This window comes from Pituophis catenifer, unplaced genomic scaffold, assembly GCF_029215685.1.
Source record: "Pituophis catenifer annectens isolate HBS135680 unplaced genomic scaffold, rPitCat1.0.hap2 SCAF_1, whole genome shotgun sequence".
NCBI lineage: Eukaryota > Metazoa > Chordata > Lepidosauria > Squamata > Colubridae > Pituophis > Pituophis catenifer.
The window spans coordinates 80,961,155-81,033,243 of NW_027256881.1; the positions used below are offsets into that span (position 1 = coordinate 80,961,155).

The window sequence follows — 72,089 nt, forward strand, 5'->3', positions numbered from 1 at the left end:
ATGAGAAGCGAACTGTCTTCATAGAAAAACCAGAAAGTCCAGTTGCCTTTTGAAAAAGCACCTTTGGGACAAGTCTGGCATAGGTTATTTAATGACATCCTAGGTCTATCTGGTGAGCCCCTTCTTGCTTATTATTAAAAACCCTTCTGAATATTAGGACCACGCTATAAGCCCAAATAGCCCCAGTTAACAGCATCTGATTAATAATTATGGAGATGACTCCACAAAATGCATCAGTTTGCCTATCCAATAAGCCATTAAAGGAAGTGGTTGATCAAATAAGTAATTAGAATGGGTAGAAGGAATAACCTTGAATAACAGGAGGACGAGCCACAACCAGTACTGTACAATGGTCGGCTAAAATAAATCTGAGTCCAGAATAGAAATATAATTTGAGAAAGCATGTCAGACATGACCTTCCCTAATTCTCATGAAAATAAAGGAAGAAGGAAGGGGAAAAGGGCCTTCAGACTTGCAAGATTCTGTTGCTATAACCATATAATAAAAGTACTATTAATTTTCATATTGTTGTTGGTTTTCAAGTTGGGTATACTTGGAGAAATGACAATAATTAGTCCTACTTCCTTATCAACTAATTTCAGTTGGAATCTCTGAAAGTCACCCAAGAGCATAGGATTTAGAAGTGGACCCAACCTACTTATGGACTCCATAGCAACCAGATATGATAGCATCCAGGTTGAAGCATATATGAATAACTTTGTCATCAGAACACATAGTAAAGAAATCACAATCTACACCAGAGAGTTCTTTCATACCATCTGATCACCATTGATGGACAGTAAAGCAATAACATCCTTTCTACCCAATCCACTTCATGGGCTGTTGTTGGAGAAAAAATTGGAGGAAAGTATGTTATTTTCCCCTCAGTTCCTGAAGTAAAGACAGGACCTAAAATCTAACAAATAAATAAACAAATTGAGTTGGTTTAAAACTCAGCTCTTTCTTAGATTTTATGAAATTCACTACGTTTTTCATTGCTTGGATCCCACCATTACCACCCATTCTCCTGGCAGCTTTCCGTTTCCCAGCTCCTCTATGATCCAAGATGTTGAGCTTATAGACAAGATTGTCCTTGATAAGAAGCCCATCTTCTTAATCTCTGAGTAAACTGTACTCCTGATATTTTGTCAAGAGCTGGCATACTACATTCTGCAATTACCTCATGTTCTTTACACAACCTCATTATACATTTGCACAAAGTAAGAGTTGGGGAAGCAGCTGCAATTTCTCTACTTCTCTATGCACTTGGCATATTTATAAGCATTTGCATGTCAGCATCTCTTTGGACTTCATCTTCTCAACATTTCCTAAGCAAAAGGGGCAGATTAATTGTTATAATGATCTGAATCACATAGACATTCATCAATGCAGTTATTCTTTGTCTTTCTTGAGAGAGAGAGAACAAGATAGCAACGCTGTCTCATCCAGACTAAAAATTAATTTAGACACTTACCCACAAAATAATGCCTGAAAAAATGGCATTTTAGTTTGTATTAATTGCTTTCTTTTCATTTCAGTTGGAAGACCAGATGTTCACTTTGGAAGGAAAGTCTCAAATGCAAAGGAGAACATTCTCCAAACTGACCATCTCCTTGGTTCTTTAAAAGTTAAGTTCTTTAAAGTTAAGATAGTCATTGCAACCACAAGACAAAAATTCTACCCTTTTTGCCATAAACATAAAAAGGGCAGATGTGGTGGAATATAGTTGGGAGTCACAGGTGGGAGGAGCCTTTTTTCCAGAGGACAAAGAAACAGTGGAGCTTGGAATGTCTGGTAGGCAGGAAGATGGTGAAGGGTGGGCCCTTCCTAGCAATTCACAGAGTATGTTAAATAGTTATGCAGACAGTTTGTTGCTTTAGTCTGGCAAGATTCTGTTCATAGGTGAATGACATAAAGTACTACACAGAAATAACTTCAGGCCTTGTTCTTGGTTTTCTCACAGGAGTGTTTCAATCACATGGTCACAGAAACCATCTTGATTTTTTTTACACCTGCCCCATGGAACTAACACTTCCCAATAAGGCATAGCAGTGCCCTGTAGAGTGCCACAAAGTTTTTTGTACAGTAAAAAATCTCCTTTCATTAGCTGCTGTCAATTATCATTTAATTAAAACTTGAAGTAACTTGCTTTAAGAGAGCCGGTTTGGTGTTGTGGTTAAGGTACCAGGCTAGAACCAGAGTTCTAGTACTGCCTTAGTCACAAAGCTAGCTAGGTGACTTTGACCTACAGTCTCTCTCTCTCTCTCTCTCTCTCTCTCTCTCTCTCTCTCTCTCTCTCTCTCTCTCTCTCTCTCTCTCTCTCTCTCTCTCTCTCTCTCTCTCATTCTGATTCAAAACACTGATTGAAAGGCACACACAGAGAAAAGTTGCTTTAAGATTAAATAAAATGGGAGGAAGTGGAAGGACAGGATCAAATAATGTAATAGTAATGTGGGAATGACTTAGGAGGACAGGATGAAGAGTGGCAAACTATAGACAATGGTTGGGTAAGAGGCCGCTTATCCCACAAAAGGAATGCAGACGTGGCAACAGGTCTCAGAAGGGACCTTCCCTAATTGTGGGGATTGTAAAAGGCATGGGGGAAAATGTTCTTTCAGACTTGCACAATTCTGTTAATGTAACTTTACATTAATTCCAGCCAGCATGCATGAATGCTGAGAGTTGAAGACCACACACCTTAAGGTTGCCAAGTTTGAAAAACACTGATCTAGAGTTACCAATAATACAGGCATTAAGTCTACATCACAGAAGTTGATAGATTCATCATATCACTTTCAATCATTTGTCTCCTGTGTTGGATGAGGCATTTGCTTTGCTTAGTTCAAACTTGATTAAATCTACTGCAGGGGAACAGCAGAGATTCATTGCTTCCCATATATTTCATCACTAACCAGTGTTTTATTGAATTCCATGTTTAAATTCAGCTGTAGAATGTATTATCTCTCTTTTCATTCAGTTAGGCTTTTCATACTTTAGATAATACCTGTTAGACTCTGAATCAAGTGTACCATGTGTACAGTAGAGCTTGCTATTTTAACCTTTTCGAATCTAATCTTCAAATTTAATCTGTAGCCTTATTTTATTACTTATTACAAACTGACCAAATTTTATCATATTGTGTGTCTTGCACAGTATCGAAATATTATCATAATCATAAATTTAGTATGTCAAGCATATATAAGATAACAGGTAAAAGTAGAAACATAATTTGAATACATGAAAAGAGTAAGAGTAAAAAGGAATATTAGGACAGGGACGGTAGGCACACTGGTGCACTTATGCACGCCCCTGACAGACCTCTTAGGAATGGGGTGAGGTCTACAGTAGACAGTCTAAAGTTAGAGTTTTGGGGGTTTGGGGAAGAAACTACAGTCAGGTAATGCATTCCAGGCATTGACCATTCTGTTACTGAAGTCATATTTTCTGCAATCGAAATTGTATCTTTCATATCTTTTTCTTTAATGTAACAATCGTTTTCTAAAAATAATGTATCATCTGATGAATATAAAGCTGGGTCATCTTTTTTTTTTACTGTCTGGTTTTCTTTGAGGTTGAGCTGAACATGGCAGGGTGATGTCCTGCTCTTACAGCAGGAGACAGCAGAAGGACTGTTTCTCCATCGTGCATTAAAATGTTCTTTACGATCATGTAGCATCATGAACTGTTTGTTGCAAGTTTAAAGTTCAGCAGCGTCTTCTGGGATGGTCAGGCAACCACGTAAATCTCATGGTCACCCATATCAAGCAAGGAAATGTGACAAACACAATGTTAAGCCCAAAAGTAAGAACAATCCTTGCAGCATCATTCCAAGAACTATGGAGATTATCAACCTCTGAATAATTCTAGTCATCTCATCCAGTCATTCCAGGGATATGAAAAAACACACACCCCAGAGGATTGTCCATTGTTTTGTTAATGTTCTCAAGCAGCCTTCTTAAACATAGTCCCCTTCTGATGTCTTAGACAATAGTGCACACCATATGCATCCAGGGGAGCTCTAAAAGGAAACATTTGGAGACCGTGAATTTTTGGAGAATGCTAATCTAAGACATTGCACGGAGCTGATGATTTTTACCATATCCTCACAGGTTCTGTTTATCAGAATTGGCCACTTTAAGTGAACTATTTGATTTACTTGACATTAACATCATCCTCAGTGGTTCTCTGCTTGCCAGCAATTTCTGAAATAATTTCCTGTGGCATCTGGTTTCAGAGAACTAGAAAAAGAAAAGAAAGAAGAGGAAGGAAGGAAGAAACAGCCACTTAAATATTCTGGTTATTCAAATTATACATATTATTGTTATTCATCAGGAAACCCCTATTTTTTTTCTTTCTGTAAACCATGTAGGTTCTGAAAAATAAAACTGATGGATACGTTTTTGGGAAGAGAAGACAAAGGAAGCATTCAAACAGCAGCTATATATTTGGTTGACAGAAGGAGGTATTCCGGTCTCCTGTCTGTCATAATAAACCTTTTGATTACTGGTTGGTAGAATAGGTCAAAAATGTGACTTCTCCCAACTCTGCCACACCAGGTAACTTAGGCAATTGGCACTCCATTTATTAATGCCCCACACAAATCTAGAATTGGTTAGGATTAGGCTTTATATTTTGTAACATACTCTTCTAATATGAATATGCATGCATTTTATACTGAATGAAGACATCTGAAATCAAACAGGGATTTTTGCCAGATCATTTCTCCCCCAAAATCAGTTTTGAAAGAGAAGAAACTATTGGAGATACAATGGAATAAATGTTCTTAGATCAGATTTCTGTAATCCACCGTAGGATAGGCAACTGCAGAAACTAATGGCAAAACACTTTTGTCTCAACTGAGTTTTCCAAAGATTCTTTTAATAAAAATACACAAGGTTGGCAAGCTGTAAAGCTGAGTTCTAGCTTCTAAGAACCCATTTATTTGTAGCAATGTGTTTAGGTCCCACCAGGCTGGTAAACAGCATTCTGAGAAATTAATTTGCTTTCTGCAAAATGTGTGCTTTGTGACTGGCAGACTATATTACCGTTTTATAAAAGCTCTCACCACTAATTCTTAAAATCGCAGATGTGTTTCCAGAAGTCGTCTAGCCCCTGAACTCTGTTTTGTAAGGTTTTCAGGATTGTTGGATCCCTTTTAGAACATTGTTCTCCTAATGCCAGCCTGCCTTCTTACACATTTTGTTTCAAGTGACTGTGCAAATAATTATTTACAGTCTTCTTTTGGCACCATAGAATATTTCACGCTATGATTTTAGATTTAAATTATTAAGCTTGGCAAGATAGCTAAGGAGGAACTGCAGACAATATTTGAAAAAATATCCCCAGGTAGCAAGCCCTCATGTGGTGTCCAAACCAGATGGGTAGAGTTAACTGGGTATTGCCTGATGTGACCCCCATATTGTGCCTTACTATATAGGTCTTCGAAGTAATGAAAGTATTTCGAATTGGGTTCCAAAGCTATTAGGAAGCCAGGGCAGAACCTCACAATCTGTGTTACTTTGCAATAGGTAGAGTTAGTCCATCACTAGTGTTACCATCGAATTTGGGACTAATTGGAGCTTCTGAGTCATTTCCAAAGGCTGCCATGTGAAGATGTAACAGTAGTCCATGGGGACCAGGGCATACATTACTACCACAAGGGCATCTTAACTGAGTTAGGGCCTAAATCTGTGCATCAGCTGGTGCTTCAAATTTACCTACTACAGTAATAGACTACCAGCCTTCATAGTTCATTAACTGACCCTACGTTCTGATTTTGAATACATTACTTTTTACATTCTATAAATTTGAGAGGAATTTATTTGAAACCCTAAAAAGATGCATAATCCAAAATAAAGAAACAAAGCTGTCTATATTTTTCATATCACTGTTATACTGGCAGATACAATTGCTTTGGCATTTCTAGGCTTTTACTCAGCCTTAGCACTTAGGCACTTTTTTCAACATTAAATGACTGCATTGCCTTCTACATTGTGCAGACATTAGACAGTCTGGGTCAGTAGTGGGTTTCAATTTTGTTTGCTACCGGTTTGCTCATGGGCGCATGCACACAATGCTTCTGTGTATGTGCAGAGATGTCCGAGTGGCTGGGTGGACCCTCCTGCCGCTGCCGCTACTGATTTGCCCGATCCGGGCCGGACCAGTAGCAACCCACCACTGGTCTGGGTGGAGTTTTCATGTCACAATTTCTCCTGAAATTGCCATACTGGAAGAATAACCTGTCGGTTTCTTCTGGGTTGTCGGTTTCTTCTGGGTTGTTTTGTGATATATTGCCAGCCTGTCTTTTGCTGAGCCACACGCCTTTCTTCAGGTTGGAAAATTTGATTAGCACTCAATTGAACAGTTGGCTCAAATCGGAAAGGGTAAATTAAACAATGGGGATAATTTGTAATTAGATTTAGCACTAGTTGATCAGCCAGAGCACATTCAACATTTTCAGCTATCAGGAAAGGGTTTTAAAAAAAAAATCTCAGTGTGTGTTTGTCTTCCCAAATAATTATTTTAGGCTGTTGCCCTCATGAGACTATAAAAACAAACTGAGGGAATTCACCAGGCCTTAGCCCAAATAAATAATGGTTATGGTGGGATTGTAATGGAGAAGCCATGCCACAATCTGTGCATATACTTTTCAATGGATAGCTAGATTGGAAGAAGAGATGAACTTGTGTGATGTATGATTTTTGAAGCTCATCCTACCTTCCCATTCCTTCCTTCCTTCCTTCCTTCCTTCCCTTCCACAGATATAAAGCCAACACGTTCATAGCAGAAAGTCATTCTAGGAAACCTTGCAATGTTGTTATGAGTGAACAGCATGTCTTTTGCAAAGAAAAGAAAAAAATAATCAAGAGTAATTGCCTACTAATTTACACCCTTAAGTATATTAATGTATCTAAATAGATATTCTTTAAATTAAAAATCCACACCTCTCTGGAATGAAGATCTGTCCTGTAAAGTAGGCAGTAAAACAGTTCAGATCAGAGAACTTGTTTAAGATTACATAAGGAGATAAGGCAAAAACAAGGCAAGAGTTTATTTTATTTTATTTTATTTATTATTTTATCGGTATTTTTGTCAGAGAATTGCACAGCAGCTGTCCAAATAAAGTCATAGATGCTTACACAAACTTGTAATTTTATATAAATAAATATATTTTATATCTATACATACAGCAAACTAGATAGTCAGGAGCATCCTGAGGTAAATCAGAAACCACACAGGGCACATAGAAGAAAAAGGTGAAGAAAAAGGGAAACTACCCCTTCACACCCACAGCAATCATTCACAACTGTGTGCTCTGGCTCACAGCACAACCCTACTGCTCCAGATATTAAATTTAAATATTTTATTTTTAAATTTTAATTTAATGTAAAGTGGGACCAGATTATTGACTGCTGGCAAGAGGCAAAAGCTGAAAACTCAACCGTAAATAAGGGAGGTGCTGGGGATATCTATGCTGGAGAACTGGAGAAGAAAATATTGTCCGAACATGTTCAAAAAACTTTCTCTCCAGTACCTCAGCTTTATGTCTCAGAATTTCAATAAGAGTCCAAGTGGTAATTTAGGCTAATTGAATTTGAATAACAATTACAATTTTCAGCCAAATCTAGCATGTTGACTGCCATGTCATCAGTATTTGAGAACCATGGTCTTAGTTGGGTTCATTCTTTCTATTTAGAAGCATTTAGGGGGGAAATTGAGTGTTCTCAAGTTTATCTATAGTGCTAATGCTAGTTGTATAAATGGTTATGGAGAAAACAGATTAATGGAAAGAACTAGGGATTGACATTTTACATTTTGATTACACAGGACATCAAGCTTAACATTCATGACTGCCCTGTAGCCTTCAGATCAGTAATTAGGGGGAATTTTCTGCTCTGTCAACTACTCTGATTGAATCTGCTTTACATATCATGTTAGATTTGGGAATGGGGTTGTTCCAAAAATGCATCAGCACTTAAGGGTGAAAGCAAAAAGGACATCCTTAATCCACTAATCATTAAAACATCTCACATATAGGAATACAAGCAAAGAAACATTGGGAGTTTAATTGCAATCATCATTCAAGAAACTCCTCAGTTCAAGAGTTCAAAGCTCATTCAAGAGTCTAAAGAGGCTATTAAAGCTTTTATTTTGTACTTAACATGAATTCTCCCTTGTTTATCTTTACAAGTGTTTGTCCAGGTGTTTGGAAGTTCTCATTTTCATCTAGATAAGCAATCTTTTCATTGTGGAAAGCTTCCAGATGACCATCTCCTTCTGAATGAAGATTACAGATATTCATGGAAAACTGGGTTAATTTTTTATGGGACAATATCTCATCTGCTTTGAAGCAAAAGTAAAATGGTGTAAAGTAACTATTACAATGGTGGAAAGGGTGATATGTCAGCTCTTCTAAATTATAGCAAAATAAGTACAAATTCAACTTGTGTGCCTCTATTAATTTTTTTGTACCTATGTGCTACATTTCTGTATTTCTTTCTACAACAATCGGATTCTCACAATAAATTCCATAAAGAAAGATTCTGTTTACATGGTGTGAGCAAATAAAGAACAGAACCTTGGCTGGATTGCTTTATGTTGTTCTTGGGCTGGGCCAGTGGTGGGTTGCTACCGGTTCACCCCGGTTTGGACGAACAGGTAGCGGCAGTGGTGGGAGCCTCCGCCCACCCACCTGGATGCTTCTGCACTTGCACAGAAGAGTTGTGTGCACACATGAGTGCTCTTGTGCCCATGAGCAAACCGGTAACGACGGGTTTTGAAACGTCAGACGGGTGGGCCTGACATTAGTCTTGTCAGACTAAATCCTTACTGAGGAATCCTTGGTGCCCTCTGAACTTGCTTTTTTTCTTGTAGACATTTCATTCATTGCACTGATGATGTTACTTAGTTTGGGTAATGAAATCTCTGCAAGAAAACAAGCAAGCTCAGAGAGGACCAAGGACCAAGGACTCCTCATGTCAACCCTGAACTATAAATATTCTCCTTTATTAGTAAATCCTTACTATTCTTACTCTGATTTATTCTGCAAGATTCTAGGGAGTAGCTATGTTAAATCTCTTCCTCTGATTCCAATCTAGTTTCAAGCTGTGGGGTTTTTTTTTTATTTGATTTGATTTGATTTTTATACTGCCCTTCTCCAGCAGGACTCAGGGCGGTAAACAGCCGAGATAAAACAGAGCATACAAAATTTAAAAACAGTTTAAAAGGTAATTAAATAATTTCTGCCCACAATTTAAAACAACCCAATTAAAACCAATTTCAAATTAAAACCGAACGGATGGGATCAAGCCAGCCCAGCTAGGTGAAATAAATGAGTTTTCAGGGACCGACAAAAAGTCCGGAGGTCTGGTATTGTGCATATCTCTGGGGGTAGGTCGTTCCAGAGGGTGGGTGCCGCCACAGAGAAGGCTCTCCCCCTGGGGGTCGCCAGCTGACATTGTCTGGCGGACGGCACCCTGAGGAGGCCCTCTTTGTGTGAGCGTACTGGCCGGTGGGAGGCTATTGGTGGCAGAAGGCGGTCTTGTAGATACCCTGGCCCTAAGCCATGGAGCGCTTTAAAGGTGGTCACCAACACCTTGAAGCGCACCCGGAAGATCATTAGGAGCCAGTGCAGCTCACGCAGGAGAGGTGTCACATGGGAGCACCCATCGCTCCCATAATCCCCCACGCGGTCACATTCTGGATCAGCTGGAGCCTCCAGGTGCACCCCAATGCTCTCCCCATGTAGAGAGCATTGCAGTAGTCCAGGCGGGAAGTGACAAGTGCCTGAGTGACCGTGTGTAGGGAGTCCGGATCCAGAAAGGGACGCAACTGGCATATCAGGCGGACCTGATAAAAAGTCCTCCTGGCCACGGCCATCATATGCTCCTCTAAAGAAAGCCGTGCATCCAGGAAGTCGCCCAAGTTGTGAGCCCTCTCCATGGGGGCCAGTGATTTGCCCCCAATAACCAGCGATGGCACCAGCTGGCTATATTGGGACGTCAGAAGCCATAGCCACTCGGTCTTGGAAGGGTTGTGTCGGAGCCTGTTTCTCCCCATCCAGGCCCGCACGGCCTCCAGGCACCGGGACATCACTTCAAGGGCATCGTTGGGGTGGCCTAGGGTGGAGATGTACAGCTGGGTGTCACCAGCATACTGATGGAACTCCACCCCAAAGCCACGGATGATCTCAGCCAGCGGCTTTACATAAATGTTGAACAGAAGGGGCGAGAGGACCGACCCTTGCGGTACCCCACAAACAAGGCACCTCGGGGTCAACCACTGCCCCCCTGTCAACACAGATTGCGACCGGTCAGAGAGGTAGGAGGAGAACCACTGCAAAACGGTGCCCCCCACCCCCAACCCCTCCAATTGGCGCAACATGATACCATGGTTGATGGTATCAAAAGCCACTGAGAGATCTAATAGGACCAGGATAGAGGAGCAACCCCTATCCTGAGCCCTCCAGAGATCATCTACCAACGCGACCAATGCCGTTTCCGTGCTGTGCCCAGGCCTGAAGCCGGATTGGAGCGGATCTAGATAGACAGCTTCATCCAGGTACTGTGGCAGCTGCCGCGCCACCACACTCTCAACAACCTTCGCAATAAAATGAAGGTTGGAGACTGGACGATAGTTAGCCAAAACAGCCAGATCCAGAGTGTTTTCTCTTGAGTGTTGTCTCTTGTCTCGTTCAACTCCTTGGAATGTCACACCATGTCCTCTTTTGCAGACACAATCCACCATAGATCTATTCATGCAGAAATTGGATAGTTATCTGTTAGGAAGAATTTAATTTGGATCCTGGCATTGAGCAAGGATTTGGATTCAACAGCTTAAAATTATGCTTTCCAACTCTGTTATTCGATCTGAACAAACAGACTTCACTGGATAACATTGATATTTCATTGTATTATACTTTATAGAGCAATGAGCTATCACATTAATGGGGTTGTTTATAAATCAAAACCTGCCTGCTATAATTTTTTTTTAGTACCCGCAATAATAATACAGCAATGCTTCAAAGGCACTTTCTATTAGAATTGCCTTAAAGAGATATATTTCTAGTTTTTTATTATTATTTCAGTGACCCTTGTTTGATCTTCTCTATAATTTATATGATTCATTCTATTCACACTAATTTAAAATCACAAACATAATCTTTGTATTAAAGTGCAGGGATAACCTTCATACCTATTAGAGCCAACATGCAAACTGAAAAACGGTTATAATATTCTATGAATACTCACTGTCGTCATTTTGGTAGAAAGGATATATTCTTTTCAATTACTTCTCCTTTATCAGCCAATGCCTTCTCTTTCTTTCCAAGTACTCATGGAGTCCCTATTCTCAAGGCATCATGGAATGATTCTGGGGTCATGTGCTTGCAAAGATGTGATATCCCAACCTTCTCCCAAGCCTATAGCTGTGTACGTGGAAGCTTTTTTTAGACATGATGTGGCTGGGGAAAGAAGTACAGAAAAGTTTTTTTTTATTTTCCAAAGAATATATACTATCATCCCCAGGCTTCAAGAAAATGCAGAGAGTAGTGGTTAAAATGTTAGGCCAAAATTGGCAAAGTCAATTCCAGCCCCTATACACACACACACACCTCACACCTTCTGGAACCAGCTGGCTGCTGAGTTGCATCTTCTTAGGTCTTTGGTCTATGCCAAAGTTCAAAGCAACTGGTATCCTGTAAGAAAAGAGCAAGCAGAGCTGGGGGGAGGTGGAGTTAAACAAGTCATCAGTTTAGAGTCCTTACATTGCCACAAATTGTCCACGTCCAGCCCCTCTTGAATTCTGTTGACCCTTATCTAGTGCCAATTTAATGCTGATGATTAGTTGACTAGATTCTTGTGTACAAGCTTGAATAAATCATCTGCTGTGACTTAACGTATGATCCCAATCCTTTGCGCCTGACAGATCCCTTGCCACTTGTTTATTCTTTTTTAAAAGGCAGGGTATATAAAGAGTACCTCACCTAGAGATGGCCTAATGGCCCATTTTATCGGTGACATCATTATAATCCAAGACATTTGATTTTTCTGCCAAAAGATATCATAAGAGAATTTTTTTAGAGAGCCACTGTGGATTTTTCCCTTCTGCAGGTGTCGGACTAGGGAGCATGTGTTGTTTTCTTTATCTTAACTGCTACAAGCTGTGATCCTGATGAAAGGCTCAAAGGCAAAAATGATTGCACACTGAAGTTGAGAATTGTTCAAAATTTAAAAAAGCAGTCAGGTTGTAACAAGCCTTACTAAACTTGGTGGGATTTATTCTCGGGGATACTAACATAAGTTTAGTCGTGGATCTTTTTTTGAAATTTGTCTGAGCAAACAAAACTAGTCAATAATATATCCAGTACCTGTATAAAGTGAAATGTAGATATCTGTTTTAAATTGTCCATATAGTTCCCTAACAATTTCATTGGTTTAAAGATTTTATCCCCTCAAACGTGAAAAATGAATTTAAAAAACAGAAAGCTGCCACATATAGATTTGGCAGTGGGAGGCATGAAAAATCACAAGCCTAAATCCTGCTCTGGATTTGAGTTTCTGCCTGGTTTTATATTCTCTCCAGTATTGAGCTGAACTGGGCTATTATCTGAATCATCAGTTTGGATCCAAACTAAATCTGTATATCACTGCGCTGTAGGACTCCAAAGCTTGAACTTGCATTTTGATTCTATTTAGTAGGTGTTATTTATGTCCCTCTATTCTGTTCCTCTTCCAAAGAGCAATACTGTTTACACGTAATTTTTCAAAAATACATATCAGATGAATTTCATCAGGAAGATTTTTGTGAACATTTTTAAAAAAGTTGTGGTCTTCCATATCAAAGGCCAACGGTGTTTTCAGTCCAGTCTTTAGAAGAAATTATAATCTGATTATTCTAATATTGCTCAGTAACTCTGCCAGCTTTTAAAAATTAATATGTTTTAGCTGGAGAGATAGCTAACTTTCTTAATGTAGGATGAACTATTTAGTTTAAAAGTTGATTTTAATGAAAGGAAACAAAGGAGAGGAATGAAAAGATTGTCACTTGGAAAGTTTATAATACAATATTCTGGACTTGTTTAATGAATCAAGTCCACTTTATGTTCATGTGACTAATAGAATCGGGATAAACAATAAGAGGTAACACATGTCAAAAAGAGCTAGTGTTTGTTGTTGTTTTGCATTGACTCAAATAAGCACACTAAGTCTTATACCATGTGTCAATGTCACTTGGACAGTTACTTTCATACATTTAAGACAGATGCACCGAAAATATCTGTAATTTGTATCAGCAACTCAAGACAGTAAATATTTTGAAAGTTATTTATAGAGAACTAAATTAAGTCTCCGCAGACATTTAAAGCAGGAGTGCCTTATAGGAGATTAGGGTCTGTTGATAGATTTCTGAGTGTTTTGCAATCAATCATAAGAATGCAATGATGACTTGTTTAAAAGCAGTAATAACTAGATGGCACAGTTCCCCATTCCCAAGCTCCTCCCCACAAATAGAAATAGAGTATAGGAATGAAGGGAGTTTAAAATAAGCAGGAATGGAAAAGCCATGAGTACACAAATAGGCTTTTCTGTATCAAATCTCTGACTGAGATTTCAGGTGAATCTAGTTGTCAGGTCAAACTCTTTTGCCTAGGGTTACCAGGCATCCAGCAAAAAACGGATATCTCCTTGTGGTTATCCAGATGGCCTCCATTCTGAACAAATATTGTCTGACTTTTTGAGAATCTAATTGAGCAGTTTGCTATGGCACAGGAGTTTCCTGATCAGTATTAAGGGCAAGTTATCAAGATCAGTTTGAAATTAATCTTAATCAACAAAGATTATTAGGGGCCTGGAGGCTAATACTTATGAAGAACATTTGCAGGAATTGGGTCTATCTAGTCTATTGAAAAGAAGGTCTAGGGGTGACATGATAGCAGCGTTTTTGATATTTGAGAGGCTGCCACAAAGAAGAGGGTTTCAACATATTTTCCAAAGCACCAGAAGGCAAGAAACTAATCAAAGAAAAGCAACTTAGAATTTAGGAGAAATTTCCCAACAGTTTGCCTTCAGAAGTTGCTCCATCACTGGAGGCTTTTAAGAAGAGACTGGGCACCTGTCTGGAATGGTATAGAGCAGTGGTGGCTAACCTTTTTGCCATCGTGTGCCAGGAGAGGGGAGGGTCACGCGTGCATATGCCCATGCACATGAGCGTGCAACCCCCCCCCCGCTCCTGGCACATGATGGCCTGGTAGGCCCGTTTTTCTTTCTTATCTGGTTCCAGATCCTCTCTATTTACCTGGGAAGGGCGAAAACAGCCTTTCTCACTCTCTCGTAGGCCCTCCAAAGGCCTGAAACGGCCCATTTCTCAACTCCCGGTGGGACAGGAAGTGACATTTTTTGCTGTCCCCAGCCTCTAGAGCCTCTCTAGGAGTCTCTGGAGGCTGGGGACAGCAAAAAACATCACTTCCTGTTCCACCGGGAGTCAGGAAATGGGCCCTTTCAGCCTCCGTAGGGCCTCCAAGGGAGAGGGAAAGGCTGTTTTCGCCCTTCCCAGATACACAGAGACGATCTGAAGCCAGGTAAGAAAGAAAAACGGGCCTTCCCCACCCCCCCAGGACCTCCAGAGGCAGGAAACAGCCTGTTTCCCTACTTCTGGAGGGCCCAGAAGGCCCAAAAATCAGCTGGCTGGTGTGCACATGCACCCCAGAGCTGAGCTGGCGTGCCCACTAATACGGCCCCCGCGTGCCACCTGTGGCATGTGTGCCATAGGTTTGCCATCACGGGTATAGAGAGTCTCCTGCATGAGCTAGGGTTTGGGCTAGAAGACTTCCAAGGTCCCTTCCAACTGTTATTCTGTTATTAATCAATTATACCTGAAGGCTTTTGTTCCCTAACAGGGCAAACATCTGGAGCTAGTACATTCTTCTCCATGTGTATTCCCCATTGTGAGCTGTTAATTGACTTATCATCCTTTTCTCTCTCATCAGTTTATAAATACAAATATTTAATAGTTACTGTATCCTTCTTTCCTCCATTTGTAACCAGAACTGTGCTGCAGTGTCTGAAGTATGGGTGTATATGGGTGTGTCAAAACAGATAACATGGATGCCTTGACAGCATGTCCAAATCTCATATCTAATGTATAAGTGTCAGTCATGCTTCCTGCGGACATTGCTGCCCCATAGAATTTTTTAGTTGTGTTTTTAGAACTTTGCTTCAGCTGGAGAACATTCCAATTCTAACAAGGAAGAAAAGAAATTCTAGCCCTGATTAAAAGCTAATATATGGGTACTTTAATGTTAAAAATGGGACGATACGTTCAGCTTCTGAGAAAAATGTCTTTCTGCTTCAACTACAGGCAGATATTTCAGGGAATATTAGCAATTACTATTCAACTCTATGAAATGTATATTGACAGAACTTAGGTATTCTGTGAGCCATTTCAACAATTTTTTTTTGTTTTGTTTTTGTGAGAGTAAGAAAGAACGATGCCTTTTGGAAGAACTAAAATTAAATGACAGAATGTGTTATTTTTTTCAGTCTCCATGAAAATACTCTCTCTCTCTCTTGTTTATCTTTCAATGCTGTTTCATTTGACAAACTTCAATTACTGCTATGAAATAAAGTGATAGAGCCCTGTTTGTAACATGGCATTATTCAGTATTCATAAACAATAAACCTGTTTCACAAGATTCCAATCACTGGTACGGTAGTGAAAATATTTAGTTATAGCTCCAACTCATTAAAGCCTAGCTTGTAACTTAAAGGAGAAAACAAGACAATTTATCTTCACAGCCCTTTTTGTTCAAAATCCACCTCACTAAATGAGGCCCCTTCCTCTGTCATTATCTTCTGAATATCACAACAACTTTCTTACGTGGAATCTCCTTGTAAAATTGAAATGGAAGAAATGAAGGGATCTCCTTTTCTTGCTGTCTTTGAGGTACTGCTGTCCCGTGGTCTACTTTAATGCTGCAATGATAATATGATGGATGTTTGGACATGCAACAGCAGAGGTCCTGTTGGAAAGAAGAGCCCAAACATCCATGGATTACTACAATAACACAGCTAGAACTAGCAGGAACTTTGAGCTGAGGTTTGATTTAGTTTAGTGAGGAAAAAAATTCTAAAGAATAAATATAATAGTATACAAAAAATATTGTGTCCCTCCAGTTGTCCAGAGACCTTCTTTACTTGTATCCAGAGGTGGGCTTCAACAGGTTCTGACCAGTTCTGGAGAACCGGTAGCGGAAATTTTGAACAGTTCGGAGAACCGGTAGTAAAAATTCTGACTGGCCCCGCCCCCATCTATTCTCTGCCTCCTAAATCCCAGCTGATCGGGAGGAAATGGGGATTTTGCAGTAACCTTCCCCTGGAGTGGGGAGGGAATGGAGATTTTACAGTATCCTTCCCTTGCCACGCCCATCAAGTCACGCCACGCCACCAAGCCACACCCCTAGAACCGGTAGTTAAAAATCTTGAAACCCACCACTGCTTGTATCTCTATATAGGGTTATTTGTTATAAGTGCACCAAAGTCACTAAGAAGTTGGATGGCCTCTAAATGTGGATAAATAAATCAATAATCACAGAAGAAGAAATATAAGAAGGAACAAAATCCACCTAAGCAGTATAAAATAAGATGAAATATCAGCCATCTCTGTCTACATGTAAACTTATATTTATCCAGCCTCTTTTTCCATTTTCCTCCTTCATGAAATGTGAACAGTCATCCTGTTACGTGGTCGGTTTAGAGCACAGTAGAGAGAGAAGCGTGCTTAATTGTATATTAAAAATAAATGTTGCCAGTTTGAAATGAAGTTTTTACAGTGGTACCTAAAAGAGAAATTGTTCAAGTGATGCTTTCTCCATTCATGAGATTTCTTTTTAAAGCATCGTCACTGTGTTTTCAGATTTTGAAATGCCAGTAAAGACATGGGAAACAGATGTCAGATGGTTCTTGTAAATCCCTTTCGAAGACACCTTAAGCCCAGTGGGAATGACAAATCAGAGTTTATATCTTTTTGAAAACCGCCAGAACCAGGCTCTGCCAAGAATAATCTTACCTATTGCCTCTAAATCATCAAAGTCTCATCCAGACAAGCCTTGACACTCCTTTGACTCTCTTTACAGGCCAGGGTAATGCCTTGGCCAGTGTGCCAACTTCAGCTGGTTTAGTCTCCCATCTTTATGGCCAGAGGTAGATTCAGTGGTGGGATTCAAGTAATTTAACAACCGGTTCTCTGCCCTAATGATTTCTTCCAACAACCAGTTTGCCAAACTGCTCAGAAAGTTAACAACCGGTTCTCCCGAAGTAGTGCGAACTGGCTGAATCCCACCACTGGGTAGGTTCTACCTACCTTTACTACCGGTTTGCAACGGGAGCATGCTCACTTTGCTCACACGCATGCTTGCTTCTGCGCATGCGCAGATCATCAATTATGACGTCCGGGTGGGTGGGCGGAGCCTCCTGCTGCTTGTACTACCAGTTCTAAAGAACCAGACAGAACTGGGAGCAACCCACCACTGCTTATGGTGGTCAGGAAATTGTCACAGACCTGGTTGTTCTCCCAGGTCTTGAGGAAAGTGTGTTTATGTAGTCCCTTATTTGTTTTGTTTTTTCTTTATTTTGTGTTGCTTTGTTTTGATACTTCACTTTTCTGTTCTGTTATATTTTCATTTTAATTACTGAATTTTCAGTTGTAAGCCACCAGTCTTGTTTAGGAACACACACACACACCCCAAAACAATGTATTTTTACCATGGTATAATCATCATTCATGAACTTCATCCTGAGGTCATCTTAGACTCACATTGAGAAGGTGCCAAATTAAAGTATTCTTGAATACAGTGGGTGAGTTTTTGTGGGTTTGTTTAAATCTGTGAAATATAGAAGAAGTAGCATGGGGAAAAATCAACTGATAAGCCATTTCTAGATAAAGATTTATTATTAATAACAAGGATGATTTTGTTAAAGGAATCATGTCCTAGCAAAGTTGACTACTGTAATGCTCTCTACCTGGGGCTGCCCTTGAGGACCACTCGGAGGCTTCAGCTGGTGCAGAATGCGGCCACGCGGGTTGTGATGGGAGGGTCCCGATACTCCCATGTTACACCTCTCCTGCGCGACTTGCATTGGTTACCGGTTGCCCTCCGGCTGGGATTCAAGGTGCTGGTGATGACCTATAAAACCCTATATGGCTTAGGCCCAGGATATTTGTCGGACCATCTGCAACCAGCAACAGCTTCCCATCGCCCGGTACGTTCTCACAGAGAGGGCCTTCTCCGGGTGCCGTTGGCTAGACAATGCCAGCTGGTGACCCCCAGGGGCAGAGCTTTCTCTGTGGGTGTGCCCACTCTCTGGAATCAACTCCCCCTGGGGCTTCGGTTGGCTCCTGACCTTCACACCTTCCGCCGTGAATTAAAAACATGGCTGTTTACATCACCCAACCTGGACTGAGGGGGTTTGACTATTTTAATGGGTTTTAATATATGTTTTAAATTTATATTCATACATTTATGTATTTTGTACGTATTTTATGTTTTATTGGGTTTGTTTTTATTGTTGTGAGCCGCCCTGAGTCTATGGAGATAGGGCGGCATACAAATCACATAAAATAAATAAATAAATAAATAAATAAATAAATAAATAAATAAATAAATAAATAAAGTTGCTTCTTTTTAAACCCCAAGAAGTGAAAGGTGCAGATTCTAAAGAAGTCTTCATTCTTCTATCTGCTTTGGCAGGACAGTTTTGCTAGGTTCAGAACTAATTTTTGAAGTTTTTCTTTATTGCTTCTTGAGGTAACCAGGGAAGAGAGGGTCAACCTATTCTCAAAAGGACAGGATAGGTTATAAAAGATGGAAACTTATCAAGGAGAGATCCAATTTAGAATTGAAAAGAAATTTCCTGAAAGTGAAAACAATTAACCAATAGAATGGCTTGCCTCCAGAAGTTGTGGGTGCTCCATTACTGGAAATTTTCAAGAAGAGATTGGGCAGTCATTTCTCTGGAATGTATAGGGTCTCCTGGCTGAGCAGGGGGTTGGACTAAAAGGCCTTTAAGGTGCCTTCCAACTCTGCTATTCTGTATTATATTCTGTTGCTCTTCAGTGACTGTTATCTTGGTCCCACATATCCCAGTTATTCTTCAAAGCATTCCTATTGCTACTGCTGCTTCCTTTCTTCTCCCTGTATAAAGGGGACATTGACAAAAGTGAATCAGGAGCTGTCAGGAAAGGTGTGAGATCATAGGATCTATAAGTCCCTTGAATTGGCTCAGGAAATTAAACAGTTGTTTCATTAAAACAAGCAAATAAATATTCACCTACCTAAGTTTTGGATCATTTCAGTCATAATTTGGCTTAGCCATCTTTGGGAAGTTCTCCCCTACATTGTGGAAGCAGAGAGAACAAAGGACTGGAAGAAACCAATATGTCAGTCAAGAACAAAATGGTCCTAAAAGGGGAGGCAAGTGGGAGGACCCCAACAAGCATTTTCTCAGCAAGACATCTTGTTTTTCAGTACAATTCAGTAACATGATTGCTCTCAACAAATGGATTATGGAATATAAAGTTAATGAGAGACTTTTAAAAGATCCTTTGCATATCAACATATGTTTTTTAAATAAAATTTGGAAAGCTACAAATAATATACTCCATCCCTTTTATTAATTCACACTTATTCTGCTTCTTACAACCAGCTGCATATTATTTTTGAAATGGCAGTGAGCACACCTTGATTCAGGAATGGAATCAAGAATGGTTTAATTCTCATGTTTCTGTTGATCATCAGGAGCCAAAGTGGACTACTCACGATTCCACTAGCAAATTGCTTGAACAAAACCATTAGAAAGACAAAGTTTGAACTTATCAGTTGGACAGTTTCAACAAAATTATTTTCACATCCACAAACTATGGCCATTTTGTGAAGTATATCACAGCTTGCTAGAACTGCTGCCTAATTTGTAACCTTCATATATTTAGTAGCTGAGCTGTGAAGGCACCAAAGAGTTTAGACTTGTGGATATGCATTTACAGTATTTATCAGTTTCATGGTGTTCTCAGAGCAATTTATCAATCAAGACATGCCCCCTCTCTCCCTCCTCACCTTTTTTGAAGACTTGGCTATCGCTAAACCAAGTTTTTCCCAATTAGTTTACAAATGTATTGGAACCAACATGGAAAAATGTAAAATAAAAATAAAATGAAAATGCATACATCCCAGCAGTAATGAGCAATTCACTGGAGATTAGGTTGCTTTCTGTAGCTTTGCATCCACTGTAATAGAAGTTCAAGGGCAATTAGGACAAGGTATGACAGACAAATATTGTGATTTGAAAGCTAATAGTGTCTTCTGACGCCAACTAACTTGGCTGCTCCAGTAGCAGTGGTGGGTTGCTACCGGTTCGGTCCGGATCTTGCGAACCGATAGTAATTTGGCCCACCAGCCTGGACGTCATCACGGAAGCTCTGTGCATCCGCAGAAGTGCCACGCACGCGCTCCCGTTGCAAACCAGTAGCGAAGGTAAGTGGAATCCACCCCTGTCCAGTAGCACCCAAATTGTTACCTCTCCTTAAAATGATAGAAAAAGTCCAGTGTTTGTTTGGGTTTTTTTTAAAAAAAAAAATAGTGTCACATTTTAATCCTTTGATTCATGATGCAGAGCTAACCACACACAGAGGATACAGAGAGAGAGATTTAGTGAGCTAAATCAAGCTGAAGGCCCTGAGTCATTGGTACTCCAGAAAAAAACGCAGGCAAGGTGGAGTAAGACGTTTGCATTCTGACTGCTAAAATAAAAAGAGGTTATTTCCTTAAGGAAAATCAAATCATGCAGTCTATTATTTAAAAATGTGAAAATAGATAAAATAAGGATTAGCATGCTTTATTGGTCCACCTTACAATGTAACCAAGAGCTAAAAAACAGCTGAATGCAGTATTTCTGTTTTTTTGGACTTTCAGATAGGACCAGCCTTGTTAAACTCCCAGGAAATACAGAAACAGTAAAATAAAAAAGGTTACAGACCAAAATGGAATATGGAAAGATACATGGATTTCCTGAGTTAAAAAAAATCTCCACTTCTAAAGAAAGGAGTTGGTTTATTCAATTTAGCTCTGTCTCAAATTTCTCTTTCTCCAATAAGCAAATAGCAACTTTGAGATAAGAAAATAATAAAAAAGAAGCAATTCAGTTGTGATAAATCACTAACTCCACTCTGTTTTGGTTGAGTTTTTGTAAATCTTGCTGTCACAACTTTTTACCCCTTTAAATGTACTAGTTAGTACATTTGATTAATTTACAACAGAAGCTTGATTATCCTGATCTTTTATTCCAAATGTGTCAAAATATCTCTAAGAGATTTCTAGATAGCGTTATAAATACATCTTTATGCCAAAACAGAAACTGATATTTGCAATGAAAAAGCTTGACTAACACACAGTAAAAAATTGGCTGTTGAGACATTTAGACTTTGATTGATTGACTGATCAATCAATTACGTGTCATCAACTTGCTGTCTACTCCTCATGACCACACATATAGATTTTCTCTAGGACGATCTGTCCCTAACTTGGTCTTTCAGGTCTTCCAATGGTGCAAGTGTTGCTATTGAAATTAAGACCATCCATCTTGTTGCTGGTTGTCCTCTTTTCCTTTCATTTTTTCAGCATTACGAACTTCTCAGGGAAGTTAGAGCTACACATAACTCTTCCTCATCATGCTTCTACCAGATCCAATTTTCACTTCTGTAGAGTGTTCCATGGAAAATGATTGCTTTGATCTTTGTAAAAAAAAAAAAAAAAAAAAAAAGACAAGGCATGGCATGGCATGGCATGGCATCTGAACATCTCTTCCAAGACCTGCATTGCTACCCTACCAAATGCTAGCTTGTGGCATATTTTTTTGATTGTTGGACTGTTGAGGCTTTCAAAAATATTTATTGCTGTCTCTGGATAAGTGTGATTTTAAAAAAATCAAAATAGTGGCCACAATGATATTATCCAAAAAAAAAAAAAAATCATCTATTTCTCATGGCACACTGTTATGGCCACCATGTTGACTTCCATTTACCAGACCCCATGGACATCCCTGGAATATACATATAAAGATTACAGAATGCCCCTTCCTATAAATAAAATAAAGTAAATAAATAAAAAAGAACTGGATGTTCTGGCAATTTTAAGAGACACATATTTTCTTTCAAATATCTTGTTTTCTATCTAGACATATCTTCATATCTGGAAGAGCAGAAAGTTATCTGAGTTCTAACCTGCAGGGCAAAGCTATAAAACAACTTTTTAAAAAAACATCTGATTTCTGAACTAAAATAATTGTCAATCCCAGTTGTCTGGGGATGATGAAATTCTGACCATGCCCAGGATTCCCTGTTATGAAAAGGAAATCTGGACACATTTCTTTCTCCTTAGACCAAACTAGTCAAATGTTAATCCTATGCTGGGGATCCCTGTCAACTGTCATTGATTCCAGCTGTTTAGTTTGGTTTCAAGAAATGCTCATGGCATGTATTGCTGGTCCTTTGACACAGACCAGACAAGAAACCAAAACCATGAGCACCAACACTACCTTTATTGTAAGGTTACAATACAGGTAGTCCTCGACTTACAACAGTTCATTTAGTGACAGTTCAAAGTTACAACGGCACTGAAAAATGTGATTTATGAGTGTTCTTCGCACTTACAACCATTGCAGCCTCCCTATGATCATGTGATTTACGTTCAGATGCTTGACAGCTGGTTCATATTGATGATGGTTGCAATGTCCTGGGGTCATGTGACCAACTTTTGTGATCTTCTGACAAGCAAAGCCAATGGAAAAACCAGATCCACTTAACAATCGGGTTACTAGCTTATCAACTGCAGTAACAACTGGGGTAAGAAAGGTCATAAAATGGAGCAAAATTAATTTAACGAACGTCTCACAACAGAAATGTTGAGCTCAATTGTGGTTGTAACCGGAGGACTACTTGTAACAGTGTATCTCTCCTCCCCTGCCTTTACTTTACAGGGAAATAGGGAAGATCCCTTCTGAGACTTTAGGCTAAGATGTTCCTTATCTGATCACTGCCCACACTGTGGCTCTTCCTCCTCCTGTCTCTCAAGGATAGTCCTGCAAACCATTACATGTCTATATGTTTATAGGTTTTATTTTTCTTTTTGTTTGCTTTCACACAGGGCCAATTTTAGGCTAAGGCCAAATACCATGAATGAATAGAAGGTGAATCAGTAGAAGGTGGCATCATCAGTCCGTGTGACCTAGGAATGCCATATATATACTTCAGCCAGCACTGCTTTAAGATTAATCTTAACCCTTGGCATCTGCCTGGACAAATCCCTGCAGCTTTCGTGGCAGGATTTTGGAAGAGGTTTGCCCTTGCCTTCTTCCTAGGGCTGAGAGACAAAAACTGGCTCAAGGTTACCAGCCAGCTTCATGCCTAAGGCAGGAGTAGAAATCATAGGTTCCCAATTTCTAGCATGGAGTCTTTAACTACTACACCAAATTGGCTCTCCTATATATAGTTAAAAATGCCAGAACAAAACATTGATAGTAATGCTGCATCCAAAAGCAAACTCTCTTCAGGCTTCAAAAGAAGGCATGAAAAACATGGGAAATATTTTCAATGTTGGAAGCTGTAGAGTATTAGTGTACTGGAACAGCACTTAGCTTGAATAAATTCTGAGATTGTCATCATACAAAAAGTCGAACATCACTCTCCGTGGATTGCTGGATTTTTCCATTGTAGGAGAAAAGAATTAAGATTTGAAAAATGTACTAATAAAATCAAAATGTAAAAAATGACAGTAATTAAAGCTGGAAAAGATCACGAAGGAAACGTAAAAAATCTATTGCAGCCTGAGCTTTTTCCTCCCTATAATTTCTGAAAAAGTAAACATGAGTCCAAAATCTAAAGATGGACAGAGCATTTTGACTAGAAAAGTGTTGTAAAATTGTTGTAGGTAACATCCAGTATGCATCACGCATGTGCATTTAGTCCCTATATCTGGATCAAAACAACCAGTGGCAAAATGGGACGAACCAGGACAAAAACAGTAAAAGCAGGGGCAGGATAACATGATAACATATAGGCAACAATCTACTGTATATCATCTATCCCTACATCCAGGGGTGAAGTGCTCCTGGTTCGGACCGGCTCGGGCGAGTAGGTAGCAATGGCGGCGGGCAGTTCGGAGAACCGGTAGCAAAAATCCCTGCCCCCGCCCCCCATGCCCAGGTGAGCCACGTGATCATCAGAGCCTTTTTTTTCTTTTAAATGGCTCTGACCAGCCAAGCTCTGACGATCCCAGCTGAGTTGCCTGCTAATCAGGCAACTCAGCTTGGATCGCCAGAGCCATGTAAAAGAAAAAACTTTTTTCCTTTTAAATGGCTCTGCCTGCTAATCGGTAGCAAAAATCCCTCCCCCTCCCCCCCTCAGCTTGCTTACCTTAGCTGCTGGTCGCAACGTCTTACTGTAATCACTGCAATCCATTGCATCAGCAAGCAACTGAATTTCCCTGCCGGCAATCAAGCAAGCAGGGAGTTGTGGACTTCAACTCCCAGAATTCCTCAGCCAGCAAAGCAAAGCTGGCTGAGGAATTCTGGGAGTTGAAGTCTACAAGTCTTAAAGTTGCCAAGGTTGGAGACCCCGGTTCAATTGGGTAAGTTTTTTTCCCCTTTGGGAGCTTTAAAAAAATAGTTAATTGGGTTTTTTTTTTAGTTGTTCTTTTTTTAGACCTAGCCATTTAAAGTTTAGGAAGTTTTAAATTTAGCTGCTTTTATATAAAAATAAAAATAAAATAATATAATATTTGTGCAGCTTTCTGAGATTTAGTGTGTTTCCATAGTGTTTCACTCTAACTACACAATCACATAAAATCTCACAAAGCTGTATGTGGAATTTTGTGTGTGTAAAGTTGGTTTTTTGGGCTTTTTATGGCTGTGTGAGGTTCCTGCTTGTTGCAGGGGCCATTCTGGGTCTAGCACAGCTGCTTTTACATTGTGGGTGAGCCAGTTGTGTTATGTTGTGTGTGTGTAAAGTGTGAAATTTGGTTTTTTGGGCTTTTTGTGGCTGTGTGAGTTTCCTGCTTGTTGCAGGGGCCATTTTGGGTCTAGCACAGCTGCTTTTATATTGTGGGTGAGCCTGTTGTGTTGTGTTGTGTTTTGTAGGATAAAAAAGGGCAAAGAAGTGACATTGACTTGGCCACGCCCACCTGACCAACGAGCGACGCCCTCCCAGTCACCTTACCACCAAGCCCCGCCCACTAATTAAGCCCCGCCCACAGAACCGGTAGCAAAAAAATTTAGATTTCACCCCTGCCTATATCTATATATCACAAGAAAAAGAGCCACTGGAAATGATCCTGAGGATAGTTTGTATGGATAATCCCAAAGGGAGTGGCTTTTGGGTATTTCATTGTAATCTTTTATTGTCAATAAAGAAAAAATTTCCTTACAGTTAGAACAATTAACCAGTGGAACAACTTACCTCCAGAGTTGTGAATTCTCCAACACTGAAAATTTTTAAGAAGAGATGGACAACCATTTGTCTGAAATGGTATAGGATTTCCTGCCTTTATTCTATTCTATTCTATTCTATTCTATTCTATTCTATTCTATTCTATTCTATTCTATTCTATTCTATTCTAATACTATAAGAGCAACAGAATAAAGATGGAAAGTAGGACAACCAGGTGATCCCACCTCCATTCTGCACCATTAATATAACTGTTTGATTAATGGGGATGATGTAGCCAACAAAAGAAAGAGTTACACTCATATTTCCTCTGATAAAATGTCCATCACTTCATTTTCTATTGAATGTCAGGTGATTTTGTTGTTGTTGTTCATTAATTGCCAGTGATCCTAACCTATGGGCAGGCCCTCACCTTTTCCTTCTTGCTGGTAATTCATTGTGTAGGGTTCAGGGAGAGCAGAGAGAGGTCCCATTCAACCCAATCATGTTGTCCCTCTTTTATTACACGCATTGCATTTAACAAAAGAAAAGAGAAACTTTAACCCTGTGCATTCTAATTTGGAAATAAAGCATGGTGAATGTAGTGAATATAGTGGCACAACCGTTAGCAGGGTTGTGGAGTTTAGTTAAGATAAAGAATGTTTAACTGGAGACATAGTAAGTAGCTTGGCTGAGATTCAGGACTTTTGGAAATCATTCAATAAAATAAGCATAAAATATATATATTACAAGTAGTCCTCGGGTTACAGTGGCAATTAGACTCAAGGACTGCCATCACTAAGTGATGCAATCATAAGTCACACGGTCACGTGGCTGCATCATTGAGCAATAACAATCTTCTCAGTCCAGTTGCCATCATAACTCCAAGACATGTGGGTTGTTAAGTGGGAAGAGTCCTAGCTCAGGAGTGAGGGGGGTGCTGCAGATGGAGAGGAGGCCTGGCGCATGAGTTAGGAGAACCTGAGGAGGGAATCGCTGCAGTGTAAGCGCAGTGGCTGTTGCAGTGTAGAATGAGTGCAAAAAGGCTGGGTGGAGGACCTGGTGGGCACAAGTGCAGAAAGATCAAAGGATGGTGTGGTGAAACCCTGGGGGATTTACCCAGTGGTGAAATTCAACTTTTTTTACTACCGGTTCTGTAGGCATGGCTTGGTGGGCGTGGCAGGAGAAGGATATTGCAAAATCTCCATTCCCACCCCATTCAGGGGCCAGCCAGAGGTGGTATTTGCCAGTTCTCTGAACTACTCAAAATTTCCGCAACAGTTCTCCAGAACCTGTCAGAACCTGCTGGATTTCACCCCTGGATTTATCAGAGCTATTGATGACTCTCCCTCCTGGCTTCCCATTTGACTTTGCTTGTGGGAAGCCAGCTGTTGTGGTCCGCCAGCAGCCTGCAGAGCTGGCAGCGGAGTCGGACAGCGATGAGGCTGAGGAAGAACATGGGCCAGTCCTGGAGATTGGGGAAGGCCCGGATGAGGGCTCTGCATCAGAGGCAGAGATGGGGCCAGGGCCATCGGGGAGTGAGGTGCGGACTCCAGAGCCTCCAGAGACTGATAGGAGTGAGGCAGAGGAACAGGAGGAGCCTGTTCCTAATGCACACATGAGAAGAGCTGCCAGAAGGCAAGAGCAGCTCAAGCAAAGAGGACAACTCGGGAGTAGGGCCAAGAGATGATTGGCCCCTCCCATAAGGCTTAAAACAGACCAGCCATGGCATTTGGGCTTTGCCGGAAAACAATGTCGGTAGCTTCGTCTTCTTTGTTTACGTCTTGTATTTATTTTTGTATCTGTGACTTCTGAACATTTGCCAAGAAAGGCCTTTGGCAGTTGGCCTAATTGGACAAGGTTTGCGATAGGACTGAGGAATTTGTGTTGGGAGGAATTTGTTTTAATTTAGTTGACCGACGCTGGGAATGAAGTAATTCTCAGCTGTTCAAATAAAGTTTGTTTGTTTTTTCACTGACTGATTTTCGTACTACTTACTTGGGCCTGGGTCACAACACCAGCAAGGAATGCTGCAAGTGGTGATCATGGGATCATAGGATACTGCAACCAGATGTAAATGCAAACCAAGCATCTGAATCATGATTATGTAACTACGGGGATGCCACGATGGGCAACAGTTCATGGACAGGTCATTAGTACAACGTTGACTGTTGACTGACAGTGACTGTTCAACGTTGAACAGTCACTGAATGACTGTAGTCAGTAAGTGAGGATTATAAAGATAATTATAAAACACTGGAATTATTATAATTTTCCAATGTGTGCAGTGGTTTACACAATGTTTGGTGCTTTTTGCCTTGTTTTCTTCCCAGTTTAGGCTAATGCCTTGGGCTGTCCTGGTGATCTCCCATCCAGGTATTAAGCAGATTAAACTGTGCTTAGTTTTTCTGAGATCAACCAAAGAGGAAAAGTGCTAGCAACAGGTTTAACCAGCCAGAGTGATTTGTAGTTGCTATAACTCTTTGCGCAATCCAGATAGCTATGGAAGAGGACTTAAGGGATAATATTGGTCTTTTATTTGTCTTTTGCTTTAGCTATGCTGCTTCTGTCATAGCCTTAATCCACAGTCACAAATAATATGAGACACTATCTTTCCCCAGTCCTTAAGTGTAGTCTTTTCTAACATGGTGCCCTCTGAAGTATTAGAGCTGCAGACACAAGACATTTTAAGAGTTTCAGGTTGCAGGAGGAGGTTCTAGAATTTATCCCTTCCTCATGAAACATCTACCGGTACTTAATTTTCTAAAATATTCACATTCCTGTACAAACATGTAGCTGATCATGGCTGATTGATTGTTTATGTGCCATCAAGTCATTTTTAACTTCTGTTGACCACAGAAGTTAGATTTTCAACCATGGCAATGTATCCCTACCCTGGTTCTTCAGGTCTTCCATTGGTGTACTCGTTACTATAATGAGTCTATCCACCTTGCTATTGATCCTCCTCTGCTTCTCTTTCCTTCTACCTTTCCCACAATTAGACCCTTTTAGGATGACTTGTTCTAGATAAGATTGGAAACAAGTTTATCTGGTTTTTTTTTTTTAATGTTAACTCTCAAGAAGAGGGGATCCACCACTCTGTGGTGTGATTTATTTCCTCATCCCAGTAGCCGTCAGAGGAGTCATAAGTAGTACTGAAACCATAATAACCCTTGACAGAGTCAAATTTGGAAGGCTGTCAGCTCCTTCTTCAGTTCATAGTGGAATAGTAAAGCCATGCAGATACTACAGCTTCAACAATAGTCATTTTATTTTCACACCTAGCCATCATTCACCTTGCCTTACATGCTATCTTCCCTGAGAAGAGCTCTGGAAATTTGAAAGCTTTAACATTTTTTTTTCTTGCACATTATTATCTCTTGCAAGTAATGATGGGTTTGGAATATTTCCATCGGATGCTATAATTTTGGAATACTTTGCTCTCCAACAAAGGTGGTTCCTGGTCAGTTCTAATATTGCTAGAGCAGAATTCTTGACTGAAGGTTTCAAAGTAGTGGATTGTTTCATATGGTGGCAAATTTTTAGTTTATTTTTTTTAGTCTCACAATAGTTTGTCCTTTATTTGGGCCATTTCAGAAGTGGGTTTCAGCAGGTTCTGACCAGTTCTGGAGAACTGGTAGCGGAAATTTTGAGTAGTTCAGAGAAGCAGTAGTAAAAATACTGACTGGCCCCGCCCCATCTATTCACTTCCTCCTGAGTCTCAGCTGATCGGGAAGAAATGGGGATTTTGCAGTAACCTTCCCCTGGAGTGGGGGGGGGAATGGAGATTTTACAGTATCCTTCCCATGCCACGCCCACCAAGCCACGCCCACAGAACCAGTAGTAAAAAAATTTAAAACCCACAACTGGGCCATTTCCATCATTCTGAGGGATTCAAAGAAGAGACTGCATAATCACTTCTCCAGGATGATTTAACTGGTGTTCCTGAAGAGAGTGTTGGACTACAGCAACTTGGTACTCCCTTCTACTGCCAAATGTCTGTGAGTCATTCCACAATTAGAGATATATACAGGTGGTCCCCGATTTACAATCTTTCATTTAGTGACCGTTAGAATTTACAACGGCTCTGAAAAAAAGTGACTTATCACTAATTTTCACACTAATGACCATTGCAGCATCCCCATGGACACATGATCAAAATTCAGATGCTTGGCAACTGTCTCATATTTCTGACAGCTGCCGTGTCCCAGGGCCACATGAACACCTTCTCTGACCTTCTGACAAGCAAAGTCAATGGGAAAGCCAGGCTTACTTAATAACCATGTTACTAACTCAGGGGTAGGCAACTGTGGCCCTTTTACAACCTGTGGACTTCAACTCCCAGAATTCTTGAGACAGCCACGCCGTCTCAGGAATTCTGGGAGTTGAAGTCCACAGGTGGTAAAAGGGCCACAGTTGCCAACCCCAGTACTAACTTAATAACTGCAGTGATTCACTTAACACCTCTGGTAAGAAAGGTTATAAAATGGGATGAAACTCTCTTAACAACTGTCTTGGTTAGCCACAGAAACGTTGGGCTCAATTGTGGTCATACATTGAGGATTACCTGTAACTAGATGCCATTGTTTCAAATGGTTAAATGTTTCTGGATGATTAATTAGATCATTAAAAATATAGAGAAGAAAAGCATTGGGTGTACATGTGTGTGTGAAGTGGTTGCTTTGATCTTCTTAGGTGATATTATGCATGATCCAATATCAGAAAGCGGCCTCAAGAGTTAACGTACTATCCGTTAGTAGTACCCTCAAAAAAGCAAGTAACCTGGCAAGTTCATTATACTTCCATTAAAACCTGGGAAGTCTACTTCTGCAGTTATTCAGCCTTGCAGGAAAATATTGTTGAACAGAGATTTGCACTATAGGACCCAGTATGGGCAGCAACACTGTCTCTTTGAAAAGTTGGCTCAGTTTCCAGAAGAAGGCAGAATAGGAACTTGTGGCGTATGGAATGAACCATAAAGTAATAAATGCAAGCTGTGGTTTCAACTGGATTTCTTTATAGCTGCCCAGCTGCAAGCTAATTATTTGATAAGTAATCCGTCTGATGATCTCTTTAGCTGAGGATAAAAAGAGGCTATGCTATTCTTCCTATCTTATTAGTTATTACCAGCACTATGCTTTCATATTATATCTATCTATCTATCTATCTATCTATCTATCTATCTATCTATCTATCTATCTCTATCTCTAATCTATCTCTCTATCTCTATCTCTCTATCTCTATCTCTAATCTATCTCTCTATCTCTATCTCTCTATCTCTATCTCTATCTCTATCTCTAATCTATCTATCTATATCTATCTATCTATCTATCTATCTATCTATCTATCTCTATCTCTAATCTATCTCTCTATCTCTATCTCTCTATCTCTATCTCTATCTCTAATCTATCTATCTATATCTATCTATCTATCTATCATCTATCTATCTATCTATCTATCTATCTATCATCTATTTCTATCTCTAATCTATCTATATCTATCTATCGATCTATATCTATCTCTCTATCTCTATCTCTATCTCTATCTCTATCTCTATCTCTAATCTATCTATCTATCTCTATCTATCTATCTATCTATCTATCATCTATCTATCTATCATCTATCTATCATCTATCTCTATCTCTAATCTATCTATCTATATCTATCTATCTATCTATCTATCTATCTATCTATCTATCTATCTATCTATCTCTACCTATCATCGATCTATCTACCTCTCTCTCATCTATCTACAGTAGCTATCTTTATCTCTCTCTCTCTCTCTCTCTCTCTCTCTCTCATCTATCTATCTATCTATCTATCTATCTATCTATCTATCTATCTATCTATCTTTCTCTACCTCTAATCACCTTATATTCAGATATGGTATCATATAATGCTTCCACAACAGGTACATTTTTTCAAAGCTATTAACAACCAACTGAAAAAAAAAGAAGTAAGAAAATGCAACCCACTGAGTCTATCCGCCTATTCAATGCAGAAATCTGATTTAAAGCATTCCAACAGATGGCTGTCTCTGCTCTGCTTGAACACATCATGTCCCTCAGTAATTGGTGGTGCTGCAGGACATCTCCTTGTTATGTTTTCTTGTTCCAGTTTTTCTGAATCTTTCTGAATCCAACGTGGTGACCAGTGTGGATCTAGAACTGCCCATTGTATGGAAATTATATTTTGTTGATAGCAGTTGCTATTGGCAGCCACACTGGCGATTCATATTTGGTTTGTAATTAATTACAGATCAATTAACCTTTTCACACATATTATTATAAACCTAAGTCTCCCCTGCCCCCCTGGGCAATTATTTTTTTACTAAATTGTAACTATGCTATATGAATTATACCAAATAAAAATAAAGTGCATCTTTCTCAATTCCATTTCACTGTTATTATTTATTCGGTCCTCTCAAGATCATGTTGAATACTGTTTCTCTTTTTAAAAAATAGTTAGCTTCTCTACCTAGTTTTAAGGTTGACAAGCATTCCCTTTAAAATTATCATTAATGTCTTTTTAACATTATCATTAATGGAAATATTGAATAATAAAGAACCAAGACCAAACATTGTGATACCTCACAATGAACCTTAAACATTTCCAAAATCATGATCACCGTTAGCATCCCTTATGTCAGGCACAAGCTAATAGACCCACATATGAAAGATTAAAATTAGCTACTTTATTGCATTCTGCCTATAATACAGGAATCACCCAAGACTGCTTACCTTCCCTTGGGAACAGATAAATAAGGTTCCATGGAGCTTAGATGGGGGGGTCAGGCTTATGTCTCCTGCGGCAATGTAAGAACACAAGACTAATTCCCTACTTCATCCCTCCTCCCCTGCCTGCTGTGAGTTTCCCCGCATTTAAGAGTCAATCCTGGAACTTGATTCTCCCCAATTGAAAGTAATAATTTCCAAACTGTACATACTGTAGAACAGCTCTCCCCAACCTCCAGATTTGTTAGGATTGCTACTGTTAGAATTTCCCAACTCATGTGGCCAACTTGTTTAGCATTTCGTAAGAACCCTGCTAATATGCTATCAGAATAAATTAATGGACAGAGTCATGTAAATAGCATGGTAATAGTGATGCATGGAAGAAAAAGGAACCAACTTTCTAAGTTCTGCTAAAATCAGGCGAGGCAATCTTTTCTCCAACTGCATTCCTTCTAAAAGATTCAAATTAGCTATGCCAGACTGCAGTCTTTTTCAATTTAAAGAGCTCAAGCAGAACAAGGTGAGAGCCTCAATTCTCCTGAAATCCATACAGCCGCTTCAGTTATTGGCTCAGTAGTAGAACAACAACATGAGAGGAGCCTACTGTTAAAAGAGGACTTCCAGCTCTACAGAGGGAAATTTACTGTACAGCACCCAATAATATCTGTGTTAACATTGCAGGAAGTTTGAAGTTTTCCCCAATATTTTTTTCTCAATAATTAAATTTAAGGATGGAAATAAATATTTGTTACTGTGATTATATGAGGATTGAGAGTCAGAAACACACATGATTCTACTGAAAATCATTTCTACTAAGAATTCCTGAAATCTGCTAACAATTTGCCTGGTAAAATGGTAAAAGGAGCCCTGGTGGTGCAGTGGTTAGAATGCAGTATTGCAGGCAAACTCTGCCCACAAGCTAGGAGTTTGGGTTTAGCTTGAGCAGGGGGCTGGACTAGAAGACCTCCACGGTCCTTTCCAGCTCTATTTGGATTGATTGATCCTAATGAGGTTCAAGGTTGATTCAGTCTTCCAACCTTCTTAGGTTGGTAAATTGAGAACCCAGATTGTTGTGGACAATATGCTGATATTTTAAACTGCACAGAGAGTGATGTAAAGCACTATGGGGTAAGTCTAGGTGCTATTGCTATTGTTATCTTCTGTCCATTCCTTATAGATATGTCTCTGTTTTCAATGCAAGAGTTCCTATAGATGCCTGAAAGAGCAACAAGGGAAAAAAATGCTACTCTTATAAATAAGTTTTCATGGAAGTGATAAATGTGTGTTTGGGCTGATTTTACCTTCTGCTGCAAGTAGAAATTTGATAGCTTATGGAAAAGAAAATCCTTTGCAGCAAGATGCTGGAGAAGTTTCTACAACATTTATGACAGTTTCTTTGTTTATTTTGATAGTGGAATTTTCATCTATTTATAGCTGTTCTTTTTTTTCAAAGACTATATTTGAAATATGTACAGCAAATCCAACCAAAATATACACGCACATAGACATATGTTCCAATTTTAGCATTGAATCTGTTGTGACTCCGACTCCCGAGCCTGTCCTCATGGAGGAAGAGGACTCGGAAGGTAAGGGGGAGGAACTGACAAGGCCTCCCTCTCCAGGACCTTCCTCTCTGGCAATGTCGCAGGTTCCATCCGAAGGCCAGAAGGAACAGCCTGGGATGGGCCAGGAGGAAGGCATTTCGGAGCACCCATTGATAGAGAGTGATAATCGACCATGGTATCATGCTGCGGCGGTTGAGGGGGTTGGGAATTGGGGGCACCGTTCTGTGGTGGTTCTCCTCCTTCCTCTCCGACCGCTCGCAGTTTGTGTTGGCAGGGGGACAGAGGTCGACCTCGAGGCATCTCGCATGGGGAGTGCCGCAAGGGTCGGTCCTCTCGCCCCTCCTGTTCAACATTTATGTGAAGCCGCTGGGTGAGATCATCCGTGGTTTTGGGGTGAAGTGTCACCTGTACGCTGACGACACTCAGCTGTACATCTCCACCCCAGACCACCCCAACGATGCCCTTGATGTGATGTCTCGCTGCCTGGAGGCCGTGTGGGTCTGGATGGGGAGGAACAGGCTCAGACTCAACCCTTCCAAGACCGAGTGGTTGTGGCTTCCGGCGTCCCGATATAGTCAGCAGGTGCCATCGCTGACTATTGGGGGTGAATCTTTGCCCCCCACAGAGAGGGCTCGCAATCTGGGTGTCCTCCTGGACGCACAGCTGTCTTTAGAAGAACATATGACGGCCATGGCCAGGGGGGCCTTTTATCAGGTCCGCCTGATTCGCCAGTTGCAGCCCTTTGTGGATCGGGACGCCCTCACACCCTTGTTACCTCCCGGTTGGACTACTGCAATGCTCTCTACATGGGGCTCCCCTTGAAGAGCACTCGGAGGCTCCAACTGGTCCAGAATGCGGCCGTACTGGTGGTTATGGGTGCAACCCGTTGCGCCCACGTGACACCCCTCCTGCGCGAGCTGCACTGGCTCCCAGTGGTCTTCCGGGTGCGATTCAAGGTGTTGGTTACCACCTTTAAAGTGCTCCATGGCATTGGACCTGGGTACCTTCGAGACCGTCTTCTGCCACCAATAGCCTCCCACCGACCAGTCCGCTCCCACAGAGAGGGTCTCCTCAGGGTGCCATCGGCCAAGTCATGTCGGCTGGCGACACCCAGGGGGAGGGCCTTCTCTGTGAGAGCCCCAGCCCTGTGAAATGAACTGCCCCCGGAAATTCGTAAGATTTCTGACCTCCGGGTATTTCGCTGCGCACTCAAGACCCTATTGTTCCACCAGGCTGGGTTAGCAACATAATTTTAAATTGGATGTTTTAAATTTTTGGGGTTTTAAATTAAGCCAAATTTATTTAATATTTTTAAATTATTTTAAATTGATGTTTATTCTGTTTTTAATTAGGCTGTACACCGCCCTGAGTCCTTCGGGAGAAGGGCGGTATAGAAATAAAATTATGATGATGATGATGATGATGATGATGATGATGATGATGATGATGATGAATCCTGGCTTGATCCCAGGCAGTGTCGGAGGGAGAAGCGTGTGCAGCAAAGGAAGAGGTGTGGGAGGGCCAGGGATTGAGCTGAGTCACTGAGCCACGCCCCACAAGGGATAAAGGTTATCAGGTTCGCCTGATTCGCCAGTTGCAGCCCTTTCTGGATCGGGACGCCTTGCGCACGGTCACTCACGCCCTTGTCACCTCCCGGTTGGACTATTGTAATGCTCTCTACATGGGGCTCCCCTTGAAGAGCACTCGGAGGCTCCAACTGGTCCAGAATGCGGCCGCGCGGGTGATTATGGGTGCAACCCGTTGTGCCCATGTGACACCCCTCCTGCGCGAGCTGCACTGGCTCCCAGTGGTCTTCCGGGTGCGATTCAAGGTGTTGGTTACCACCTTTAAAGCGCTCCATGGCATAGGACCCGGGTACCTTCGAGACCGACTTCTGCCACCAATAGCCTCCCACCGACCAGTTCGCTCCCACAGAGAGGGTCTCCTCCGGGTGCCATCAGCCAAGTTATGTCGGCTGGCGACACCCAGGGGGAGGGCCTTCTCTGTGGGAGCTCCAGCCCTGTGGAATGAATTGCCCCCCGAAATACGAAAGATTTCCGACCTCCGGGTGTTTCGCTGCGCTCTGAAGACCCTGTTGTTCCGCCAGGCAGGGCTATTAACATAATGTTTTAAATTGGGGTATTTTAAATTTCTGGGATTTTAATTGGAGCCTAATTATTTAATGATTTTAAATTTTAATTGTTGTCGTGTTTTTTGTGTTTTTAAATAGGCTGTACACCGCCCTGAGTCCTTCGGGAGAAGGGCGGTATAGAAATAAAATTATTATTATTATTATTATTATTATAAAAGGGGGTGTAATTGCTCGGCAGGCTTTGTGACGGACAAAAGTTTAAACTCTATAAAGAGTCACATCGTGAATCCTGCACTTCGGCTCAGATATATATTTTGGACTAAACTCTTGTGGATAATTTGTCGCTCTGGAAACGGACTGCAGATAAGGCCTCTCCTGCTTTTTGGGAGTACTAATTGGACTGGACAGGCATTTTACAGGTAGCTGCCAGAACTCTCGTCTGCCAGGACTTCTGGTCTCTTTATACAATAAATTATTGGCAGGCGTGTTTGATATTGCATTTGTCTGTGTGAGGACGGGGGACAGAACATCATCAATGTTCATGATTTGCACAAATACTATTGCTGTTTTATCTCATAGTAAATGATTAACATGTTAATTTAATAATCCTTTAAAATAAATCAGAGTCCTCAAGACTACATAATCAAATGCCAACCATATCATGGTTTCAAAGTCCTGATCAAATGCTAACATACTATATGCTGGTCCAGAACTTGTAAATGAATAATAGCAGCTCCATCAGGCAAGGCCTCAACAAGTCTTCCCCGTAGCTTGTCTTGTGCATCTATTTCTTCCTTATGCTGGAGAAGGTTCCAGAGCATCTTGGACATCATGCTAATATTAACTGTGCTAGGAAAGAAAGAAGGGTAGGGGTTTTTTTTAATATCCTTACTAGAATAAGGATGTTCCCTGGCTGCTGCTGATAATAATGACAGCAACTACAACCTGGTTGGCTGAGTAGCAATCTGGGATATGAATTTGGCAAGTTTAAAAGTAAAGGTAAAGTTCCCCTCGCACATATGTGCTTGTCGTTCCCAACTCTAGGGGCAGTGCTCATCTCCATTTCAAAGCTGAAGAGCCAGCGCTGTCCAAAGACGTCTCTGTGGTCATGTGACCGGCATGACTAAATGCCAAAGGCGCATGGAACGCTGTTACCTTCCCACCAAAGGTGGTCCCTATTTTTCTACTTGCATTTTTTACATGCTTTCTAACTGCTAGCTTTATATTTATATAAATGTATATTTAGTACATATACTAAATTTATATAAATGTATATTTAGTACGTATACTAGTACATATAGTACATGGTAAACTCTTAACTGGGACATAGTTACACAGTTTGGGTGCCTCCTCGTGGCGACCACTGGGGAAGATACAAACGGTGTCTCTGACCCTACATACTGGAGCTAAAACCCAAGCCACCCCTCTGCGAGGCCAACCACCTTGTAGAGGGCTTGCTGCTGGTTACTAACATGACTATAGTATTCAGTCCTGGTCCCCCTGGACTTTTGGACTCCAGCAGTAGAGATGGGAATGCCAATGACACAGGCACCCAAAAATGTACTAGCTTACCATGTACTTACATTGGGAACATTCCCCTAAATTCTTTTGTAAGCTGAGTTTTTTCCCCCCACTTGGTCTTTCAATAAAATTGCTTGGATCATAGCAAAGTCTGGGAAGGAATATCATTCCAGCCAATTCTAACCTGCTCCAATGTCCCCTTCTCATTTTCCTATAAGTCTCACCTACTTTTTGTAACACTTAGAGTGTAAAGATGCCCAGATGCTAGAAGCTTTGGGACATTACTTTAAAAAAAAAAATAATCCGCCTGGGATGCTCATATTTCAAATTCCAGGAAGGAAGGAGAGGAAAAGTCTACAGTTTATAGTTTACTTCATTGTTCACTTGTTATTTGCACGGAAGAATAAAACTCCCCTACAATAGTTAGCTATCATCCACCTACAGAAGGAGATGCAAGGGACTAACATTCTCCCACTGAAGATAAGCAGAGCACCATCAGAACAGCAAGTTACAACTATAAAATATGACTGGCTAGCACCTGTCAATATTAGAAATTGAAGCCCTGGCTACCTATGTTGAAAAATAATTTAGATGAAACAATATTTAGCTTGTCAGTTTCCGGCCTTGAGCTGGCAAGTAGTTTATTTATGGGTGCTGGGCTTTTTCCAGTTGAAAACGATCAATGGCTATTTGAGTAAGTCACGTCTCAAGAGGCTTCACTTGCTGGCTCCACAGAAGCTAGGCTTATCCCTTGAAAAGGTCAGCCAGTAAACCAAACTTTGTGAATCACTTGAGAATCAGGCAGAGTGAGTGTATACACAAGATTTCTACTTCCCACCTTCTGCTTTGCCAGTTTTCTGGGAAAGTAATTTCACCACCAACCCGCATGTGTCTGCATCTCTCTCTCTCTCTCTCTCTCTCTCTCTCTCTCTCTCTCTCTCTCTCTCTCTCTCTCTCTCTCTCTCCCTCCCTCCGTCCCTCCCTCCCTCTGTATCCACATATTCAGTTCAGTGGTGGGTTGCCTCTGGTTCAGTCCGGTTCTATAGAACCGGTAGTAAAACCGGCGGGAGGCTCCGCCCACCTGCCACAATGTCATCACGGGTGATCTGCGCATGCGCAAAAGCTTCTGTGCGAGAAAAACTCTCATTGTGAACCGATAGTAAAGGTAAGTAGAACCCACCCCTGATTCAGTCCATCAAAATATTCCCCTATCTACTATACCTTGCTGGAGTTTTAACCATTGCTCCCAGTGACAAGCCAATGATCCTAACAGTTCCATTCCAAATTCAATCAACTTATTTTCTTATTGTCTAACTCTCCGGAGTGATGCCCTGTGCTTTAGGAACAACATTTTTATGCTGACATTAAGGAAATGCCATTTATTTGACAGTGAAATACCTTGCTTCCATCCAAGCTTGGGCATGACTGTTAAAAGTCAGGACTGCAAGCTTTTATTATACAGATAGTCCCCCACTTACGACCATAACTGAGCCTAATTTTTTTGTTGCTAAGTGAGACAGTCGCTAAGTGAATTTTGCCCCATTTTACGACCTTCCTTGCCGCAGTTGTTCAGTTAGTAGCATGCTTGTTAAGTGAATCTGGCTTCCCCGTTGACTTTGCTTGTCAGAAGGCTGCAAAAGGTGAAGTGATCCTGGGATAACAGCAACATCATAACTATGAAACAGTTGCTTAACACTCAAATTTTGATCACGTGACCATGCCGCAACAGCCATAAGTGTGAAAAATGGTCATAGTCACTTTTTTCAGTGATATGGTAACTTGGTCACTAAATGAACTGTTGTAAGTTAAGGATTGCTTGCATAATGATGGAAGACAGCAAAATGCTGCCAGGTTTCAGATGGATACCTTTGTGCTTTATTGCTGCATATTTCTGAAATATCTTGCTGCTTCTCCCGTAAGGCGGAGTTAGCAGGGATGAGGAAAGGACAATACAGAAACCCCTGAATTATCCAGCAAAGAGCCTAAGTCGTTTTCTGAATTGAGTCTAAACAGCAACTTTTGATGTATTTTGCTTCTCTGCATTATTTGTCTTTACTGAAACTGCAGGCAATCAAAGCAACAGACTTACAGCATCAGAAGGCAGAGAATCTGTATCAGTTAAACCAGCATACATGTATAGTCCGATCACTCTAAAGTTATTATTTACAGTGTAAACATCCATTTTTATTATGTAAGAAACATAAATATCACAAATTTCACTCCACAATATATATTCGTTTTGGTTTTAAATAATGAAACCATCTCTTTGAAATACTATGAGAAACTCAAAAAATAGCTTGATCTTTTTTTTTAAGATTTTTTTTTTCTTTGCAGGAATTTTTGCAGGATTTTTTTTTTTATGAGTCATCTTCAGGGGTCCTGGAGAGAGAGAGAGAAAAGAAAACAACAAAAAAACATATCAGCTTAAGTGTTTAATACACTTTAATGAAGAGCGATGATATTTCTTAAAAATTTGGTCTTGCTAATTAACAACTGCTAGATGGATTCAAGTTTTTACGTATTCCCAGAAATGGGAATTTGATTTATAATTCCTATTACAATGTCTCCCCTAGAATAAAGGTGGGTGCAAAGTTATAAACACCGGACCACATGGATCCCTCAGCCTCTTTTGGTACCTTCCGCCCACAATCACCCGCCTGAAATGTTTTGACAAACTGAATGGCTGCACCATGATTTTCTGCTGGGTTCTATTTTTTCTCAAAATAAAAAGTTAAAATATATATATTATGCCAGTAATGTTTAATCCAGAGGTGGTATTCAGCAGGTTCTGACCAGTTATGGAGAACCAGTAGTGGAAATTTTGAGTAGTTCGGAGAACCGGTCAATACCACCTCTGACTGGCCCCACCCCCATCTATTCTCTGTCTCCCGAGTCTCAGCTGATCAGGAGGAAATGGGGATTTTGCAGTAACCTTCCCCTGGAGTGGGGTGGGAATGGAGATTTTACAGTATCCTTCCCCTGCCACGCCCACCAAGCCACGCCCACAGAACCAGTAGTAAAAATGTTTGAATCCCACCACTGGTTTAATCTGATCATTAAAAAAATATGAAACCCACCAATTTAAGGAAAGGGGATGAAAATTCCGGTCCCACCTCTGTGATGATGTAATTGTACCCTGTTTCACCGAAAATAAGGCATCCCCTGATAATAAGTCCAATCGGGCTTTTGAGTGCATGCGCTAAAATAAGCCTCCCCCTGAAAATAAGCCCTTCCCAAAAACGCAGAGCTGGAAATTGGGTAAGATGGCAAGAGGAGGTCTGTCTTGCTCCACGTGCCCCAAAATAATAAGACCTCCCCCCCAAATAAGGCCAAACGCTTATTTCGGGGCTCAAAAAAATATAAGACAGGGTCTTATTTTCAGGGAAACATGGTACTACTGTCATATTGCCTTCCAAACAATGATTTGGAAAAGTACAACTCCTGACAACCAAACAGTCAGATATTCTTGTTCTGAAAGATCCCCTAATTCTGTCAAGTTGGTTGGGGATGGGGATGTGATCGGTAATAGAGTTAGGAGGGATTTGTTAATGTATTCCACCTCTCCTGCACAATCTACTGGAGATTGTGTGCTGGGTCAATTCCATTTCCATGTCAAGAAGAAAATTATATTTAAAACAAATTAAGTAAATAAAAACTTTTCTTGATACAGTTTTTCTGTAGGCTGAGTGGATTTTTTTAAGTCAACTTTTTGAGCTGGGTTTTCTTAATTAATGTTCTAAAACTTGCAAGCTCCCCACTTTTGTTGATATAAGACTCTTCTATTAGTCTGAGAGATTTTATCCTTAACAGTAATACTAACAACAACAACAACAACAACAACAATATCACATGTTGCTTGTGCTCTAGAAATTCAATTCAATAAGACATCACTTTCTTAGCATTTCTGTAATCCAGCCAAACCAGAAATTGTGCAAATTGCATTATAAGGAGATCTATGACCAACCAGCACATCTCACTTTATGTATGATTTCCCTGAATCTGCACACAAAGTCTTTTATAGTGCTGATGGCTTCAATATGGGAATACAGGCAATACACTTCTAAGGATGTTATTAAATCATAATGCTTCTTCTGTATGCTTTGTCATAAAGGCTGGGATAGTGGATTAAACATCTTCCAGTGATGACAGATGTCTAGCCATTGATCATGCTAACTGGGTTGATGGGAGCCAAAGTCCAAAACAATTGATGCCGCTGAAGGAATCATTACAACTACACTTAGATGCTGGATCCTCACATTGAAATAAAGGAAGAACCACAGTTTTTTTTTTATTTTTTTGTTTTTTTTTAATTTGATTTATATGCCGCCCTTCTCCGGAGACTCAGGGCGGCTTACAATGCTTTAAGCAATAGCCTTCATTCTTTTGTATATTTTATACAAAGTCAGCTTATTGCCCCCACAAACTGGGTCCTCATTTCACCTACCTTAGAAAGGATGGAAGGCTGAGTCAACCTTGAGCCTTGGAGAGATTCGAACCAGCAGAAATTGCAGGCAGCTGTGTTAATAACAGGGTGCACTAAACCCTTGTACTATCAAGGCTCTTGGACAAAATCCTGGGAAAGTAGCATCCAGAAGAAGCTACTCTGTTTTCCAGACAAAGGAGAGAAAATTCATTTTGTTCTTCCCTTCATTTCTAGAGCCTAAATTGCTTATTTTCATCTCTTCTAAGACCTCTTAGAATTCTGAACATGGATAGTTCTTATAGAACCTTTAGTAGAAAGTAGCTGAAGGAAGATAGAAACTAAATAAATTCTTGAAAGATTCTGCTCTGATCTCTGTAGTATTTCTTACATCACCATCTTTAAATATAAAAGTACCAATTGCGTGCATTTTGTTTGCCCCATTTGTATAACATTGTTCTGAGCTGTTGATCCTATCGGTTGACTTTCATGGCAGCTGCTGAAAGACTAGTCTCTCTTTTGGAACAGGAAAAAATATAGAGGATTATTTCATTTTACAGGATGTTCTTTAAAATCCAAGCTCATCCAATAAAACTGGATGGTGGAAGATTCAGATGAGCTGAAAAAAATACTGCTCACAAAGTATATAGTTCCATTCAGGAACTTACTAGAAAGAGTAGTCTTGAAGGTTACCACCAGACAGCTTTAAAAGGGGATTAAACAAAATCATGGTTGATAAGGCTATTAATGGCCATTGCCCTATATTGACTCCAGTATCAGATATATATCTGTTCAATACTTGTTGCTCAGGAACAGTAGTGGGGGAAAATGATGCCTAGAAGTAGCTGTTATGATTTGTAGATGGATTAAATTGATCTCCTTGGAAGCAGAATGCTGGGTTAGATAGTGTTTAAGCCTGATCCACCATGCTGCTTTTTATGTTCCAATGCTACATGTATAGTCCAATCTAATGTCTTTTAAGTAGGATTTGATATTTCCACACTTGTCAAGACACGGTTCTTCCCTACCCTGGCTACCACAATGTGTGCACCGGTAACTGAACATCATATCAGGGGGAAGCAAATCAAAGGCTATAGAGCATGTTTAGAACTAAATTAGTCAATATGTATCGCCTCATTTAGTATTTTTTTATCCGTTCTGCCATAATATTCATAAATATTTTATAATCTGAATTTAACAGTGAGATTGGTCTATAATTCTTAATTTGTTTATTGTCAGTGCCTTCCTTAGGGATCAGGGTGGTACCTTTGCTTCCCTCAAGACTTCATTACATATTTCCAATAGTAATAATTCTATCGAATCTCCTAAGCGTTTATAAACTTCCCCTGGCAATCCATTTGGGTTTTTTGTTTTCGAATTGTTTCTTTAAGTTCGGATAATGTTATTTCCGTATTTAGACATAAATTTTGTTTACATATATTTGATCAAGTAGGAATATCTGGGAATATATGAAGAGAGTTAAGATTTGTGTATTGTCAGAACAATGTTGAATTGTACAATTATTATGGACGTATTCTTGTTACAGATGTATTTGTATTTTAATATTTTAAATTGTAATAAAGTTTTTTTGACATTAAAAGAAAAAGAAAAAAAAGAACTAAATTAGTCAATATTGGATCCTGACAAGCTTGCCTGGCTGGCTAGTAGTCTAAATAGTAACATGTTTGTTAAGATATTGCATGGCCAATATTTTGAACTAGGTTCAAAATAGTTGTCTGACATGAGGGCCCACATATAGATACTTTCCCCAGATATGTCAATTCCCACCATTTATGTCTGATAAGATTCTTTGTCTCACTAAACTCCATCTCCAACAAAAGATCTAGACAAGGCTGTCCATTTTAATCATATTCCATTGAAGAGGATATTTTCCTTCATTGATCGCTTTTGACTGGCTTAATGCAGAACAGCTCACTGCTTTGAAACTATTGCATAATTTCAATCTCACATGTATGGGGAACTCATAGTTTGAGACTGACTGACACGTAATCAAGCTATGAGGCAATAATTTGTAAATGCAGGTCTGGTATGTCAGGATAAACTTTGGGGATTGTCAGCTACAGATTCAGTTTCAATTAATCAGAAGGATATGAAGGAAAAAGCTATGGATTATCCATCTATCCATCTATCCATCTATCTATCTATCTATCTATCTATCTTTCTATCTATCTATCATCTATCTATCTATCTCATTAAAGGTAAGTGCTTGTGCAAAAAGCACAAAAAAAATCTTCAAAAAAATGATTCTCACCTTAATGAAGGAGGAGACACACTGAGCTACAGCACCTTAATATTCAGTTTAAGAAAAATCCCAGGAAACTGAGTAAATTAACCATATCAAACTACTAATTTTCATTAGCTTACATATATTGAAGCCCTGCAATTATCTTCTTGTGATATGAAGTTATATAATTTAAGATATATATATATATTTGCAGATGGGGGAAAGGAGTAGCCACATCGTGGGTGTCAAGGATTGAAGGACAGATGGTTTCTGTGGTTGGAAACAAATTTCAACCTACCAGTGGGAGGTGGTTCGGAAGACCCAGATAATCTACAGCAGTGGTTCTCAATCTGTGGGTCGCAACCCCTTTGGGGGTCGAATGACCCTTTCACAGGGGTCGCCTAAGACTATCGGAAAACACATATTTTCAATGGTTTTAGGAATAATTTTATGGTTGGGGGTCACCACAACGTGAGGAACTGTATTAAAGGATCGCGGCATTAGGAAGATTGAGAACCACTGATCTACAGTGACATCACCATAATTTTCTAAGAAGGCTGGTTCAAGCAATTTTACTTCAGCCTGAAGGTTGGGTTGGTTGGGATCTTCTTGACTAAATGGCAGAGAAACAATGCACATTTTGTTGAATCCCTAGGAGTGAATTAATCTTAGTGCTTTTGCTCTTCTATTGTGCCAAACATTATAGGTCTTTATTGAAAAGATACAACTCAAGTAGTTTTTTTTTATATAAAAAGACGTATAGCTATTCTATGGAAACATAGTAAAAGGCTTTTTATTTAGTAATTATCAAACTACTATTTGAGTTAGGTCTCCAATTCTTTGCTAAATAATTCCTTTGCATGCAGAAAGATGTCAAAAAATAACAAATAGAAAACGCAGAGGTCATGTTCACCTTTCTTTCAGTACAAAATCTACTGTGGTTTAAAACTATTTTTATTATAATTTGTCCTCAAATTATAATAAAATAACAGAAAGCTGCTGTTATTAAGTGGTTTTCCATGCATTAAAAAGAAGATTTTGTTCATGGGTTATTACTGTCTGATCCTTTTAAAGCCCAGATATTTTTAGGCATTTCCTCTGCCTACCTTTTATTCCCAGCTAGAACAGAGTCCAGGTACTTCTTCACCGCCATCTGTTTTCGTAAACGGCTGTAGTTGTCAGTGAAGACAGCATCTGAGTGACGTTTGACTAGCATCTGCTCATCAAGGGGGTTGTTGTTTCTGCAAGTAAAAAAGGAGTTGCAGGAAGCATATTAATGCTCAAGCCTCTCAGAGACTAGGCCAGTCAACATTCATACTTTTATTGTAATTCTCACTTTTTTAAAAAACAAAACAAAACAGCACAAGCCCTTGTCTTGATCTTACCCTCTGGTTAAATGTTTCTTGGGTTTATGAACACATTGACTCTGAAGGGAAATCATAGCTAGAATGGATATCCAAGTATAAACTGTGGAATCTGGACCATGTGGCAAATAATTATTTTTTTATTGGTCTTGAAAATAGTATCTGGCTTCCTAAAGATCCACAAAGTATCCAGCATATTTAACTGCAACAGTGGAATGCCTGCATATGAATTATTGACTTCGCTTTTTCAGTATAAAAAGCAGAAGACCTAAGGCACAGGATGTTTCTGGGCATATGGTCTGCTTTACCAGAGGCATCTGAGTTCTTAATTGATTTGTTCACAGTTTAATTGATTTGTTCACAGTTTACTCAATGTAACTGGTTTGTACCTAATGCAAAGTCATAATGGGCAAGTTTTCACATCACCACCATTTTGTAAACAGCATACTCTCAGAGCTTTTCCTAAATTCTAGCTTCAGAAATTTCCAGCAATGATCTCTCTCCCTCTCCCTTTCCCCCTCCCTCCCTCCCTCTCCCTCCCTCTCTCTCTCTCATTTTCCAACCTCAACTTCTTAAATAAATGTATTCATGTGTTAGATTTATATCACACCTCCCCTCCCCGCCAGGAACTCAAAGAATCATGTAGAACAATGCTCTAACTTTTTTCTCTCAGGCTCAGCCTGGCGATCTCCTACATCATTGGTGTCAAGCAAATCCATTGTAAAACACCCATAGTTTCTGTATGGTCTTTAAAGCTAACCCCACATATAGTCTATTGCGTCAGCTAGTCAAAACACAAGTAACTGCGAGAAGGGCCTCCCATTCCAGGAAAGGTCATGACTGTTGTACCAGATGGAGTTGCATAGTCTTCCTTGCCAAATCTGCTACCTCTCCTTTTTGCAATAACAAGAAACAGTGTAATAATATACTGTAAATATCTCTTCACTATAATTCAAATTTCTAAATGCACTGCTAGGTTCAGTTAAAGGTTTCTTCTTCACCATCTCAAACCTCTTTATCATTAATACAAAATATGAAAAATTACAAACTTCTGGATCACATGAACCATATAGGAATATTTAAAGGTAACCTGCACTGGGGAAACACATGGTACTTACTCAACCCTTTTTCCAATTAGGGATTCCAAATACTTCATTGCAGAAAGTTGACCCAAAAGTTTGCTGTAGCCACTTGTAAAGAGTCCATCAGCATGTCTTGTATTTCTATAATGGATTTAAAATCTATGATCAATATTATTATACAGAAATGAAGATTAACATTTACTGGTGATATGCACAAAAATTGCTATGAATTCACTCCTTGTTGCAGAGTCTTTGTTTCAAACAGGACAAACAGAACTACAGAGCAGAAAGCATCAGTGAATTTATCAACATTACTTTACAAAGACTTCCCCCCACCCCCCAATGTTTATTAGAATTCAAAAGTTTTACCTGTCAATAGCTCTGGACATATCAAAATAGAACTCTTCATTTTCAGGCAGAGTAGTCTGAAGAATATCAGCCTCGGGTTTTAATGAAATTTGGGTGCCATCAGATTCACTTTGTTCATCAAATGGTATTCTGTTTCCTAGTCTGAGAAGGGTTGGAGGAAGGAGAATAGGATGGTAGACAATTTTGAGAATGATTTGGAAGGAGAGCATTCTCACAGGCAAGGACTTCGAAGATACTTTAAAGTTACCTATTCATGTCATAATGGTGGCATACCTTTGCATTGCCTAAAAGCAGAAGAAAACCATGCTGTGCTCTCTGAGATTTTGAATCATTTGCTTAACTGAGTGATATAGATCAATTACTTAAATATGGATAATTTCATTGAGATAAGCTATGTGGAAAAAGAACACATACATCTGACAGTCAATATATATGAACTAAAGTCCCCATTCTAATCTTAAAATAAAACAGGAAAGGGGTTGATTTCTGGGACCATATTAGATCAGGAACTCTTTGCAAATCCTGATTTATTGTTATGTATTTCTTAAAAATAGCTAGCTAGCTAAATGATAGATAGATAGATAGATAGATAGATAGATAGATAGATAGATAGATAGATAGATAGATAATCCTAAATATTTCCTTAACACTTTTCCCAGAACTAATAAAAAACTAAACACAAAACAAAAGTTTCAGAATTGCTCTATGAACTATGTCTTGGCAGATGTGATGGATTAATATTAAAGGCAATAAACAAGCAGGTGATTTGATATAATATAGCCATAATATAGCAATAATTTCCCTTTCATGAGAAATCCTTTTCTGCATCAAAAAAGAAATCTGAAAATTTTTTAAAAAATGTTAACATAATTAGTAAATGTGAGCTAGCAATTTGCCCCATCCTGCTTCTGATTTGTTCACTTATTATGATTAGTTTAAATAAATAGGGCTCCAGTTAATTTGTGGACCAGACATGTTAATGTGTGCGTTATACATGCAGGGTTGATGTTAGCTAGTCCAGACAAGCACAACCAGGGGTACTAGTTCTATCTTTATTATAAGGTCAGAGACTTTTGCAAGACTGAAAATATTTTTCAGAATACTTTTACCCTCTGAAAAACTAAGGAGTTCCTTTTCAGACACGTTCTCTTCTTCAGACTCCAATTTTAGTTATCAGACTGTTTTCTTGGCTGTGGCTCTTCCCTCCTATCTGTCAAAGTCATTCCCACATACCATTACATAACAGAATAATAGAGTTGGAAGGACCTTGGAGATCTTCTGATCCAACCCCCTGCTCAAGCACGAAACCATATATCATTTCAGACACATGGTTGCCCAATCTCTTCTTTAAAATCTCCAGTGATGGAGCCCCCCACAACTTTTGAAAGGAAGGCATTCCACTGATTAATTCTTCTAACTGTCAGGAAATTTCTCTTTATTTATAAGTTCTGTCTTTTATAATTTCCATCTATTGCTTCTTGTTCTCCTTTTAGGTGCTTTGGAAAATAGATTGACCTCACCCCCACCCACACTTTGTAGCAGCCCCTTAGATATTGGAACACTGTTATCATGTCATCCCTAGTCCTTCTTTTCATTAAATTAAGCACTCCCAATTCCCACAACCCTTCTTCATCTGTTTTAGCTTCCAGTCCTCTAATTATCTTTCTTGCTCTCTTTCTAGAGTCCCAATGTCTTTTTTATAATGTGGTGACCAAAACTGGATGCAAAGTAATTACATGAATAATATACCGCTTTTTGGACAAAGTAGTGCAACTTCCATAATTCTAATCTAGATTACAATACTGATGTTTCCTTTTGATCTGCCATCTAAGTACTAACCAAGCCAACCCTGCTTCATATCTTAAGATTTATAATAAAATGCTTTCTGAATATCTCAAATATCTCGAGACTTATTGCTAAGGGAAGTCTAAGTGAAGGTGTGTCACTTAAGTGAAGGTAAAGGTGTATCACTTTATTGAAGGTTTTTCTTACGTGTGATATAGTAATGTGTACTCTTTTATATGAATGAAACCATGCAAAACAAGCTTAGAATCCAGATCCCAGAGCACCAAATTTATGACAACTATTCAAGTTTCTCATAAACAAATATAGGGACTACTTTAACAATTTTCCAAATAATTAAGAACATCTTCTTTATATTCACGAGCTAGCAGCTGCATAATGACATTACCTGCTTACAGTTGTATGTGCATTTGCATACATGGAAATCTACCTCCCCAACACACACACTAACCCCAGCCTTGAGTTTAATACTTTAAAGACACCCAAACTGAAGGGTGATAAATCTCTATTGTTATTGTTTTTTAAAAAATATTTACTGAACTAGTTTATCTTTTCTATCCTACTCCGTGTATACAAGTAAAATCCAATTGCAATAGCTCAAAAATACCTAATTCATTTGCCTAAATAAATACTCCGGTATCTTTTTGTTAAAGAGTAAAAAGTAGTATAATATTCTTCAGATGACTTTGGGACAGTGAAAGCAATATTTGCCATAAGACTTGGCTATCAACACAAGTAAAAATTTATCTTATTTAAGTCCGTAGGATTCAAGTAGTTCTTAAATTTACAAATCATGTTATCAGTTGTAGGAGAGGTTGCTTAGGGTTTTCTTACCTTATAGCTGAGTATGATCCTAAAGGAGGCAAGGCAATGGCTTGAGAGCAGAAAACATAGAGGAATGTAAAAAAGAGGAGAAAATGGGAGCTACTTCTGTGTTCCATCTCTTTTGACCTGGATTGGCAAAAATGACAGAAATAAGCCCTTCGTGCTACCAGTGTCCAATGCTTGATAAATAAATATCTTGTCAGAAGTAGACTTTTGTGGAAAATCAGTACCATTGATATGGAGAGGGAGGGAGGGAGGGAGGGTGGGTGGGTGGGAGGGAAAGAGAGAGAGAGAGAGAGAGAGAGAGAGAGAGAGAGATTTATAGTAAATGAGATCTACAGAAGATATAGATGTAAATGTAGGTGTAGATATATAGATCTCTCTTTCTCCCTCCCTCCCTCCCTCCCTCCCTCCCTCCTGTGCTCATTTATAGCTTAAAATATGAATTAAGAATGTGGACTAGACATTTTCATTAAAATACTCAAGAGGCCAGAAATTTCTTCATAGTGAATATCTGAGATAGGAATTGTTATGCAGGTCTACACAGAAGACTCTACTGATTTATACAGAGAAACTGTTACTAGTAATTTGAAGAACACCAATAATATATTGAATATTATAGCTATGCTCGGCTACTTGATAAATGCTTTCTTTCATGAGGTTAAGCATATGGCATGCAGAGAAATTTTAAATGAATCCTGACATAAAAAAGCAATGACGGAAGTTGAGGTACAGAGGATATGGGGGGTGGGGTGGAAATAGAGTGATTGACAGATAAACAATTTTCCTAATTATATATAATTAAAGTGTCAAAATATTAACTTAGATCATCTTGATTTTCAAAGTAATTTTACCCTGTTGTTAAAAATAGCATCAAAGAACTTGTATTAGCTGCATTTGCTTTGAAGTTATGACAGAAAATAGAGCTAAACATTTGAAACACCAGTAAACTCATTGAAAATTAGTCCATAACATCCACATAAAGAGCTCTGAGATTAGAGTCAAGAAAGAGGAAAAAACTTGTTGATGGTGATCCATTTTCCTGAAAATATCTATCCAAGGCAGAGTGTGATCAAATAAAGCTTCTCTTATAAAAAACGTATAAATCTTCAAGCTGCTACAAAATGTTGTTTTGACTGCCATAGTCTAACACAGCTTCCCCTCAGGAATATCTTCACATTGTTCTGCAACTGAAATTGTATGCGACAAATTGTGGTTTATTTCATTGTTTTAAAAAAGTATTCATTTTGTCTGATCACAAGAATAGAGTAAATATAAAAAAAATTATAGAGAATACTACTGAAATTTAAGTGAATAATTTTAGAGAAATGGAAGCTAAACTACATATTTCTCCACTACTCTTTAAATATGTGAATGTGAAAAATGATGGGGGGAAAGTCTTCATGATTTATTTAAAAAGTTTTAAATTGCATATAAATATAAAGGAAATAGTTTAAATGATCAGGAGGAGGTGGATGAGTATTCCCTTTTATTCAAGGAAAAGGGAAATGCAAAAAGAATATGAAATAATGACTATGAAATATGCATTTTTTAAAAGAGAAACTTTTGTTATTTGAGCAATCAGAAAATCATCCCAGAAGAGAAATTCATATTTTGAATTCATTTTCAGCCTTCTTACACTACATTGTGATAACTGCATTATTATTAAATCATACCAACTCCACATACATATAGAAAATCTAAAATAGGTAAGGAAAAAATATATATTTCTCTAGACTGAAATGAACAAATATCAACTTTTACTTACAAAGCCAGAAGATGGACTTTTGGATTCTTCAAAAATACCGTAAGGGTAGCTTTTGCACAAGGGAGACTTGGAGCTCTCCTTGGTGCTGAATTTCTCTTCAACGTGCCACACTTTCTTCTTCCGATACTGAGCACAGTACTCAAAGGCAAGTATCTGGTCTGCTGGTCTGAAGTTTACCAGCCTGCTTTTCTTTGCGCTTAGTGCAGCCTTTCCAGCTGCCTCATTTAATAGGTTTATATACACAGGACCACTTTTCCACTTCAGAAACAGCTATCGCATTATGCAGGAGACGTCACATTCCCCAGGGGGTGTATGGAAATATCCATCATGGTTTTGTTAAGGATATTATGAGACAAAGGAAGTTCATATTTAATTCAAGGGAAGGCACCCCCCCCTCCCTGATTAGTCGATTTATCACTTGACTGATGAACAACTCAAGATGAGTAACATTGGGCCAAGCAAAGTGTTCAACTGCTTTTGGGAATGTGGAATTGAAGCTGGTAAGACAGAAAACTTATCAACTAATATTGATTGTGATGGGTACCCCTTTCCAAATTCCTTGAGGAGAAAGATGGTTACAAGAGTCTAGCATTCATATAGAAAATCAGTCAGAATTGTAAGAGAAATTGAAAGATGTTTGATATTTTCAAAGTCATTGCATTTGTTTGAATTCTATCACCTATAGTTGAGGTATGTATTAAGATGAATTTTAGGAGGTTAAACAAATATGATATGAAAATATACTCAAGCGTTCTAGCTTGCAAAACAGTTCTGAAGTAATGCACATGTGACTTTAAAGGTGCATGAGGAAGAAAAAGAATTATCTTCCTAAGTAGAATTTCCTACTATTCTCAATTTTAGCAGAAAGAATGTTTCCTTTTAATTTTTATGGTTTGTGAATAGAGTAAGAGAGAATACTGGCCTCTCTTTCTTTTTGAATTATCAGTAGGCCATATTCAAGTCACAATGCTAAATGGTTAGCTAAGCCTTCTTGAATATTTTGAGAATATTTCCTCTGACAATTTTTCTAGAGTTATATCTAGCTTAATTCTTTGAAAACTAGTCTACTTTCTTGAAAACTAACAATACCACTACAATTGTTCTAAGATCTGAAATGTAAATTTAAGTTATCTGCTGAGTTTACATGGGACATGATTGATATTTGTCATGCTTTGAATCCTGGTATATTCCTACAGGTATAAATATTTATCATCATCTGCTTTCTCATTTTAAATACAGTATTTTTAATTGTTTCATCAATAGAACACAAGCTGGACCTTGTATCTATAAGTCAAACCAAATAATGGTAATTTATTATTCAATTTACACATCAGACTTGCAAGAATCAGCTAGGCACATCTAAAACAATTTAAAGAAAAAAATATCAGGAATTTAAGGAAATGTTCCTCAACAGAATGTTCATCTCTGTTAAACACCTAATTGTAGGATAAAGATGTAATTAATTTGAGATACAGATGAAAATATGTATGATGTATAGGTATATAAATGTACCTACTATTTTAAACAAAATATTTTCCCAGTACATTTGCAAATATATTGTAGAGGCATAAAAGAGAGATTATCTGAAATGTAAGGTTGCCACCAGCTAGGGAATTTTGTATTTCTTACAGCTAATGTTTATCTGTTCAGGACAGTAATCTGTTCGAGCAATGAAATAAACTTGTATTTTAAGGATGGGAATTTCAGGTACATTTTATAAAGCACACGTGTCCACAAATGTGGTGGTGGTGGGTGTATCTTCAATGACCTATTGTTAAGCATGTTAAGCTCAGTTAGGTTTACTTTTTCCCCTAATTGAGAAACCTGACAGAAAAAATTGTCCCAAGGTGCATCACCAGTATTTCCTTTGTCTGACATATTTGTAACAAAGGAATGCAAGTATCACTCTACATAGCAACAGAGGCCTTATCATAAGTTATATTGTTAACTCGTACAGTTTTATATAAATACTTTAAGGTTTGTGTGCGTGTGTGCGTGTGTCTCTGTGTAGCTGGGTATTTACTATTCACATATAATTCCACAGCTGGGGTTTCTGGACAAGGCCGTAGTTGATGGACAATTAGGAAAAACTGTTTAGATTAATTCTAACAAGAGCATCTTTGATTTTAAGTTGACCTGGTGGAGTAGGAGAGGTGAATTAAGGAGATAAATATATTACTTGTGGTGAATCTGGAATAAAAATAGAAAACTGTGATACTCTTTTAAATTATCATGGTCTTAATATTCAGAAATAATAAGTATGTGAGGCATTTATATCTATATTACAGGACTAACCAGTCATGAACAAGTGCTTTCCCCTCCAATGTTCATTCCCACAAAATGTTGTAGACCTCCACTTCCAATGTATATTTTGCATGTAACGCTCATGAAGTAACCACTTATGAAAGCTGAAATAAACAGCCACTCCTTAGTTTTGTTTCAAGGTGAAAGCATGATCCAGCCAAATTAAAATATTAATACTAAATTCCATCAGTTCCAATGGAAAACAAATAAGCATGAAGCTAAGCAATGCTTACTTTGGACTAGATTTTGTTTTCTTTTTTCAGTGAAAAACTAATTTCCACTGAATGTTTGGCCAGTAAAAGTTGGAAGCTAAGTTCAAACACTCATACCCTGTTTTCTCCAAAATAAGACATCCCCTGATAATAAGCCTAATCGGGCTTTTGAGCACATGGCAATAAGGCCAAGTCCTTATTTCAGGGTTCAAAAAAATATAAGACAGGGTCTTATTTTGGGGGAAACACTGGTAAATAAAATACCACAGAAATTAGAAGAACATATTCAAAAGTAAATCAGTTTAGTCTCAAAGCCTACTAAACAGAGAAGATCTTCTTCCTTCTAATAAAGTTTTCATCTTTTTATCTTGCCTCTGATTCATGGGTTTGTAAGTTTAGACAAACCTGGTGGAGAACGTTCAATGATCTTTAATCATATTTTCTAATTCATTTAATGTAAAAATTAAATGAAGTAAGCCTCAGAAGAAATGTCTGGAAATCTGTTTCCGAGTTGACAGCTGTGACCTAAACCAGAGTGCCTACAAAATACTAATTCCCCAGGAAGCTTGTTTCCCTTCTTATTTCATGACCGGTGGGGGAAAAAAAACCCTGTTCTGTCTTAGAATGGAGGGAAGGAATCTATCTCTTGCAGTCATCAAGGTGCTCCTTCTTACATGGAAAGAGAAAAGAAGAAGAAAAGGGGAGTAAGCAATGGATTTGTCAAACCTGCCACAACTTAAACCTGTAATTAGAAACAATCCTTGGCTCTATTTGTTGCGAAAGGTATAGTTAATTAGAGATAGAGTGTATTTCAGTAAAGCAAAACCAGAACTGAAAATTACATGCCAAAATCCTCAAGTTCTACTTTTTCCTCCCCTAACTGTCTCTCATTGTTCCCCTCAGTGTAACCAATCTGATTCAAGCAAGCTGTTTTCCCAACGGACAGTGCAGACCTATGCAGCCCTCTTCTTCTTCCAACTGGGTAACCTTGAGGCAGCTTCTTGAGCAGATACAGTATTTACTTTCATTTCCAAAGCATTCCTTTCTTCATACCCCCCCCTCCTATATAATAATTTAGCACAAGCGTAAGCATAAGGTGGCAGCTGTCAGGATTCAAATCAAGATCACAATCTAGGGGAAAGTTCTCTTACTTATTAAATTAATAAATATATCCTACTCTTCCATGGTTCACATAATAATCGAAAACCTTCTGCATTCTCTTTCCTACAGTGGTCTATAAGAACTCTTGTTTGTTATACTCTGTTTTCCCCAAAATAAGACACCCTCTGATAATAAGCCCAATCAGGCTTTTGAGCACATGGCAATAAGGCCAAGTGCTTATTTCAGGGATCAAAAAAATATAAGACAGGGTCTTATTTTTGGGGAAACACTGTATGTGTCCAGTTTCTTATATTGAGATGCACACTTCTCAATGTGTATATTCTATTTCGCTCTCATGGCTAACATCCATGGCTGGATAGATGTAACCTTCATATTCAACATTAACATACCTCTGTAAGTGGAAGTTGCTTTTAGCCATGTACAAAAATGGACTAATTAGAACAGAACCTGCATTTAATTATTTGTATATTTACTTTTCGTTTATTTTAAAGACTATTAGAAGAGCATGGAATAAGTCAGCCTGAAGGCAATAGACATAGGAGCAAACGCAAGTAAAATGATACATGCTAATGAAAATAGAATACAAGAAATTAAAGAACACAGAGAAGCAAACAGGGAGGAGGAAAAAGAGGAACAGCAGCATATTTATCACTCTTTCAGTTTGCTAATAGCCACAAATAAACTTTCTTTTATTTATGCTTTCAGAAAGCATGCAAAGAAAGTTTGAAGCTTTCGGATAAGAAAAATTGCACTTCCGTATAGTTTAACAGCACCACCTAGCGGTTAAATTAAGTGTTTTATTCCTGGCAAAACTGCCTGCAGGATTTACAACATAAATTATCAGTAATATCTTTAGTTAAAATCAACATGCCATTCAATAAAACTCCATGCCACATTATGAAAATCAATAAATAAAATAAAGTGCTCCTCAGAAACAGAATACCAGAATATAAAACTAGATTTCAAGTACGGTTTAAAAGGGATGAAAAATTGTACACTAGAGGAGGAGGAATCTTGCAACCATCATAGAGAAGGCTTGTGATTACAGTCAGATCTCATTCCTGGGGGGGTATAATTTCTTTAGGATGGAGTATCGGCAATCCTCGATTTATGACCACAATTGAGCCCAAAATTTCTGCTGCTAAGTCACATTGTTAAGTGACTTTTGCACAATTTAACTGCCTTTATTGCCACTGTTGTTTAGTGAAGTACTGCAAGTTGTTAAGATAGTAAAATGGTTGTTAAGTGAATTTGGCTTCCCCATTGACTTTGCTTGTCAGAAAGTCATAATAGGCGATCACATGAACCCAGGACACTGCAACCGACATAAATGTCAAGCATCTGAATTTTGATCACGTGACCATGGGGATGCCGCAACAGTCGTTAAGTGTGAAAAACGGTCCTAAGTCACCTTTTTACGGTGCCGTGTAACTTCAAACAGTCACTAAATGAACTATTATAAATCAAGGACTATTCGTAGTACCGTTTCTAAAGCATTGAAAGCGACTTAGTGGCCTAGAGGTGGAGCTCTTTTTTTTTTTTAATTTGATTTATATGCCGCCCTTCTCCAGAGACTCAGGGCAGCTTACAATGCGTTAAGCAATAGCCTTCATACTTTTGTATATTTATACAAAGTCAGCTTATTGCCCCCATAATCTGGGTCCTCATTTTACCTACCTTAGAAAGGATGGAAGGCTGAATCAACCTTGAGCCTGGTGAGATTTGAACTTGCAGTAATTGCAGGCAGCAGATGTAAGTGGATGTTAATAACAGTGCTTTTAGTCTGCTGAGCCACCAGAGCTCTTCATCACAACCAGGAGGTTGTGAGTTCTATCCTAGATAGAGGCAGATGTAGGATCTCCTGCTTGGGCAGGGGGCTGGACTAGATGACCTGCAAGGTCCCTTCCAACTCTATTAATTTGTTTGTTTGCACTCTGCATTAAAATTGGTCAGTTCCATAGTCATTCATGTTTACGCATTTTGATAACTTCCAAAAAATCAGTCCATGCTCCCACCCCAAAAGTACAGTTGGACACTATTTTAAGGCCATGGAATGAATGTTTATAACTTTTACTTTCCACCACTCTCCTTAATCTATTCCTGGTATCTGAAATGCATTTTTCTGCTTTCCTACGATTAATCCAGACTGGGGATGCTAACCTTGAATTCAATTCAAACTTTATTGTCAGAGTATAGCACATTTACTATGAGATTGGCTGAGCCTCCCTTCGTGCACACACACACACCCAACACAATACAATTCACAATGAAAGACAGAAAATCCTTATTCCAGTGAATCCTGCTAAACAAACACCCAATCCTATTACACCATGTGAATTTATTGTACATCGCACTGGTCCCGCAAGTCAATCGTACTATGTTGTTGTGATTATTTTTCATTCAGGAGTCTGACAGCTCACGGATAAAAACTGTTCTTCAGCCTGTTTGTGTGGCTGCTTTTGCTTCTATATCTCCTTCCCGATGGTAGGAGAGTAAAGAAGTGCTGACCAGGGTGTGAGTCGTCCCTGAGGATTTTCCTCATTCCTCATTCTAAGGCAGCGAGCCCTAGTGATATCATCTAGTGGTATCAGGGGACAGCCCATAGAACTGCCTCCTATCACTCATAAATAAGCTGTTGGATGTGTGTCAACTCCTCCTCCCAAATATTCTCCAAAAATTATCTCTTTTCCAAATCTTTTTGCACTTCTAACACTTCAACACCATTTATATCAACCTACAGATCAATGTCATGTCCAGCACCAACAGAAAAGAAACATCTATTTCTGTCTCTTTTGAGCCTAGTAAATACATTTAAATGTCCTTTCTGACAGCCAGGATTCAGCATCGAAGGATTTATATATAGCAGTAAGTTTCTATGCCCCTACAATGTTTTCTCCATCCATTGAATGCATGGGAGAAACTCACAGCCAGATTTGGATTCATTCTAATGGAACATATTTTTGGATTCTTGTTTGTTTTATCCTGACAACACTGGTCTGAGTTGTTTGGACTGACAGGGTTGTCAATCATTGAACTTTTTTGGGGGGGGGGAAGTGGTTGATTATATTGCCCCCAACAATCTGGATCCTCATTTTATCAACCTCAGAAGAAGGGAAGGCTGAGTCAATCTTGAGCCAGCCAGGATCAAACTGCTGGCTGCGGGCAAAGTAGCCTAATATGCTGCATTATAACCACTGCACCACCACGGCTCCTAATCCAGTCAATTATAGGGTTAGAGAAGATTGTCTTAAAACAGCCCTCAGGTTGTTTAGAGTTAAAATAATTCCATAAATTAATTCCATAAATAGGAGAAACTGAAGCTTTCCTTTCATGCTGCTTCCCACAGAGACAAAGTCCTTGAATGGACACATAAGAACGGAGCTTGTCTACAGTAGGCACTTCTCCATTTTATCCTGCTTTCACATTAGAGGATCAAAATGAGTAAGCTTCCTCCAACCCTAATCTTGGACATACAGTCCCAGATCAGGTCATCATGCATTTTTATTTTTGTTTTAATTTACAACATTAAAATAAAGGAGAATGTGATAGCTTCCTCAATTGACAGGATGCCAAAAGTGTCCATTTCCTGATTGAATAGATCATTTCTGATTATATACTGTTGGTATGTGGAGTATTACCCAGAGTATTACTCATTTCATTGAGTAATGGAACTTATTTATGGCCTGAAAACCAGTTTTCTATATGTAGATGTATCTGGGTGCCACATGCATTATTAGATCAAAGCAACCCTCTATATTATTGGAAATTAATTACTTCTGTATGCCACATGATACAAACTGCAGAGCTGGGTTCACAAGCAATAGATTCCAGGCAGTGTTAAAGAACTTAGAAGAGGTCACAGAAGTTTGGGAAACCTGATCAGGTTTCCACTGGCAAAGTGGAGAACAACCAGGCTAAGATAATAAATAAAAGTTCAACTGATCTTTAAGAAATGGCTAATGCTATTTTTGTTGTTGTTGTTAATCATGAAGTCGTGTCCGACCCATTGGGACCCCATGGACAACGTTCATCCAGGCCTTCCTGTCCTCTACATCCCCCGGAGTCCATTTAATCTCACACCGACTGCTTCAGTGACTCCATCCAGCCACCTCATTCTCTGTCGTCCCCTTCTTCTTTTGCCCTTAATCCAGTTGGTGGGTTGCTACCATTCGCCTCGGTTCAGGCGAACCGGTAGCAGCGGTGATGGGAGACATCATCAAATATGCTCTGTGCATGTGCAGAAGCTTCTGTACAGGCACAGAAGTGGTGCATGCATGAACAAACCAGTAGCAAAGGTAAGTGAAACCCACCACTGCCTCAATCGTTCCCAGCATTAGGCTCTTCTCCGGTGAGTCCTTCCTTCTCATTAAGTGGCCAAAGTATTTGAGTTTCATCTTCAGGATTTGGCCTTCTAAAGAGCAGTCAGGGTTTATCTTCTCTAGGATTGACCAGTTAATACTATAGGTCTGATTAATTGACTGATTAATTGATTATATGCCATAAGGTCATTGCCAATTCTTAGAACCACATAGATTTTCTCCATAATGATCTGTCCCTAACCTGGTACTTCAGCCCTTCCAATAGGGCACCCATCATTACTATGATTGAGTCTATCCACCTTAATGCTGATTTTTCAATGCTATAAGCCTAGTCTCCATCAAAATATCTGCAGCTTTATATCTTTTCAATGGTATTCATGAATACCATTGCAGGTAGATTGCATCAATTCATTTATCACTATAGGCGTCTACTATATCACAAAGTTTGAGACAGGCAACTTGGTTTGTCAAACAAAGCAATAAAAGAGAATTAGATCTACAGACATTTTCTCTCTCTTTGATATTTTTTAACAGCAGTCATGCATGAATCTTATCATTTTCTGATCTTTTTTCTCCTCAGATAAATCTTTTAACATTTTAAGAGGCCTGTGGGGGGAGCTATTTGTGGGGAAATCTAAAAATCGAATTAACTCTTCAAACTATACTTGGAATGAAAAGAAAAATCAATCCTGTCATTTCATCTATGGAGATTCTCAGTCATCCCAAAGGTGCTTTTTCAAAAGGCAACTGGACGTTGTTTCTCCTTGAAGATGTTTCCCTTCTCATTCAAGAAGCTCCTTCAGTTCATGAGGAAGCTTCTTGAACTGAAGAAGTTCTTGGATGAAAAGTGAAGAAATGTCTTCAAGGAAAAACAAAGTTCAGTTGCCTTTTGACAAAGCACCTTTGGGACAACCCAGTCTTTTCAAATATTCTATCTTAAGTGGGATGGGGACCTTTTCTTGTTCCCCATCCCAGTAGAACTACCTTAGTTTTAGTGGGTTGGTTTAGTATTTAGATAGACTTGAGGGCTTAGCATCACTTGAATCTACAGTTCCAGAAACCATAAAAGAACTGAGTCTTTTTTCCCCCTTCCTAGCCTCATATCTAACAAATACCCTGTTGTTTTTCTTCATGGTCACAAAGGTGGAAGACTCAGCCCTCTTTTCTTCCTCAAGTGAAACAGCCTGGAATGTATTTGCACTATGAGATGTATATGATATTTATAGAACAGTTTTTGCTATTCAGATAACTGGGCTTATCATACTTACTAAATCATTTATATGCAAATGTGATGTTTCATAAAAGACAGACTAAAGGTGAGCAATGAAATAAAAGTGCAGTTAAGTGGCAGTGGTAAATCTCTGGCAAGCAAGATGCACAAAAGTCTATTCTACTTCAAAGGAAAACCCCAAGTTGAACACAAAAGGGTTGATTCTCAAATAGCGGAGTAGAGAATTATTGTGGACTGTTGTGCTCCCTGAAGCCGACAGAGTATCTGTCTTGGAAAATAATCATTTATTTTAAGTATACATGTCTTGCCTCAGTCCATCTACTCCCTATCGGTTTCTTACTACATTACCTGGTGACTTGCAGTCAAATCATCTCATCTCCTGGGATATGGGCACTGCTGGGATTCAGCCTGTTTGGGCCAGTTCAGGCGAACCTGTTGTTAAATTGCTGGCTGGCCCCTCCCCACCCCTTCCAGAAGTTCCCACGTGCCCCATTTTGGCTCCCAGATAAATGCAGGGAAGCCTACTAGGCCCAAAATGGGGGGTACAGGGGGGGTGCAGAGCAGCCCATTTTTGCTCTGAGAAGGCTGCAGGGAGGTCTACTAGGGCCAAAATGTGGCAAGGGTGTGTGTGACTTGACCCCCACCCCACGGTGCCCTGTTTTTACTCCCAGGAGGCTGCAGGGAGGCCTACTAGGGGCATGGGAGTGTGTGCCCCCCTGCAGCCTGTTTTTGCTCCTGGGCGGGTGCAGGAGGCTTTGTGCTGGCTGTCACACCCCCTGGCCATGCCCACCATGGCCATGCCTAACCAGCGAGCCATTAGGGCAGAGAACCGGTTGTTAAATTATTTGAATCCCACCACTGGATATGGGATAAAGAAGAAGGGACAGAAGCAGCAGCTTTGAGGATTGCCTTTTTGTGATAAGACACAAATTCCAAGGGCCATGTTCCCATTGTCTAAAACAAGTAGAGACACTCTTCACTTTAGTGGTGTGTCAGGAATAGGATATAAATTCAAGCTCATATTTCACAAAGACATATCTATTTTATATTACGTGAAGGAGAACATATGGAGCCTTTGAATCACTTGTAATGCCCTCTCCCTTTCCCTCTCTCCCTCTCCCATATATGATTATATGATTAACTTTACTCTTTTCGTTTTGACAGAGAGCTATTTCCTATCTCTGTTTTCATTAATTGCTGTAGAAGCTGAATCATATCAGTAGCATTTCTAATCTCCTGAAGTATTTCTAGGAGAAAATCTGGCACAGGCTGATACATAACTGGGTAGCTTCCAGCAAATACAGTTTTCATTTTACTTTTAAAAAGAAGTAAATTTAGATGAGTCAAAAACAGGTAATGATTTTCGGGTGAACTTTAAAAATCCAATTTTATCTGCGTTCAAATAATCTACTTGATGTCTTTTCTATCAATTATACGTCAGCATTCTGCAAAATATTGTTATACCAGTATTGTACCAAACTATTCATACCAAAGTATCTGCAAAATAAACACCAGTAATTTATTGTAATTCAGCTTTGCTCTATTAAACTGATATATGTGATCGATTACCCAAGAAAAATACTTTTTTTTGTTGTTTAGGACCTAAGAAAATTTAAAAGTACAAATAGGTATAACAAGAAATTCTGAATCCCTTGGTTTCATGGTCTAGCAATGGAACCAATAAGAATATTTTTTTTAAGATTGGCTTTATATGCCAAAGATTAATACATTCAAAGAAACCTTGGTACACATGTTATAGGTGTTTCCACAATTATCTGTAGTGTCTGTCCCGTGAAGCAAAGTTTTCCCCTGAAGGCCCTTACCTGCTTTTTGTCCAATCTTTGGAGAGATTGATTGAAGATGAGAGGGTTGTTTTTGCTCTTGTCCATTGTGTTGTCTTTTATTCCTTGTTCTTGTTTATTATTTTATTTATTTATTTGAATCCAGCCTTTATTATTTTTACAAATAACTCAAGGTGGTGAACATAACCTACACACTTTCCCCCTCTAATTACCTCCAGAACAACAATCCTGAGAGAATAACTGGCCCAAAGACGTCCAGCTAATTTTCATGGCTAAGGTAGGACTTGATCTCACGACCTCTTGCATTCTAATCTGGTGCCTCAACCATTAAACCAGATTGGGTCTCATGTCATATTCCTTTTAACATGAGCCAAGTGGTGGGTTGCCCCCAGTTCGCACCGATTCTATAGAATCGGTAGTAAAACTAGCAGAAGGGTCCGCCCACCAACCCTGACATCATCAAAACGCTTCTGCGATGCTACCGGTTCGCACAGCCTTGCTGCGAACTGGTAGTAAAGGTAAGTAGAATCCACCCCTGCTGTCAGGGGTGATAGCAGATAGATCAGACTAAAAAACTAAGTAGGTCAGATCTGCTTATACTGTAACACTTCTAGTAGGATCACACACAAGAAAGGTATATACAGGACTGGAGAAGATGGATTGATTATATACAAAATAAGTATCAGACCAAAAAATATCAAATAGCTTATGAATGATCTCTTTTATTTGTATAAGCGCTATATAAGTGATATTAGAAGTATTATGTTTAAGAAATAGGATTTTATATATGGGGGGTTAAGAATTTTTTTTTTTAGGGGGTGTTAGTTTAATGATTGGTTATGCAATTTAGTTTATTGTTAAAGGTCAATAGAAATACCTTGTGTTCTGCTCTGGGAAGTCGGGGAGGGGGAGGGGGGTTGGGAGGGAGGGTTGTGGGGAAATTGTGTTTGTTTTAAAACTTTTTCAATAAAAAAAACACTTCTAGTAGCAGAATCTTGCAAGTCACTTTATCTTTGTGTGAATTAAGGAGCAGCTTGTCTGAGATAGCAATAGCACTTCGACTTATATACCGCTTCACAGTGCTTTACAGCCCTTTCTAAGCGGTTTTACAGAGTCAGCATATTGCCCCCAGCAATCTGGGTCCTCATTTTTCCGACCTCGGAAGGATGGAAGGCTGAGTCAACCTTGAGCCTGGTGAAACCAACTGGCTCATATTTATGATGGTTGCAATGTCCCAGGAACATGTGGTCACCTTTTGTGACCTTCTGACAAGCAAAGTCAATGGGTGAGCCAGATTCGCTTTATAACCATATTACTAACTGTGGCAAGAAAGGTTGTAAAATGGGGCAAAACTCACTTAACAACTGTCTCATTAGCAATGGACATTTTGGGCTCAATTGTGGTCATAAATTGAGGACTACCTGAAAATCTAAGTCTTTTGCAAGGCTACCATTAATTAGCATGCCAAAAGATTGGTCTATTGACTTCTGTGATAACTTTAGTTAATACAACTATCTATACTCCAGTATGATCTATACTCCAATTCATTGCATGTTTTTTTCTACATCATACACACAATAGATTTTCTACTTAGGAGTGTTTTATGCAAATATTTAAAGAAGTACAGCCCACTTTTCCACCTGGAAGCATTTAACACAAAAAAAAACTTTTAATAGTAAAGAGCACGAAGGCAGGTGAGGCGCAAAAAGGAGTGAGTGGGAGAGGTGGGGAGGGGTGGGGCCAGTCAGTGGTATGATTTGCCAGTTTGCCGAACTGTGCATAATGGTTACTACCGATTCGGGAAAACCAGTCTGAACCAGCTGAATACCACCTCAGAAACACACCCAGAGTCCACTTGCTGCCACACATTTAACTATAACTTCTGTACATTAGAACATTACACACTCCTTCAGATTTACTTCCCTAGCCTGCACATGACCCTTAGACCCAAGAGATGTCATGGACTGAGTAAAATGTGACAAAACTCACTTAACAACGCTCTTGCTTAGCAACCAAAATTTTGGACTCAATTGTGGTCGTAAGTGAAGAACTATCTCTACCTTCCTCTGCATGGCAGCCTTGTCCTAATAAACTCCTTCCCTTTTCTGGCAATTTTCCTCTCTGTTAGAGGCACCAAAATAATCCAGATGATATAAGGTCTCCTGCTGGAGCAGGGGGTTGGACTAGATAGCCTCCGAGATCCTTTCCAGCCCTAGATTCTTTTTTTTTTTTATAAAAAATTTTTATTTTTCAAAAACAAAAACAAAACAGAACATTAAAAAAACATTATCATTCCCTACAATCAAAGACAGTGTTTCAGTCGGTGGCATTTTTTGTGCTCCTCCTCTCTTCAATTTATCACTAAACATGCTAGCTTATTTCCAAAGATTTCAACATCCATTTATATCATAATTATTTCCAATTCTTATTCTCTATCAATTGGTAAAAAAAATCCCATATCAAATAATATTGTCTATCTTCCTGCTCTCTTATTTCAAATGTCAATTTACTCATCTCAGCACATTCTATCATTTTCTTAATAATTTCTTCATCATTAGGTAACTTTTCTCCTTTCCAATTTTTAGCAAATATAATTCTGGCTGCTGTCAAAAGATTCACAATTAAGTATTGCAGTTCTTTATTATACATCTCCGGTATGATCCCTAATAAAAATATTTCTGGTTTAAAGTCAACATGTCTCTTTATCATTTTTTCCAACCACGTGTGTATCTTAGTCCAATATCTCCTTGCTTCTACGCATGTCCACCACATGTGGTAATAGGATCCTGGGGTCTGATGACATTTCCAACATTTCTCCGATTTATTCTGGAACATTCTGGCTATTCTCGACGGGGATAGATGCCACCTGTAAAACATCTTATACAAATTCTCCTTAAATGCTGTAGACATTGTCATTTTATAATTATGTGACCACAATTTTTGCCATTTCTCTAAATCAATACCATAACCAAAATTCTTCCCCCATGCTATCATTGATTCTTTAACTTGTTCTTCTTCCAGTTTAACCTCTAGCAAATAACTATATAGCTTTTTAATTACATCATCATCAGAACCCATCAAAATCTTATCTAAATTAGTCAATACATTATAGAAACCTTCTTGTTTAAGATCTTCTCGATATCTAGAGAGTATTTGCATATATGAAAACCAATCCATCTTATACCCTTGGTCTTCTATATCTTGCTTTAATTTAAGTTCACCCTTTTCATCCAATAATTCCTTATATCTTATAATTTGTTTCCCTTTAAACGTCACTGGATACGAAAATGCTTCAATTGTGGATACCCAGACTGGTAGCTTTTTTGTGGTATAAAGGAACAAAAATACACAGGTATTTTAGAAGACATAAAATACGTGAAACTTTATGGTTGAATTGGGAGAAGACAAAAAAAAAAAAAAAGATCACTACTTGAAGACTTTCCAGCCCTAGATTCTTGTGTTGTTTCAAAGAGCCTTCTGAAGCCAGGGTTTGTGGTCCTTCCTTCCTCTCCTTTTTTTTCTCTCTCCCTCCCTCCATGTATCTTATCTATCTATCTATCCATCCATCCATCCATCCAACTATCTCATTCACTTTCTCCTCCCTCCCTCCCTCCCTTTCTTTCCCTTCCTTCCTTCCTTCCATCCCTCTTTCTTGTCTATCCCTTTTAATAATAAATAATAATAATAATTTTATTTCTATACTGCCCTTCTCCCGAAGGACTCAGGGCAGTGTACAGCCTATTAAAAGCACAAAGACAGACATCAATTTAAAAATAATTAAAATTATTAAATAATTTCGGCTCAGATTTAAAACCCCAAATTTAAAACACCCAATTTAAAATCATTACATTGATAGCCCAGCCTGGCAGAACAACAGGGTCTTGAGGGCACAGCGGAATACACGGAGGTCGGAGATCTTACGCATTTCCGGGGGCAGTTCATTCCACAGGGCAGGGGCTCCCACAGAGAAGGCCCTTCCCCTGGGTGTTGCCAGCCAACATAACTTGGCCGATGGCACCCTGAGGAGACCCTGTCTATGGGAGGCTATTGGTGGCAGAAGTCGGTCTCGAAGGTACCTGGGTCCTATGCCATGGAGCGCTTTAAAGGTGGTGACCAGTACCTTGAATCGCACCCGGAAGACCACTGGGAGCCAGTGCAGCTCGTGTAGGAGGGGTGTCACATGGGCACAACGAGTTGTGCCCATAACCACCCACGCGGCCACATTCTGGACCAGTTGGAGCCTCCGGGTGCTCTTCAAAGGGAGCCCCATGTAGAGAGCATTACAATAGTCCAGCCGGGAGGTGACAAGGGCGTGAGTGACCGTGTGCAAGGCGTCCCGGTCCAGAAAGTGCTGCAATTGATGAATCAGGCGAACCTGATAAAAAGCCCCCCTGGCCACGGCTGTCATATACTCTTTTAAAGACAGCCATGCGTCCAGGAGGACACCCAGATTGCGAGTCCTCTCTGTGGGCTTTTCTTCCTTTCTCTTTCTTTCTCTCTCCCTTTTTGTTTCTTTCCCTTTTCTTTCTTTCTTTCTTTTCTTTATTGCCTCTCCCTTTCTTTCTCTCTCTTTCTCTCTCCCTCTTTCTTTCTTTCTTTCCCTTCCTTCCTTCCTTCCTTCCTTCCTTCCTTCCTTCCTTTCTCTGTCTCTCTCTTTCTATCCCCTCCCTTCCTCCTTCCCTCTCTCCTTCTAAAGCTAGGAGACCCACCTGAAACAAAAACTTCTTTGGATGAAACTGGCCATTACTATCTGGCTTATTCAACCCAAGTCACACACACACACGAACCGGCTGAATACCACCTCCGAGTGGTACCTTGGCACTTAACTGCTTTGAAAGTCATCGAATTTGGTACTTAGTGCATTTTGACGTGAAAATGTCAGAACATGTCAGTGTCAGCTGCTATGTGACTCACTACCTTATTCCTGATGGGAAAAAATTATTTAGTACTCATCGGTTTTGATACTCATCATGCCTCCCAGAACTAATTAATGATGATCATATACAGGTACCCCTGTATATGATTGAAACCATTTCTCTCCACCCTCACTTCTTAAGCATTGACAAAGCTTGAACATAGAAAACTTTAAAAAGAATTTGATTTATATGCCGCCCTTCTCCGGAGACTCAGGGCGGCTTACAATGCGCTAAGCAATAGCCTTCATCCTTTTGTATATTTATACAAAGTCAGCTTATTGCCCCCACAACTGGGTCCTCAATTTACCTACCTTAGGATGGAAGGCTGAGTCAACCTTGAGCCTGGCGAGATTCAAACCTGCAGTAATTGCAGGCAGCTGGTCTTAATAACAGGGTGACCACTGTACTACCAAGCCTCTTTTATGCTATGATCACAGTAGACATCCAACCTCAGTTGTCTGGAGTTCCAGAACTTTTGCATGTGGAAGCGGTCATGCAGTGGATAATGGTGCCATTCCTTTTTGGAATGGGTATGCAGATAAATTTGTCAGGAACACAGCAAAGCTTTCAGAAATGCCATATTGGCAGAGTAGCCAGTCTTCTTCTGGGTGTCAGAAACCCTGTGACTTTTCTTGAGAAGCACTCACATCTGTCGGTGTGTCACTGACTCTGCCTATACAACCAACAGCTTTGTGTAGCAACCCTTTCTTGGAAATTGTGTTATATCATCCACAGGACTTCTGTACTAGTGATACATGCAAAAACTGAAGTATTTTATGAAAGGAAAAGAAAGTGGATCTTCAGAACTAGGTTGAAATGGTCATAAGATTGAGATAAAATTGTAAGTTATGCTTGCCAAGAATAAATATACCAGAGAAACCTAATTTTGTGTCCTGTGATTTAAGCACAGTGAGAAAGCATCACTGGTTTTAGGCACAGTGAGAAAGTGCCATGATTTTTAAGCACAGTGGGAAAGTACCATTGGGGAAGTTGTAGTTAGTTAGTTAGTTAGTTTATTATATTTGTATACCGCCCTTCTCCCGAGGGACTCAGGGCGGTGAACAGCCATGGTAAAAACAATGTACAACAAAAATTAAAAGCTTATTAAAATAATTCAATCATTCGGCCAAATTTAAAACATCCAACTAAAATCATTTTAAAACCCCTATCAAAACCCAATTTAAAAAACCTTTATCCTGTCAGACCAGCTTGCTGGAATAATAGGGTCTTCAGAGCGCGACAGAAGGCACGGAGGTCGGGGATCCTTCGTATGCCCAGGGGCAGTTCATTCCATAGGGCCGGGACCCCCACAGAGAAGGATCTCCCCCTGGGGGTCGCCAGCCTACACTGTTTGGCTGACGGCACCCTGAGGAGGCCCACTCTGTGGGAGCGTATTGGTCAGTGGGAGGCAATTGGTGGCAGAATGCGGTCCTGTAGGTAAGTCACTTTTCTTCTGTTTTGGAAATGGAGTAAGCCAAAATAAACAAAATAAGCACAGAAATTTAGGAACAGAAAAGGATTTGAATACAGATCGAGTCAGAAGTCTTTCTATCCTTTGGTAGCTTCTTGCCAAAAAAGATAGCAAATCAAGAGCTTTCAAAGAAATATATTGCAAATGACACCACAAGGTGGAATATTACAATAATTATCACTAAGGAAATTACTTGCCTCGAGTATTCTAAAAAAAACACCACAGGGCAAGACATCAGAGATTTAGTGACAGTGCAGTGCTAGGAAAAGAATTGTAAGTGTTTGGGGATCTAACAAAATGCAGTACTCTTCCCTTTCCCAAAATGAATTCTTTTCAAATATAATGTAGCACAAATAATCAACTTATAACACAGATGAAGGGTCAGAAATTTATTTAAATTGCATCATTTCCACAGCACTCATGACATACAGATTCTAAAATGTTTTAAACATATACCAATAGACAATTGTTTCACAAATTGTTATGAAATAAAGAATTTATGCTTCAGCTTTCCTAACTTGACTATACACATAAAGAGAGATTTCTGTCAGTATTTGGGCTGAATTATAGTAAGGAAAAATGCCTTCCCACAAGCTGCTTATGAAAATTAGAAGTTACATGTGAAATAATATCAACTGTAATTTTAAATTACTCTTTACGATCAACACCCCCCCCACACACACACAAATTTAACATTCTCCTTGAGGATACCATTCAGCTCACTGGACAATAAAAGGTTCCCATTTTATAGGTATAATGCATAAAGGACTCTAACATTCACAAGGAGCATTGTCATTTTGCAAGATCAGGTTACACTCACAAAAGAAGAAAGCTTGTGATTTGATAGCCACACTCTAACAACAACATACATACTTGCTGTTTCTCAATCATGGGCAAAGCAGTTTAGGATGTGAAGGTGAGTTTGCCCTTCTCAGGTATGAATAAATCAAGGACTCAATCACAGAAGTGGCCCTACTCTAGTTTCTTTCATATTTCATGTGTTCAGCTTGGAGGTCTGAATGACAGATGCTTGCTTGAACATAAAAACATCTATCTATGTCAGGGGTGGGCAACTGTGGCCCTTTTACAACCTGTGGACAGCCAAGCTGGCTCAGGAATTCTGGGAGTTGAAGTCCACAGGTCATAAAGGGGCCATATTTGCCCACCCCTGAATTCTATGCGATTTGAATATCTAATGGAGTATAATGCCACAAAGAAAGATGCTTTCATTCAAGCAAATGCAGGTACATCTCCTTCAGATCGCCCAACTAAAACCAAGGTGGTCAGAGAAAGCAACAGGTAAACCAGGGGCATTTATTAAAACTCTTATGGGTTCAGAATTTGTTTCAGTATGAAGTTCCCCTCAAGTTCAAATGCATACCTGAAGAAGGCTTTATTGCTTCCATTTTGCAATCAACCAATACTGCACACAAACTCAGGAAAAGATGGTAACAACAGAAAATTTAAAGGGGGGGGTCCATGAGAGTTCTTTTTCATTGGTAAAATAGGAAGCCCTGGGAAAAATACTGTGTGCCTCTTGTTCACAACAAAGAATGGCATTTGTACGTCTATGTGTTCTGAAAATAAATATTGTACTTTGAGAAACCTCTTCCATTAATTTTTTTCAGGCCATACAAGGAAAAGTCAGAAGGCGCTTTGGATGTGTCTGATCTCATTATATAGGCTCAGTACTAATACCACTCTATAAAGCCCTAGTAAGACCACACCTAGAGTACTGCATCCAGTTTTGGTCACCACACTACAAAAAAGATGTTGAGTCTCTAGAAAAAGTGCAGAGGAGAGCAACCAGGATGATTAGGGGACTGGAGACTAAAACATATGAAGAACGGTTACCATGAACTGGGCATGGTTAGTCTGGTGAAGAGAAGAGAAGGACCAGGGGAGACATGATAGCCATCTTCCAATACTTGAGGGGCTGCCACAGAGAGGAGGGGGTCAAGCTGTTTTCCAAAGCACCTGAAGGCTAGACAAGGAATAATGGATGGAAACTGACCAAGGAGAGATTCAACCTAGAAATGAGGAGGAACTTTCTGACAGTGAGAACAATCAACCAATGGACAGTTTATCTTCGGAAGTGGTAGGAGCTTCATCACTGGAAGCTTTCAAGAAGAGATTGGACTGCCATCGGTCAGAATGGTATAGGGTCTCCTGCATGGGCAGGGGGTTGGATTAGATGACCTACAAGGTCCCTTCCAACTCTGTTAATCTGTTAATCAAACATGGTGGGTTGGAATTGTGCTAAGATTGCAGCCTTGTGTCCAGGCTCCATCAAATTCAGCAGAAAGTTGTAGAAGTTCTGGATGCTCCATCACTGGAACTTTTCAAGAAAAGGTGGTATAGGTCTCCTGCTCAAGCAAGCGATTGGACTAGAGGACCTCCAAGGTCCCTTCCAACTCTGTTATTCTGTATTCTATTCTGTAAATATTTTAAAGTGTATGATGAGGCATATTTCCAAGTCATCACTCATAGGAAAGGAATCTTACATATTGCCTTTTTTACCCCCATCCTCAAGATTCCTTTGGGTTTTTTAAAATGATGCTTTCAAATATGTTTGAAGGCTATTGCAAATGGGCAGAAAGTGGATTGAAATGAGGCACGGAAGGTCTTGCCGGATGCAAACGACCAGAGAAAGGGCAGAATGAAAGAGACACCTCTCAGCTTCCTCATTACTAGAATATGTACAGGAATCTAAACCAGGCTATACCAGTGTTTCTCTGAAATACTTTTCTCCTTTGTGGAAAAAGACCTCACAGCAATTTTCAAACTGGTTGGGGGGGGGGGAGTAATGTAAAACACAGCAGTTCCTCAATTCCTCAGAAGCAAAAATGTATAGACTCACTAAGATTTACATTAGGGAAGTGGGAATTGGTCCCCAGCCTTAATCAGGGTGTGGTTTGACATAATTATTTCTAAACACATAAATCAAAACCCTTTCGGTTCTGCAAAAGTAATACATGAAGTAACCTAGATTTCTGCTGAAGAATTAGTGAAGAATCTGCATTCATATACTGTATTGGTAACTGATATACACGTCACAGGAAAAATCAAGTCTGGAAATTCACTTTCCCAGGGAAAAGGCTTTGAAATTAAAATCCCATTTTAAAAGAGAAAACGCCGCTATGTTCTAATTAATAGCAGGATATTTACCATTGTGTTTATGCTTTGTGTCTGTACGGCAAGCCATTTTGTATTGTCTAAATGAAAGACAATGCTTAATAAGCAAATTTATTTATAAAAACGCATTAATACTGCAGACATAGCTACAATCGTGAGAAAGATCTTCAAAGTTGAGGAACATCTACACCAGATACCACACCATCTGCTCAGGTTTCACTAGATCCCTCCTGTCCCAGCAATGTGGTTCCTTTCGGCCATACTAAGCTTCCCAGATATCTTCAACAGCCCAGAGAAAATCATAGAATTGAGATTCATGAATTGA

The 72,089-nt window shown here is 39.4% G+C and overlaps 2 protein-coding genes across 2 annotated transcripts in view; both read right to left on the minus strand.

Annotated features, from left to right (window-relative positions):
* Window positions 1–8,146: 8,146 nt before the first annotated feature.
* LOC139308134 (VIP peptides-like) lies at window positions 8,147–49,600 on the minus strand. Its single transcript, XM_070931587.1, has 8 exons — window positions 49,494–49,600; window positions 46,857–46,997; window positions 46,524–46,628; window positions 45,148–45,282; window positions 44,562–44,654; window positions 11,612–11,695; window positions 10,590–10,750; window positions 8,147–8,277 (listed from the first exon to the last, which is right to left on the minus strand). Exons 1-8 carry the CDS (start codon window positions 49,598–49,600, stop codon window positions 8,147–8,149), a joined length of 957 nt encoding a protein of 318 aa, XP_070787688.1.
* Window positions 49,601–71,890: 22,290 nt separating this feature from the next.
* Window positions 71,891–72,089, minus strand: part of MYCT1 (MYC target 1) — a 14,280-nt gene continuing 14,081 nt past the window's right edge. The window contains exon 2 of the mRNA XM_070951776.1: window positions 71,891–72,089. This exon is cut by the window's right edge and continues 532 nt beyond it. The gene's annotated coding sequence lies outside the window, so the exon portion shown is untranslated.

What these genes read in the sequence shown, in the direction of transcription:
- LOC139308134 (XM_070931587.1), bottom strand. Translation starts at nt 49,600, where the DNA reads ATGGAACACAGAAGTAGCTCCCATTTTCTCCTCTTTTTTACATTCCTC. An exon ending in GGATCATACTCAGCTATAAG is followed by an intron (nt 46,998 to 49,493) that starts GTAAGAAAACCC and finishes AACCCTTCTCAG; the next exon opens with ACTAGGAAACAGAATACCAT. An exon ending in CTGGTTCCAGAAGGTGTGAG is followed by an intron (nt 10,751 to 11,611) that starts GTGTGTGTGTGT and finishes CTGCATGAATAG; the next exon opens with ATCTATGGTGGATTGTGTCT.